Genomic DNA, 72089 nt, shown 5'->3' on the forward strand with positions numbered 1-72089 from the left:
GATATGCTACGTGCTTGTGTCCTAGACTTTGGAGGAAGTTGGGATGATCATCTGCACCTGGTAGAGTTTTCCTATAATAACAGCTACATTCAAGTATTGGGATGCCATCGTTTGAGATGCTTTACGGTAGACGATATAGAACCCCGGTATGTTGGGGAGAGATTGGTCAGAAAGAGATGGGAAGTTTAGAAGTCGTGCAAGAAACTTCTTCAAGGTTCGATCAGATCAAGGCAAGGATGAAGGCTGTTCAAGACCGTCAGAAGTCATATGCTAATAAGCGGCGACGACCAATCGAGTCTAACGTTGGTAACAATGTGATGCTCAAGGTCTTGCTTTGGAAAGGAATTATCCGTTTTAGGAAGAGAGGGAAGTTGAGTCCGAGATACATTAGACTGTTTAAGATTATGGAGTATGTGGGTGAAGTGGCTTACAAGCTAGATTTACTCAAGGAGTTAGAAGGAATTCATTCAACCTTCCATGTTTCTCATATGAGAAAATGTCTAGCAGATGACACGTCTCACATGCCATTGGTGGATATTGAGGTTGATGAACAGTTGAACTACATTGAGCAACCGATAAAGATTGTTGACCGCAAGGAAAAGCAACTTCGTAACAAGGTTATACCTTTGGTAAAGGTGATATGGAAGCACTGTAAAGGATCAGATGATACTTGGGAACTTGAACATGAGATGCGCAAGTTTTATCCAAATTTGTTTTTGTAATAGTTAGGTTTCGGGGACGAAACCTCTTTAAGGAGGGAAGACTTGTAACATCCCGTTTTCTCATTCGGTTAATAAAATGAAAATATGAGTTATTATTAGTCGGGCTAGTGTTGGGTTAAATAGATATGGGTTATAGACATGGGCATGAAGGAAAGAAGAAAAAAACCATGGGCTTAAGCCCATGATCTATAATATACAAACCTTAATTACCAAATAATCCATTCATTTTACACATATTCCATACACCACTCAAAACACACACTTAAGCTCTCTCTCTAGTTTCTCTCTTTTCTCTAGATGAACCAAGAAGGAAAACCGATCCCGATCCAAGGTAATGATAGTATGATGTTGTATGAACTCAAACCCGCTAGATCTAGTCGCGAAACGACAAGCCGACACTTTTAAACCATTAAAGTCACGAGATCCAGGTGGAATCGGGTATGAACCGAGCAAAAGATGAGCCTAGGGATCACCCTAGCTCAGATCTGGATCGAACAGGACATAAAACGGTGAAAACGGTGGTGAAATACCCGAGATCTCGTTTTTCCGGCGAGATCCCGGTTTTCCGGCAAAGGTGGCGCCGGAAAGTGGGTACGAGGTTCAGAGAATGTATTCTCTGACCTAACCCTAATTCGTTAGCGGAGAGTTAACGAACTAGCTTTAATTCGTGAGTTAATTCGTTAAAGTAAGGATGACGAACTAGCCCCAGTTCGTTAAGTCCAATTCGTATGATGACCAGTTCGTTATAAGGTCTAATTCGTTATGAGGACTGGTTCGTCATAAGGGTTAAGTTCGCTATGAAGTTCAATTCGTTAAACAAACCATACGAATGATGTCCAATTTGTTAAAAGGACCAGTTCGTCATAAGGACCAATTCGTTACAAGAACCAGTTCGTTATGATAGTCAATTCGTTAAAAACTGGGTAACGAACTAGAAGTTTAATGAAATGATAGAACAGTCCCTGTACTTAGAAAAGAATGATATAATTACATAATAGCCCTTGAACTTTGATAATTTATGAAAGATACCTTTAAAGGTTAATGAGTAGCGAGTAACTAACCGAATAACGAATCAATGAAGTAAAACCGGCTTAGACGCTTTAGATTAATGAAGTGAACAATAAGAAGAGCTAGAGCATGATTTAATATTGTGATGTTAAACAGTTAGTCGTGCACAGCTAAGGAAAGGAATAACAATTAACGGTGAACGCAACCGAGTTCAGGTGAGTTTCTAGACCCATTCCTTGTTATGTTTTCGGGGCTGTGTGCATACTCGATGTGATAGTTAATACACTTACCTTAAATGGTAAGTGTATGCCATGTATGATTTATGTGACAGATGTTATGTCATGAATGTGAATGAAGGCTTGTCGGTACGTGAACGATCTTCGGATATTGCACGTATTGACAAGGGAGGTATGTATATGAAAGATGAATGTGTATGGTAGTTATATGTACAGCATATGGGTATGTATGAATGATAAAAGAAAGTATATGTATATTACGGGTATGTAATGACAATATGTACGAAGATGAAGAAGTAAGGGATCAGACCCTAATAATATCTGAGATAGAGAGGTAAAAAGGGATCAAACCCTAATAATATCTGAGATAGACAAGAAAGGGATCAGACCCTAATATTATCTTAGATAGAGAAGTAAAAAGGGATCAGACCCTAATAACATCTGAGATAGAAAAGAAAGGGATCAGACCCTAATAATATCTGAGATAGACAAGAAAGGGATCAGACCTTAATAATATCTTAGATAGACAAAGGAAAGAGGGATCAGACCCTAAAAATATCTGAGATAACATGGATAGTAATTACATAGTATGAAAGTAATAAAGTATGAACGTATGTATGAAATCGTGTAATGAAAGTAAATTAGTAATTAATTATTATGAATCTTCGGATGCATAATTGAAGGTAAGTATACGTATTGTATGATGTATGATTAACTAGAACTCACTCAGCATAGCTGACTTTTAGTATGCACGCAGGTGAGTAGGATGAGGTGGCTGGCTTGAGCGGGACACATGGCAGAAGAATAAGAGTTTGGCATCTGAAAACTCATGATGTTTTATATTTAATGTTTTAATTTTGAAAGACAAGAATGTTTTAAGACAAGTTATGAATTATTATGTAATGTTTTATGAAAGTTTTAATATTCCGCGAAAGTTTTATTCAACTCTGATATTGAGAACTGTGTTTATGAGTAAATCCAACGCCCAATGTGAGGCACCGGTAACGGGACCTTACAAGTACACCGTCAAAAATGGAAACATACATTATCAAAATCGTGTTGTGATCTCTCGTCATTCAAAGTTTACACCGGCTCTGCTTCACGAATTTCACTCAGCTGCCACCGGGGGTCATTCAGGGTTTTACCGCACATACCGGCGTTTGGCAGCCAATTTGTGTTGGCCTGGTATGACTGCTACAGTTAAGAAGTACATCGATGAGTGTGAGATTTGCCTTTGTTGCAAGGCCAATTCAACGCTACCTGGGGGATTAATTCAACCTTTAGCAATACCCGACGCCATTTGGGAATATTTGTCTATGGATTTCATTACGGGGCTACCCATTTCTAAAGGGTATAATGTTATTTTGGTCGTTGTGGATCGATTGTCTAAGTATGCCCATTTTATACTGTTAAAACACCCTTACACGGCTCGATCTGTGGCTGATGTCTTTGTCAAGGAAATCATCCGCCTTCATGGTGTTCCCAAAACCATTATTAGTGATCGCGATCCTCTTTTTCTCAATAAATTTTGGCAGGAGATATTTCGGTCACAAGGAACTACCTTAGACATGAGTTCAGCCTATCATCAGGAGACCGATGGTCAAACCGAGGTAATTAATCGCTGTTTAGAAGCATACTTACGCTGTTTCTCGCTAGATCAACCCAAAAATTGGGCTTTTTGGCTACCTTGGGCCAAGCCACGCATCCACCAATCTCACTCCTTTCGAAGCGGTTTATGGTCGTCGTCCTCCTTCAATTTTCCATTATGCAATCGGTGAAATTCGAGTGGATTCGGTTGCTCAGGAACTTCAGGACCGAGATGAGGCACTTAAGCAACTGAAAACTCACCTTTCAAGTGCTCAAAGTGTTATGAAACTGCAGGCTGATAAGAAACGGAGAGATGTGAAATTTGTGGTAGGCGAATGGGTCTATGTTAAACTTAAACCATATCACCAAATGTCGGTTACCAGTAGGATCCATCAGAAGTTGGCTTTCAAATCAGCGACAAGATTAGGCATGTGGCCTATAAACTCCGTTTACCTGCTACTTCAAAAATCCATCCAGTATTTCATATATGTCTATTGAAAAAAGCAATCCAAGGCACTACTGAAACAGTCCTACCTCCTGAGTTAATTTTCGGTGAGCAAGATCTTCTCCAACCATTAGCCGTCTTAGCTTCTCGATTGATTCGTGATGGGTCAGCTTCTGTGGAACAATGGTTGGTTCACTGGCAGGGGCAGTCCTCAGATGAAGCCACTTGGGAAGATTTTGAATGGGTCACGGGTCAATTTCTTGGTACAAGTCTTGAGGACAAGACTATTATTGAAGGAGGGGGTAATGATACGAATGTGACACACATGGTTGCTAAAGATAAAACACCTTTACAATTTGTATATTCTAGAAGGGGGGAGTGTAAATGGTACAAGTGGCTAGAGTTTTTTATGTTTGTGTGGGGCCATTAAATAGGGGAGGGTAGTCATTTCAATGGCGTAAATTAGTTTGTTTCGTCACTTTTAGGCTCCTGCTTATGCACGGGGAGAGGGTTTTCCCTGGTTCATCTTGAGAATTGAGTCTGTACTTGTTCTTTTCCATTTTCTGATTTTAGTATTGTCAATAAAATCTTCCCTTGTTTAGATCTTTCTCGTTTAATTTAATCAGTTCATTTAAATACCTCATCAACGACAGCCAACGATGATCGAGTGGCTAACAGGAGAAGAGATGCGGGTTACATTGCGTCATCGGATGACACCATCGACAAAGACTCAGACCACCGTAGGTAATACTCATCGCTTCAGCAGACAAACACCACACAACTGCCACCTAGGGTTCCGATAGGGAACCGGGCAACAATCAGTGGAAAACTCGTTCGATTGAAGCACAAACGAACAGGATATCTGTTGAGTTACAAAGAAGAATACACAGAATCAAGAACAATTTTAGGTTCAATTGGTTGGTTTTCTAAAGAGCGGAATGTATAACATCGGTGGACAAAACATGGCTATGAAGATGAAGCCATAGATGGACAACGATGATTGGCTATATAAGCGGTCCAATAAGATTTATATGGCGTCAAACTTCTTGTTTATACTCATTAGTAATTAGTAATATGCTAGTGTGTTAAAATTGATTATAGAAATATATACATATTTTTATTATTAATAAAGCAATAAAGATTCATAATCATTTTTTAATTCACTTTTAGCATGTCACCGCGTTTTTTAATGCATATCAAAATTAATGCTTTTAGATGAGAAAAAAATATTTTCTCTTTTAAACGGATATAATATTAGTACACTTAGTACACTCTGTATGAGAATTCACACTTTTTATATGTTCGTGTGGAATTTTCTGTAAAAAACATCTTTCACTCTACATTAAATTGTGTAGTCTGTATGTTGAATTTGACTGAGAGCTCGTATGATTGTATGAAAATATAACTTTTTTACTATTGTATGAAAATTATAATCAAAAATCAAATTCCCACTTGTATACACTTATCCGCAGTTTACGCTATGACGCGATATAATATTTTGGGTATTATATGACATGATACAAGATTTCGTCAATTATTTAATTCGACACAAAATTATACCGAATGAAATATATAAAAACTGAGCGATAAGATTTTTTTCATTTTGATGAGTATTGATGAAACTCAATAGTTAACTATCAAAAATAGCGTGAGCGATGTTGATTTTTGATTATAACAGTGGCGAATTCTATAACAACGAATCAATGTTTTCAACCAATCGGTGACAAAATTCTAAGCCCTATACGATGGTATATAGTCAAAGTGGGGTTGTCACTTAAACTCGAAACCTGACCCGAGAAAACCAGAACCCGAACTAAATTACCCAACCCAAAAAACTTGAACCCGAGAAAAGGCTAAACCGAAACCGAAACCGAAACCGAACCGAAGTAATTCAGGTTAGTTCTTGAGTCTGATTTCTAGGTTTCAGGTCAACCCGAAAAACCCGAATAAACTATTATTTTTATAAATATGATATTGTTATTAGGTATGCATATCATATGCTAAACACTCTAGTACGCATTCCACTTGTTCCTATTCCACCTATTTTGGTTGATCGACTATTTATTGTTTATATATATTTTCTATTTATGACTAATAACAATCTTAATCGAAAAATATGTTGCTTTACAGGTCATGTTTATTTATTATTTGGCTATTTACGTAACAAATAAAGAGGAATATGTTGCTTTAGTTTTCACGTTATACGTTTTCTTTACTTTTTTATTTTCTTTTTTGCTTTCTTAGATACTCGAAACCCGATTAACCCAATCCGAAAAAACCCAAACCCAAATAACCTGAACCCGAAAAAACTGTGAGAGACTTGGGTTTGGGTTTAAGTCTAAAATTAAAACTTTGAAACCTGAAACCCAAAAAAACAAACTCGAAGACCCTTAGTTTAGATTCGTCTAAAGGTGACATGCATGTATGGTATATATCCATGAAATTCGCATTCAATTGTTTGCATTCTGGGTTGAATGCTACAGATAAACTACATATAGGAGGTTCTTTGGATGAGTAAGAATAAGAATTGCAATATTAAACAATATTTCATCTACTCTAGTACTTATTCCTCACGCTGAGCGAGCTTTTAAGAACAAAATCATGATCCCTGAAAGAACATACTCTATCTTCATCTATCTTTCCCATCCCAACGCTTCCGCTTCTCAGCACAGCTTTCCTGGATGCAGACACTAGTAGTTGGCGGCGGTGGTGTTGATTCAAGTACATTTTCAGTTCTGACTCCGCCATGTTAATGTTTGTGTCTCCGTTGCGTGTCCCCGCAGTGGAAATAGATCTAACAAGGGCACTTACCGGGGCTTGGTCATTATCCGACAGTATACTTGTGCTGAAACTCCTAGGTAACCTGTTACGGTTGGAGTTGACTTCAGTGACCGAGTAAGGCTTGTTGTAGGCAGTGGTGAAGTTGTTGACGCCTTTAACGTAAAGATCCAGTGCTTTCGATATAACTCTTACGGGCGTTTTAATGATCTTAAATACGGTCATTGGCTTCTTGTGACTCCTCATGATCTTAACTCCTGATTTGAGTTTTCTTTTAGGGAATTAAGCTTAAGCTATGAATGAGAAGAAATAACTTATGGGCAGTTATATATAGGGGAGTGACTGATTGGATAAAGATTTAGTCATCATCAAGATTGTACTCTAAGTTTAATAATCTTTCACATGGACATATGTGGTTGATTTATTTGACCTATCCGAATAAACAAGCACACCCAGTATGACTTTTAGTTAAATAATATTTTTAGGAACCAACTTGGTCATTCAATCTCCGACTAGAAACAAAAGTGATGTTTCAAAGAAACTTCGAATCGAATTTGTCGCTGTCTTTGAGGAAATTACTTATTATCATAATTCATTTTTAAACGTGCAAAAATACACAACCATGTATGTCATTACCTTCTATGGTTTACGGGGTTGGAGGTTTCCTTTTTAAGTTATTTTATTTTAGTATCATATTTTTGAAATAGCTTTTTAAAATAATATACACACAGACTGTTAAAATTAAATACAATCTATTATGTTTATTGTTCGTAAGATATTAAAAGTTAAAACAGTTTATTATAATAAGAATATGGTTATGGGGGTAGTGGATGAATGTCAATTGTTATCATCTACTCTAATTGACATTAAAGTTTTAGTTGCTTTTTAACTTGGATTAGAAAACTATTGACTAAGCAAAACCCTTATAGGGGCCTAATTACATGCTTCATAAGTATATTTTACTTAAACGACGGGAATGAATGATTTTTAACCTTACCCCATTCTAAAATGTTAGTGAATTTACGCTGTTATTCGAGGACAACGATATCACTATCTAATTACAAATATTTGTGATTATGAACATGTATAAATTGTGTCTATAAAGTGAGTGATTGAGTACACATTATTTATCTCGTATGAAAAAAAAAACTATTCTTTTAAATGAGAAATGGCGACAATTGACAACGTAAGTGTATATGTAAATTTCTTGACAATACACGATGTTATATGAGACGAGTGGAGGAGAACAAGATGAGAACATTCCCTTTTGTTTTAGAGTTGACTTTTACATTGAAGCTTCATACCTGACCTCGTTCTTTGTATGTTTTACTTCATTCTTCATTTAACTAACCTAATCAACCATATATTTATGACCATACATGTGGAATGTATCTTCTAAAGACGAAACGAAGATGGGTGAAAGGGGCCCGCTAGGCACCGTCTTTGGAATCAATTATATGCTTATAAAACATGTATTTAAAAAATATTGGTACAGACACACTACAAAGTAAAAAAGCTTTCATGGATGATTCATGAGTCGAGCTAAGGATAGTTTAGAATCATGAAGCTCTTCAATAAAACTTTTAATGTAAAAGTTTTGTGTCGACGAGCACCACTTATATAATACCTCAAACCTCATCTAATTAACTTCGAATTGATTTCAACTTAGTTAAATTTATATTGCTTGTTCAAATAACACACCTTATTGGTTATTGGAGAATTGGGGGAGGTAATAAACAAAATTAATATAACTAAAAACTTACCTAATCTCATTTGGACTGTTTTGATGGTTATAGTAGGAATGAACGTTTTCGGTACAGTACCAGTATTTTCTATATTTTGCATGAAATACCGGTATCTAACTAGTACCGAACTAAACATTTCGATACCGGTACCAAATATTTTTAATTTCAGAATCAGTAGCGGTATCATTAGGAGCTCATCCATAGTTATACGTTATTATGGTCTAATTTAGCAATTAATCAATTACTAATGTTTTTCATGTTTTCGATTAAAACACACCAACACACATAGACACGTGTTAATGTGTTATTGGATTAATAAGGGGTTCTAAGATTGTGCACACCACATGTTCTACGAAATGACTCAAAAGAATATATACCCTTTGCATTGGTCCACATAAGTTGTATTTGGCATTGATTATTGACTTTGCAAATAATGGGCTTTACAATAATCCAATTATTAATTGTGAAGATATAAAGGAAAAAAAAAAAAAAGATTGGGAATTGGGAATTGTCCATTAATCAATCATTTAGGGGGTGTTTGGAAATGTTTATTTTCACCAACTTAAAACTTATAAATTTTTTAAAAAGTAATAAGGTGTTTGGGATTGCTTATATTGTGAGGGGAAATGTTCCATAAGTTACACTTTGATAACTTAATGAAAAGTTATAAGGAGGTAAAATAAGGAATCCCAAACACCCCCGTAGAGATTTAGCTTAATCGAAACCGGATGGAAAATGAAGATTGGACTGAAGACGGCAAGGTAAAAGGTTTGAATCCGATTCTAACCGGGTTTACAGCAGTGGGCCTTTGGTAGGTGGATTTTCCCTAAAACAGGATATGGTCAGGGGTGGCTCGTGGGACATCGAAAACAAGCTAGGGCTTTAGGCCTACGCTTAATTAAGGCCCCCAAGTTTAAGAAAATATTATATATAGATATATTATAATGGATAAAGTAAACTCAAAGTAATGTATTGGTGTTGTGGTAAGCTTGATTGTTACTAAAGTATAAGTTATTAGTTCAAAAATTGTAATAAGCAAATTTTATTTTATTAACAGTTGTCATGAAAAGGCCTCAAAATCGTGTTTCGATTTAGGCCTCCACATTCGTTGAGTCTGCCCTGGAGATGGTGAACTTGAACTACTCAGTACTATCACTTTTTATCATTGGGTTACCCCTAGCGGCCCGGCTTATATTCGTTGTTCATTAAAAAAAAAATAAAATCAAGCAGGTCTAAAAAATATCTTTTTGTATGTGGAATATGTGAGTGGGTGTCATTGCACTCACATTAGTTTAAAATTGACAAAGAAAAAGACAAAAGGGGATGGGGATGGACCAATGGCCAGTTGGCCACCAATTTTGAACAGATCCCAAGGTTATGATATCACACAAAGTCAGTCACTTTATAAACTAAAGCATTGAGATATTATTATTGAACCATCATTCATGGGCATGCCACTACCTTTGTCTCAGCTTTCAGTTCTTACAATGAATGATGACTTTCTGTTGGTGCATGGGTTTTCTGCTTTAGCACACCTTAGTTTCTTGCTTCTTGTATTCATCACTTATCTCTGCAAAAAGGTCAGTTCCAAAGGTCCTAAACAGATGCCCAACAATGGGGTATTGTTATACAAACAGACCCTGTTATATTGTGTGGTCCTTGTGGTTCTTAACTTTGTTATGTGTTTCTTGAACCTTCTTTATTGGTATAGAAATGGTTGGGTTAAAGAAAACATTATTGGCTTTTCGGATACCGTTGTTAGAACTCTAGTTTGGTTATTCGTTTCGGTTTACTTGCACAACCATGTGTCTAAATCAACAGAATCTAAGTATCCCTTTGCATTAAGGGTTTGGTGGTTTTCTTCTTTCTTCGTCTCTTGTATTTGCCTAGTGTTAGACTGTGTTTTCCATAAACAGATTCATAGCTTAGAACCTCAATTCTTGATGTTAGATGCTTCATCGACTGTTCTCGGTTTATTCCTGTGTTATGTCGGGTTCGTGGTTAAGAATGAAGATGGTACCATTGCCCGTTCCGATTATCAACCATTGCTGGATGACAGCGATTCCAAACGTGGGGGCGAAACTATAACTCCTTCTGCAACCACTAATATATTTAGTCTTCTTACTCTCTCTTGGATTCAACCGTTGATTTCTGTAGGATATAAGAAACGGTTAGATCTAGAGGATGTTCCACAGCTTGACAGTTTAAATAGTGCTAACAGATTGTTTTCGGTTTTAAGAAGTAAACTAGAATTGGATAAGACTAAAAGCAGCCAACCGAGTACTTTTAGCCTGTTCAAGGCTGTGATGTTGACAACATGGAAAGACATAATAATTACAGGTCTTCTTTCTTTAGTGTCCTCATTAGCTTCATATGTGGGGCCGTTTCTCATAGATACACTTGTTCAGTATCTAAACGGACATCGAGACTTGAATGAAGGCTTTCTTCTAGTTTCCGCATTCAGTGTTGCTAAGATTGTAGAGTGTCTGGCGCAACGACATTGTGATTTTAAGCTGCAACAGGCTGGGATTAATGTCAGAGCTGCTCTTGTTTCTATGATCTACCACAAAGGTTTGACCCTTTCGTCTCACTCAAAGCAGGGACACTCCAATGGTGAGATCATTAATTTCATGGCTGTTGATGCTGAAAGAATCGGGGATTTCTGCAAGTTCATTCACAAACCTTGGCTGGTCATTGTGCAAGTTAGTCTGGCACTAGCAATATTATATAATATTCTCGGGATTTCTTCATTAGCTACCTTTGTTGCAACCGTTTTAGTCATGCTATCTAATCTACCATTAGGGAAGTTACAGGAAAAATTTCAAGAGAAACTGATGAAATGTAAGGATAAAAGAATGAAAACAACTTCTGAAATATTGAAGAATATGAGGATTCTCAAGCTTTATGGATGGGAGATGAAGTTCTTGTCTAGGATTAATGAAATTAGGAATAATGAAGCGCATTGGTTATATACTTATTTATTTACTATTGCTATGACCAATTGTGCATTTTGGGTTGCACCTACATTTGTGGCTATAGCCACATTTGGTACGTGTATGCTTGCTGGCATCCCACTTGACTCAGGGAAGGTATTGTCTGCAGTTGCAACATTTAAGAATCTTCAGGAATCAGTGTATAATCTTCCGGATACAATAACTATGATAGTGCAGGCTAAAGTTTCACTTGACCGTATTGCATCATTCCTTAGTTTATCCGAATTAGATTCTGGGCTGGTAGAAATAGTCCCCAGAGGTAGTTGTGACACGTCAGTTGAGATTGTTGATGGGAATTTCTCATGGGATGCGACATCTTGTAATCCGACATTGGTTGACGTAAATTTCAGAGTTTTTGATGGCATGAAGGTTGCTGTATGTGGTCCTGTTGGCTCAGGAAAGTCAAGCTTACTATCTTGTATACTAGGAGAAGTGCCTAAATTGTCAGGAAAAGTCAAAGTTGCCGGAACGAAGGCTTATGTTGGTCAATCACCATGGATACAGAGTGGGACGATAGAACAGAATATCTTGTTTGGTAAGGAGATGGACAGAGGATGTTACGAGAAGGTTCTAAAAGCATGTGATTTGAAGAAAGATCTTGAAGCTCTATCTTTTGGTGACCAAACAGTTATAGGGGAGAGGGGAATCAATTTGAGTGGTGGTCAGAAACAGAGAATACAGATAGCGCGTGCTCTGTATCAAGATGCCGATATTTATCTGTTTGATGATCCGTTTAGTGCTGTTGATGCTATTACGGGAAACCATCTTTTCAAGGTGAGTTGACCACTTTAACTCACAATATTTCATGTTTCCTCAGGTTTACTCATTTAGGTGCTTAAATTGTTATGCCAAAAACCATAGTTTGATGAAATTTAACTTGTTAAAGTAATTAATGCACAGGAATGTATGAAGGATTTCTTGGAATCAAAAACAGTGATTTATGTCACGCATCAGGTGGAGTTTTTACCTGCTGCAGATCTCATCCTGGTAAGCTTTTTGAAGTATTCTTCCTAGGGTTGTAAATGAACCTAATGAACACGGACATAGCTGTTCGTGTTCGTTCAACTTTAACCGAACGAACGGGGATTTCTTGTTCATTTGATAATAAAATTTACATGTTTGTATTCGTTAACGGTATAAACGAACGGTTCACGAAAGTAAACGAACGAACATAACTGACCATAGATGAACAAAATTTTTTGTTTATGTTCATTCATTTCTTAAATAAACGAACTTCCCGCTGAATGGTTCACTGAATGTTCGGTTCGTTTATAGGTCTTGAGGGATGGAAGAATTACACAAGCAGGAAAATATGATGATATTATGAATCTAGGAGGTGACTTTTTAGAACTTGTTGGTGCTCACAAAGAAGCTTTGTTAGAAATTGATTCTGTAGGGCATAGTTTAGAAACTTCTAAAAAGGATATCCAAGACGAGACTATAAAGGGTCAAAACAGTAATTTAGTTCAGATGGAGGGGAAGAAAAGCAGCTTGTGGAAGAAGAAGAAAGAGAAAGCGGTAAAGTGGGTGCATCAACCTATTGGAAATACCTTACAACTGCTTATAAAGGAGCACTTACTCCTTTGATAATATTAGCACAAGTCATGTTTGAATCATCTCAAATCTCAAGCAATTACTGGTTGGCTTGGGCATCGTCTACATCTGAAAGCAATGAAGCGCGTGTTGATAACTTCAAATTCATTATTGTTTATGTGGCTTTTGGTATTGCATGCTCTTTTTGTATTCTAGCCAGATCGTTTTTACTTATGAAAGCTGGATATGAAACAGCTAACCGCCTTTTTGACAAAATGCATTATTGTATTTTCCGTGCACCTATGTCTTTCTTTGATGCCAACCCATCTGGTAGAATTCTAAACCGAGTAAGTGAATACATTGTTTTCTTGCATTTTGCTTAATGATTAGGTGACTTGATTTTTAGAATCTATATTTGCAGGTATCTACAGACCTAACTGCAGTGGACTTGAATGTACCTTATCTTATTGGCCCATTTGCCTATGTGGTCATACAGCTTTTAGGCATTATTTTAGTTATGTCACTAGGTGCTTGGCCCGTGTTCCTTGTTTTCTTTCCCGTGGTTGGAATTTGCATCTGGTTACAGGTAACAATACTTGCTGTAAAAACCGTTTCTTTTGACGATATTATTGTGTTTGACATGTATTCATTGTGTTTGAAGCAATATTACTTGCCTTCAGCACGAGAACTGTCACGATTGGTTGGAGTATGTAAAGCACCAGTCATTCAGCATTTTTCTGAAACAATATCTGGATCAACAACTATTAGAAGCTTTGATCAGAAACATAGATTCCAAGACACATGCTTGAAACTGATTGACAATTATTCCAGACCAAAGTTTCATGTTGCTGGAGCATTGACTTGGCTCGGTTTACGCTTGGACATGCTGTCATCTTTTATTTTTGCTTTCCTTCTGGTGTTTCTAGTCTCTGTTCCTGAAGGAATAATTGATCCAAGTAAGTAAATTTTACAACTCAAAATCAGGATTACAGCTATAACCATAAATAAGTAATATAACTCATCCTCTTCCAACCCGTTGTAGGTACTGCGGGCTTAGCAGTAACATATGGGCTAAATTTGAGCATGTTACAAGCTTGGGCTATACAAAAGCTTTGCAGAGTGGAAATACAATTTATTTCGGTTGAAAGAATATTTCAGTACAGTCGTATCCCTAGCGAGCCTCCTCTTGTTATAAACTCAAACCGACCTGATCATCTCTGGCCTTCACAAGGAAAAATTGATATTCACCATCTGCAGGTAATACATTACTGTTTTTCTTTAAATTAAACTTTTTATTAATCTTTAAATAACGGTGAATAGGTTCGATATGCGCCACACATGCCATTTGTGTTGAGAGGTATCACTTGTACTTTCCGTGGAGGTACAAAGACTGGAATTGTAGGACGAACCGGAAGTGGTAAATCTACTCTTATTCAAACACTCTTTCGTCTCGTTGAACCGGCCAGTGGGGAAATATTGATAGATGGGGTAAACATTACATCAATTGGACTCCATGATTTACGCTCTAGATTAAGCATAATTCCCCAAGATCCCACTATGTTTAACGGAACCGTTAGAAGCAACATGGACCCACTTGAAGACTATACAGATGATCAGATTTGGGAGGTACATTAGATAGATTTAATATGCGTATGCATATGTATGGCATTAGTAACATTTAGTTTTTGATTTCAGGCTCTTGATAAATGCCAGATTGGTGATGAGGTTAGAAATAAGGAAGGCAAGCTTGATGCTGCAGGTTCTTGATTGCTCAACCATTTTAGCGTATTTTTTTTTTCATTATACTTTGCATAAAAAATAAAAATGCAAACTTTTGATAACCCATTGTTTGTAAACTGGTTATAGTTACTGAAAACGGTGAGAACTGGAGCATGGGCCAACGACAGCTGATCTGTCTTGGGCGTGTGCTACTGAAGAAAAGCAAGATTCTGGTTCTTGATGAGGCCACTGCATCAGTTGACACAGCAACCGATAACATGATTCAGAAAACACTAAGGCAGCACTTTTCAGACTCTACGGTGATAGCAGTAGCACACCGAATCACCTCTGTGGTGAAAAGTGACATGGTTTTGGTTTTAAACAATGGTTTGTGTGAGCTCGACCGGTTATTCTGTCTTAAATTGTTTGTGTCTGTTGTGCATATAAACTTGGTTTGTGATTGATGCAGGTCTTGTTGAAGACTATGATTCTCCAACAACATTGCTTGAAGATACATCATCTTCTTTTTCCCAGCTGTTTACAGAGTACAGCATGAGGTCGAATTCTAGTCATGTAACCAGCTACAGTTGACCATCGCCTAATGCCAAATTGCAATCATTGTGTTCGGGGCGTTCGTTATAGAAAAAAAAGTATAACTGTACAACAATCACACTTACCACTAATTGACTGTTTTGGATGTATTTCATTATGGCATTGTTTATAAGAATTAAACAATAAGCCGTTATATATAAGTTGATACAATTATCATTTACTGGTAATTTTATTTTGATCCCTCCATGACAATATTTTGATGAAAAATTTTGTTCTTTGTGAATTAAGGCAATAAATAGTTACTAGTTCTTCTTAGTGTCCAATTAAGCATTACATACTACACATAAACTATCTAATACGACATTAAAGAGGATTAGGCTGTTTTCTTACATTAAAACGAGTGGACCCATCGAGCTATGAGCTGACTCCAGTTGAATGCAGACTCATTTAAGATAGATTATAATAACATTACCAAAACAATCTGTTGATGACAATGCTTTTAAGAAAATTGTGGTCTTAAACCCCCCAATAAGTTTGGTCAGACAGTGTAGTTCGTATGTTGAATTTGACTGAAAACTCATATTTCTTCATACGACGATTGCATGAAAATTATTATTAATATAAAAATCCAAATTCCCACTCGCACACATTTATCCTCGGTTTACCAATGACACGATTGGGCATTATTTGACATGACAAAAGATTCTACCGAATGTAATATACAAACATGGAACAATAAGATTTTTTCATTTTCATAAGTCTCGATGAAACCCATTCGTTAACTATCAAAACAACGATGTGAGTGATATCGAAGTTTGACGGTAATGGTGACGTATGCTTTAACAACATATGTGCAATGTTTTGAAAACCGGTTGAACCGGATTTCGCATGGCGTGCAATAACTATCCTTTCATCAACAAAATAAATGGCAGGAGGGGGCTTTTGTATATCTCCTCCGGCCACCGGCTTTAAACTCTGTACTTCTTCTTCTTCTTCTTCTTCTTCTTCTTCTTCACGCCAACGGACTTCACTCTCCTTCCTTATAAATCCTAACCGCTCATCGATGGCATCCTCCTCCTCCACTCTCAAAGTTCAGGCTTCATCCTCTACCGGTACGTATTATTATTACTGGATTTATTATTGACGAAGAATTGCAAAATCTTATTTTGATTGAATTGCTGCTGTATGCTTATTTTATTTATTTACTTCTCTACTCTACTAATCGATTCTGTAATTGTTAAATTGTTACGTATATCTTTGCAATGCGATCGATTTTGAGAGTGTGAATTTTGTATCTAGAACAATTATCTAAATAATAGAATTGGATTCATCATCAGACCAGTTGTTGAATTATGGAAATGCATTGCCAATTACTCGAAAAATTCCTATTTATACCCTAGGGTTCATACCTATTACCATATTACACAATACCTATCTCGAAAGTGGAACCAGGGGCGCAAACACAATTACTCGAGAAAATTTGTTTGGGCTTGTGTATTTTTAAGTATTTTTACACTTCTATATATTGATTTCACGCTGCACAACCAAGCTCGAGCCAAGCTTAGGCTTGCTAAAGTTTTTCTCAAAATATAAAAATAATAAAAAAAATTGTATACAAATTAATATTAAACAATAAACAGGTTGGGCATGAAAAAAGTCTCACTAGCCGAGCTCAGGCTCAGCTCGGTTCGTTTCCTTTATACTCCTAAATGGAAGTCGAAGTTTCAGAATAATTAGCTTAAATTTTGAATTACAATCAAATAAAATGTAGGTTCAACAACAGTAGCTGCTATGAGATCTTCCCTTTTATATCATCATATGTACATAACATGTGCAAGCTTTTATGCTCTCAATGATTTTACTTTTCAATATTGTTTATACTCGCCCTTCATTCATGTACAAAGCTCATGATACTGAAGGTGCTGCAAGTCAAGAAGTAGACGGATCGTATTCTGCCAATGTTGGAGCAACGGATCTACTGATTGTTGGTCCAGGTGTTCTTGGTCGCCTGGTTGCAGAAAAGTGGCAGAAGGTTAGATAAAAAGAAACTGTTAACTTTGGCTATACATGCTGTTATAAATCTTAAATTAACATTTTGTTATTGGATTATAATGTTACATCTTTAGCTCATGCTGCCATTCTAATGGCAAGAACACCCAGGATCCCAAATTACCGGGGAGACAGTTACTACTGACCACCATAACGAGCTTATTAATTTGGGGATTAAGCCAACTTTGAAGGGCGTTAAACGGGACCATAAGTTCCCTTATGTCATTTACTGTGCGCCACCTTCTAGAAGCGCAGATTATGCTAGTGATGTCGGGTAATGATATATCAAACCTTTCTAGAAGGTTTATAATTGATTTAATCAAAGTATTGACTTATATAAAATTCAATTAATTTTCCTTTGTTTTAACAAACAGGGAAGCTGCATCACTGTGGAATGGTGAAGGTTCTTTTCTGTTTACATCTAGCTCAGCACCATATGACCGATATGACAATGGAGACTGTTATGAGGTGTTACATCTAAACCTAAACCATTTTGCATATATCAATTATTATTATAATAACTATATAGTTCATATAAATACAGGACAGTCCAGTGGTACCGATAGGGAAGAGTCCCGGGACTGATATTCTTCTAAAAGCAGAAAAGAAAGTTCTAGAAGCCGGTGGTTGTGTTGTTAGGTTGGCGGGACTTTACATATCCTTTTGCACCATTTGAATTTTGGTACATTTCTGTATTTTATTAAATGCATATACAGGTGTTTGTTGTTCAAATTCTTTAATTCATTTAGCACAAACTAGATAGAGGAATGCACCTCTATTACTTGAAACAAGGAACTATTGAAGCTAATCCTCATCACATTGTTAATCTCATTCATTATGAGGTGATCTTAGATTGGTTTTTAAGTGTTGTTTTAATCTTATTATAGTTTCACATTATTTGATGTGTCTGTTTGTATCCATACAGGATGCTGCCTCGCTTGCAGTTGCAATTTTGAAAAAGAAACTGCGTGGTCAGTTATTTTTAGGATGTGACAACCATCCTTTATCCAGGTGTGTTCCAATCAAAACGGGTCAAAACATTTATAAGCAAACAGGTTGAAATTGCCATTAATTTCAGAATCCGTCTTAACCAAATGAAATTGATTTCAGACAAGAAATTATGGACTTGGTTGCTAAGAGTGGGAAATTTGATAACACATTCATAGGGTTCACAGGTAAGTTGTGATAACTCGAGAATCAGTTTTGGTGATTTCTCCCTTGCATATTTCAACAAATATTTTGATCAATCGCATACCTCGGTTTCTCACAATTATTTTGTTAATTTGAATTTCAATAAAAGGAAAATGACTAATTTGTGCTGTTTTGTTGAGGTGTGAAAGCTTTAAGTTGTCAGTAACTTTATGTGTGTAGGCACGGATGGTGTTTTGGGCAAGAAGTTGAACAACTCGAAAACACGGGAGGAGATAGGATGGGAACCAAAATATAAAAGCTTTGCTCATTTTCTCGGGGTAGCTGAGTAAAGCCTCTAACGCGTGCGCACTTTTGATGTGAATGGTTGAATACTTGAATAAGATGAAAAGGGGGAATTTAACAAATGAGTTACAATTTTTCTAATGATTTGTTTGTTTGAGGGTGAAGGTTGTATAGAAGAATCATTGTGGTTACTTGTGTAACATGGTGTGTATACAATTCTTCTGTGGTACTAAAATAGTGCTAAGTCTGTTGGTATTGGTTTCTAAAATAATGAATAGAGGAAACTAAAAACGATATCAAGTATCAACATTGCACGGGTGGTGCAAAACTACTGAAATTGCAATTAACTTCAGGTCGCTATTAAAGGGCTACTGAAAATATATTAGGTCGCTGTTGGTCTGAAATCTTTCATCTCGTATTTTTTTTGTTTGTAAGCTTGGGATGGGTTCCATGCCCTTGGTTCGGGATCTGTTGGTCGAAATCTTTCATCTTCAGGCCATATAAACTCGGTTTAAGCATATCTCTCGGGGTCACAACAGGAAAGTCAAGTGGGCATAAGGAGTCTTGGTGGTGGAATGACGCAGTGCAAGACAAGATAAGGGACAAACAAGGATGTTTTAGGGAGCTAATGAGGTGCACGAATGAGGAGGAGCGAGTGGATTTGAGGGACAACTACAAAACGGCCAAGATAGAGGCAAAGAAGGCAGTGGCGGAAGCAAAGAAGGCGGCCTTTAAACGGATGTATGAAAGTCTAGAAACAAAAGAGGGGGAACATGCTATGTTTAAGATTGCCAAAGCCAGGGAGCGTAGAAGGCAAGATCTAGGACCGGTGAAGTTCATAAAGGATACAGATGGGCATGTACTGGTCAAGGAGCAGCACATCAAGCTAAGATGGCAAACCTACTTCCACAATCTTTTTAACAATGGGAGAGCTTACCAAGAAGAACATGACAACACAAACTTTCATCGACAACAATCGAATAACTGCTACTGCCGACGGATCACACGAGAAGAGGTGAAGGACGCACTTAGGAGGATGGGAAGGTCTAAGGCGGTTGGCCCAGACAACATACCCATCGAGGTGTGGAAGTGTCTGGGGGAGGAAGGAGTCATGTGGTTAACTACTCTGTTCAATAGTATTCTCAAATCAGGTAAGATGCCAGACCAGTGGAGGAGCAGTGTTGTAGTTCCTATCTATAAGAACAAAGGAGACGCCCAATGTTGTGGTAACTACCGAGGAATCAAACTACTAAGTCATACTATGAAGCTATGGGAAAGAGTGATTGAGGTTAGACTTAGACGAGAAACTCAGGTTACGGTCAACCAATTTGGCTTCATGCCGGGGCGTTCCACCACAGAGGCAATACACCTTATAAGAAGATTAATGGAAAAGTATAGGGAGAAGAAGCGTGATCTACATATGGTGTTTATTGACCTAGAAAAGGCCTACGACAGTGTGCCACGACAGGTGCTCTGGGAGTGCTTGGAGGGTAGAAGAGTGCCCAGGAAATACATAGAGATAATTATGGATATGTATACCAGGAGTGAAACAAGTGTCCGTGGGCCAGTGGGGGATACTGATTTCTTTCCTGTAGAGGTAGGTCTTCACCAGGGGTCAGCGTTGAGCCCGTTTCTTTTTGCAGTAGTCTTGGATGAGTTGTCAAAGTCGATTCAGGGGACTCTCCCGTGGTGCATGATGTTCGCAGACGATATTGTGTTACTTGCTGAGAAAAAACAAGATCTAAACATGAGGCTTGAGGAGTGGCGAACAACCTTAGAGACAAAAGGTTTAAAGATTAGCCGATCTAAGACGGAGTACCTACACTGTGATTTTGGTGAGATAAACGACAGTGAAGACGCACACATCACAATTGAAGGGCAGGTGGTCCCGCAGGTAACGAAGTTCAAGTATTTAGGATCATTTGTACAGAGCGATGGGGAATTAGACAGTGATGTGACCCACCGAGTTCAGGTAGGATGGTGTAGATGGAAAGCAGCCACAGGTATATTATGCGACAAGAGTTTCCCGACTAATCTGAAGGGAAAATTCTATAGGGTGGCAGTTAGACCTGCAATGCTATATGGAACAGATTGTTGGGCCATCAAGAAGGCACAAGTGCGGAAGATGGAGGTAGCAGAAATGAGAATGCTTCGTTGGATGTGTGGGCACACAAGGCTAGACAGAATAAGAAACGTTGTGCTTCGCGAGAGATTAGGGGTGGCGAACATAGCAGACAAGATAAGAGAGTGGAGATTGAGATGGTTTGGACATGTAAAGAGAAGACAGACGACGAATCCTGTTAGATCCGTAGAAAACATTACTTTAGAGGGGAGGAGGGGTAGAGGACGACCGAAATTGACTTGGGATGAGAGGATTAGGCATGATTTGATAGACCTAAACCTCTCCGAGGACATGGTTGAGGATAGGAATTCGTGGAGAAGTAGAATTAAAGTTAAGGATTTTTAGAGAGAATTGAATACCTTAGGGCTTAGACTTAACTTATTTAGGTCACATACCATAATGGTATTTCCCTTAAATATTTTATTATTATTATTATTAGCTTTTATATTGCGGTTAAACTGTGACCTTTTTATTAATATTATTATAATTAGTAGTAGTTTTTTATATAACTGTTAAACTTTGATTTCCTTTTTTGCTTCATACACATGTTCTTAGAGCCGAGGGTCTCTCTGGAAGCCACCTCTTTATTCCTTTGGATAGAGGTACGGTGTGCCTACATCCCACCATCCCCAGACCCTACCTATAGCTCTGCTGTCGGTGGGATTTTACTGGGTATGATTGATTGATTGATTGATTGATTTAGTGAAGTATCCTTTTTGGTTCGAGATTGATGAAATTCCATGTCCATCTCGTGGACATGTTCCGTGTTGAGGTGCACAAAATCGGTTATTCTTGAAACCAGGAACCGGTTCGTAACCGGTTTTTTTCATACCGGGTACAAAATGGGACCGGTTCCAGTTAGGAACCGGGTCGGTTCCGTACCCGACCCGATGGACCAAATTGAGAACTTAGTGGAACCGGTAGGAACCGGGACCGGGACCGGGTTTTACTTAAAAACCGGCTCCACCGGTTTTTTTTTGAATTTTAAACCAACTAGCCGTTAGAAACCGGTTCCAACGGCTATATAGCCGTTTTTGACCGATGGAACCGGTTATTTTACTATAAATAGGTTATTTACATCCTATAAATAGCAAGGTATTGTGTGTACTTGTTAAACACTTCAAAAACTATAAAACACACTCTAAATCACAATTAAGCTTAAACCGACAACAAATGGCAACTAACGACGACGTTGTTATGGTGATCGAAACAACACTATGCCCCGATGTTTGGTTTCATTACGATTTGTGTGTCATGACCGACTCACAAGAGATGGCCCGGTGCAAGTACTGTTCCAAGTTTCTGAAAGCGGGGTCGAACTCGACCTTACGCAAGCATACCAATAAGTATTGTCGTGAGAAAAACGATTGGATGCCAACAAGAAAGCGGAAGCCGGAGAGTCGTCCGGCACTACAACTCAAGCACCTACCGCTTAATCGTTGTATAACGCCGGATTAAAACGAAGGACGTTGTTTTTTAATTTAAGTTTTTTTTTAGTTTAAGTTGTTTTTTAGTTTAAGTATTGTAATGTTTAATTAATGTTTGTAATATTTTGTTGTTTATATAATAAAATGTTCGTCGTTATTATAATAAGAAATAAAACTTTACTAGTAATAAACAAAACAATAGTAGTTAATAAACAAAACAAAACTAAATATTACTTGAAAATTGGTCGTGTTACAAATGATTTTACTAAAACAAATACAAATTATAAGTTTTTTTAGTCTTCATCCTCTTCTTCTTCACCACCCGAATTCCCGGAAGAAAGCCCTTCCTCCACCTCCTCTTCATGAATAGGTCGCTCTATCGGTATTTCGTCTTCAAAGTTTTCCTTGTGTTGAACACGATCCACCGCATCCAAATGATCTTTTAGGCAAATGCAAACCTGTAAAGACTCGGGAGTTAGTTTTGTTCTTCGCATTGAGAGTACCCTCCCACTAAGTGAAAAAACCGATTCGGAAGCAACCGTTGAGGCTTGTATGCTAAGCAAGTCACGAGCCATGGCGGATAAAATAGGAAATTCGTTTTGTTTTCCTTTCCACCAAGCCAACAAATCAATATTGCGAATTTCGTCGACCGTTGCGCCCTCAACATAGTTTGCTCCACTATATCGACCAAGTTCGCTAGTTGGTGTGTTTCCTCTTTGCCTCTTAGCTGTCAATTCACGAACCGCATTCATCAAGTTTATAAGTTTGTCCTTGCACGGCTTACTAGTCGTTGCTTGCCTCACAAGAGACGACCTCGCGCTTGGACCATAAATTTTAAAATAATGGTCATAAAGGTCTTGAAGGTGTTTGTTAAACTTTTCCTTCGCTTCCATCGAAAAATTCGGGTCGGTCTCGTGCATACCCATGTTGTGGCATATTTCTGCACCCAAATACCGACATACCTTGATAATCGTGCCACCACCCGACGACGTTCAAAAGGAAAAGGGGTTATAATCCCGACGTCCTGATAATCAACTTGAAGTGTATGACGTGAAGAATGGTGTCTCGATAAGCGTGCCAAGAAAAAGTGTTGATCAAGGAAGTAAAGAAGACAAAGCGGCAACGAAGTGCTGCTCAAGTGTATAGGGTTTATTAAGCCAAGAAAAGGTAGGCATAATGCCCAAATAAAAAAAACAATAAAATATTATAAGGCTTAAAACCTAAGTTTGAGTAAATACTCGATACCTCGATAAATAAAAGAATAAATAACAAAGAAAAGAAAAGAAAGAAATATAAATGTATATTCAAATATATGTATGGATATATATATATAAATCTTTGTTATAAATATTATTTAAGTATAATGAGTATTCTTAAATAATAAAGAAGATATATGTTTCTTAAAGAAGAAGAAACATAGGGTTTTATGAATAAGATATCTATAGGTTATCTTATAAAGAAGGATATTTTAAACTAAGGGTTTAAAAAGAAAAGAAAAGAGATTACTTTATAAACTAAAAGTTTTAAAGTAAATGGAGGTGGCGATTATAAAACTAAGACTAAAGGTCTTAAGTCGGACTGTATATCCGACTAATAAAAAGTTATACTAGTACTATAAGTGCGAGATAGCAAGGGAAAGACCCACAGACGGTGTTGGAAGCTGATCCCAATCAAAAGGTGAATACGCCCCAACTTTTACAAACTTGTTTTCAAACGAGTCAACTTGTTATATGAAAAACTTTACATGAGACTAAGTGTCTCTAAAAACATTATGAATAAGAGTAAAAGCCTAGCCCTCAGACTGTAGTATACGTTTGTCTGGATCCTTACATATGTGGTAAAATACGGTGGGCACATCGCACCACGCTTGGTCACGACCTCCAGCCACGATGGGCTGGACCTAAGTGTAACACCCCGACCAAAGGCGGATTATACATCGGGGCGCCACATATTGTTTCATTACTCGTGACACTATTGGGTGTCAATGTTTAATAAATATTCATTCGCGCACGCGCAACGTAAACACAAGATAACATAAATCAACATAACTCAATATATTATAAGACAAAATATTCGAACAATAATAACTTGTCTTGATACATTTTAATCTAGGTCCAAAAGTAAAAACGTCCTACGTGTCCACAAGCTCCAAATGTAGCTACAGCAAACCTGAACATGTGTTAAAATAAAACGTCAAACACTTGCGTGTTGGTGAGAAATCAAGTTTAGTAGATAATAGATAACAATAATCACTGCGCGCAACACGTGTATGTCTGGTGTTTAACAAGGGTGTAATCAGATTGTGATCAAGCCTAAATAGATCATAGTTCATAGTTCAATCCGTGCTCCCAAATGAGCACAAAAACAAGAAAACATCTGCAAGTGTAAACAAAGAAAACCGTAAACGATAGGTCTCCCGTGTTCATCTAATGGATCCATGAAAACTTCGGAATAGGCCGAACAAAGCGGTTAATGATACACACATACAAATAAACAGCCAAGTAAACGTCCTCAACACATGGGATACTGCGCGACTAAAGTTCATAAACAAGTTTAAGACTCGAGTTTGTACGAACACATGAACATCCCAAAACATTAAAAATAAAAAGGGATTAGATACGAGATTACTCACTTGATAAAGATGCGTTGAAAGATAATGCAAGAACCAACTTTAAACAAGCACAAGTTAACCTATAAATAAGATTATTGTTTTAATGATTTGTTTTAATGTCTTGAATATATGATAGCATAGAACAAATTATTATATTATATATTACCGGGAATCAGGGCAGAACAGGAGAGAGAACGAAGGCAGAGAGAGGAGACGGCAGAGGACAAGGAAGATAATAAGTGTTTGTGTGTGTAGTGATAAACTATTAAGAAAACAATACTATTTATAGAGAAACCCTAGAAAACATAATCCCATAAAAAGGGGAAAAGATCTCCAAAAAGCAAAAGATTCCAAAAGCAAAAGATATCAAAAGATATGGCAGCTGCAGGGGACAAGGAAAAGCTGACAGGAACAGTAAAAGCATGGGCGAGTCAGATAAAGGTACTGGTCAAGCATGGAAAAGCATATCTCAAAAGATAATGTCAGTCACTTTTTCTGCCAACAAATGGGGTTGGTGCGCATGCTGCGCCGAAAGTAACTTTTCAGACATAAGATAGGTCAGGTCAACAGCACAGAAGATAAGACATCACAAAAGTAAACGGCTAGATTAAACAGAAGACTCAAAGGGTTTAGCGCGAGAAGGCATCGAGCGCGTGAGCGCGAAGGCAGACAGAACAAACCTTAGCGCACTGCGGGAAGAACTACAATTCTAAGCGCGTCGCGGGAAGAACTATAATCCTTAGCGCGTTGCGGGGACAGTTCGCCTCGCGTATCGCAGCAACAGATGGTCTTCACGCAGGCTTCCTTGTAAGGAGTCTGGCGCGTGGAGCTGCGCAGACAACCTTAGGCGGGAAGAAACAAAGGACAAACAAAGAGAAGGGGGGGGGTTCAAGGCTTAAGGGCGGAACGACGACAAGAGAGAGAAAGAGGCGGGACGGCAACAAGAGGGAAAAGGAGGCGGAGAGAAGAAGAGGGACGGGACGGCGGAAAGGAAAATATTATTAGTAATATATATATTTTAAATGTCAAGTTTTTAAAAGAAAATAATTAAATTTTAAATTATAAAAAGAATCGGATCAGAAAACGGGTACCTGGGTCGGGTCGGATTCGGGCAGATGTCACAGTCTCCCCTACTTTAAGAAATTTCGTCCCGAAATTTATCTCGAAGTAGGTTGCGCAGAGAACAGGTGCGGGTACTTGATCTTCATTTGATCTTCCCTTTCCCATGTAAACTCGGCTCCGCGCTTGGACTCCCAGCGGACTTTAACAATAGGGATACGACTGCGCTTGGTTTGCTTAACCTCGCGATCCAAAATCTCAACAGGCTTCTCAACGAAATGCATGGATTCATCAACTTGAACTTCATCAAGTGGAATGTGAAGGTTCTCGTCGGCTAAACACTTCTTGAGATTGGATACATGGAACGTTGGATGCACATTGCTGAGCGCGGGCGGCAGGTCAAGTCTGTAGGCAACTTTTCCCACACGCGCGAGAATCTTGAATGGACCAACATAACGAGGAGCAAGCTTACCTTTCTTCCCAAAGCGGACAACACCTTTCCAGGGCGACACTTTGAGGAGAACAAGATCACCAACTTGAAATTCGAGAGGCTTTCGCCTGCGATCTGCGTAACTCTTCTGTCGGCTTCTGGCAGTCAGCAGATGATCACGGATCTTGGCGATTTTATCGGTTGTCTCTTGAACAAGTTCGGGTCCTGTGATTTGAGCTTCACCCACTTCGCTCCAACAAATCGGGGAGCGGCACTTACGACCGTAAATTGCTTCAAAAGGGGCCATACCGATACTGGAATGATAGCTGTTATTATAAGAGAACTCGACCAGAGGTAGGTGTGAATCCCAATTACCTCCAAAATCAAGAACACAAGATCGAAGCATATCCTCAAGGGTTTGGATAGTTCGCTCAGACTGTCCGTCAGTCTGAGGATGATATGCAGTACTCATGTCCAAACGAGTTCCTAACGCAGTTTGGAGAGATTTCCAAAAGCGAGATATAAAACGGCCATCGCGATCGGATATGATGCTCAAAGGAGTACCATGGCGGCAGACAATTTCTTTGACATAAAGCTGCGCGAGTTGCTCAACACGGTAGTTTTCACGAATGGGCAGAAAGTGGGCAGACTTGGTCAAACGATCCACTATTACCCAAATGCTATCATGTTTGCTTGCTGTCAAAGGTAACTTGGTAATAAAGTCCATCGCTATACATTCCCATTTCCACGCAGGAATTTCTGGTTGTTCGAGCAAACCAGATGGGCGTTGATGTTCAGCTTTTACCTTAGAACAAGTCAGGCATTTAGCTACGAACACAGCAATATCCTTTTTCATACCAGGCCACCAATAAGTAATGCGCAAATCCTTGCACATTTTATCAGCGCCGGGATGAATAGAATACCGAGATTTATGCGCTTCACTCAGGATATCAGCGCGAAGATTCTCATCAAAGGGAATCCAGATGCGATTGAGATAGCAGAGAATTCCACTCAGATTAGGGACAAAATGAGCTTCCGCGCCACACGCTAACTCGGCGCGAAGGTTACCATTACTGATGGATGCGCGCTGCGCGACACGAATGCGTGATTCAAGGTTGCTTTGAATCGGCGCGAAGTGAAGCTGGGTGCGCGGCAAGATACAGTTAAGCTGGCAGGGTTTTCGGCTGAGCGCATCGGCTACCACATTAGCCTTACCAGGATGATACCGGATCTCACAATCGTAATCGCTGATGAGTTCGTTCCATCGGCGTTGCCTCATGTTGAGTTCCTTTTGATCAAAGATATGCTGAAGGCTTTTATGGTCAGTGTAGAGGATACACTTAGTACCATAAAGGTAGTGTCTCCAGATCTTCAAGGCAAATACAACTGCGCCTAGTTCGAGGTCGTGAGTTGTATAATTCTTTTCATGAACCTTGAGTTGCCTTGATGCGTAAGCGATAACCTTGCCTCGTTGCATAAGAACACAACCGAGTCCTTGGTTGGATGCATCGCAATACACGACAAAATCTTCATTACCCTTAGGTAGCGCAAGGACAGGAGCTTCACACAACAAACGCTTGAGCGTTAGAAAGGCTTCTTCTTGCTTCGAGCCCCAAATATACGGTTTACCTTTGTGCGTTAGAGCTGTTAAAGGCAATGCGATCTTTGAGAAGTTCGAAATAAATCGCCGGTAGTAACCAGCTAAGCCCAAGAAGGAACGGATTTCGGTAGGAGTGGATGGCGTAATCCAGTTCTTGATTGCTTCAATCTTGGATGGGTCGACATGAATACCCATCTTGTTTACAACATGACCAAGAAACTGTACTTCATCAGACCAGAATTCACACTTGGAGAGCTTGGCAAAGAGCTGCTCGGCTCTAAGCTTTTGCAACACCAACCGAAGATGTCGCTCATGCTCGGCCTTGGTCTTAGAATAAATCAGAACGTCATCGATAAACACAATCACGAATTTATCCAAGAAAGGCCTACACACCCGATTCATTAGATCCATGAAAACGGCGGGTGCGTTGGTTAAACCGAAGGACATGACCAAGAATTCAAAGTGGCCATAGCGAGTTCGAAAAGCAGTCTTGGGAATATCTTCATCGCGGATGCGCAACTGGTGATAGCCAGAGCGGAGATCGATCTTGGAGAAACAAGAGGCACCTTGGAGTTGATCAAAGAGGTCGTCAATACGCGGTAAGGGATACCGGTTCTTAATGGTGAGTTTGTTCAACTCGCGGTAATCGATACACATGCGAAACGTACCATCTTTCTTTTTAACGAACAACACCGGAGCACCCCAGGGCGAAGAGCTAGGGCGAATGAATCCTTTAGCGGTCAACTCTTGAAGTTGACTTGCCAATTCTTGCATTTCAGCGGGTGCAAGACGATAAGGAGATTTGGCTACGGGGGAAGCACCAGGGACAAGATCAACACGAAACTCGACTTCACGAGCGGGAGGGATACCAGGAAGATCATCGGGAAAAACTTCAGGGAAGTCACGCACAATAGGGATTTCGCGAAGTTTCTTTCCTTCATCGGGTTTAACCACATGGGCTAAAAATGCAATACACTTCTTCCGCATGAGTCTTTGAGCTTCGGCGCAAGACATAAGCTTAAGACCACTGGAGGGTTTCTCGCCGTAGATGTGAAGATCACCGTTTTCTCGAGGAATGCGAATCAACTTCTTGGCGCAAATAACTTCGGCGCGATTATTCGAGAGCCAGTCCATACCAATGATAACATCGAAACTTCCAAGAGGCATGGGGATGAGGTCGATTAGAAAATCGTTTTCGTTAAGGTTAAGCGTGCAATCCTTAATCACGGAGTTAATTAAAACAGTTTCACCATTAGCCAATTCAACTGAAAAATTTTCTTTTAAGTTATCGCGCGGTCGCGCAAGCTTCTGCTCAAACGTGCGGGAAATAAAACTTCTATCGGCGCCAGTATCAAAAAGTACGGAAGCATAATGTCCGTTAAGCAAAAATGTACCATTAACTACGTCATTATTCGCTTGCGCTTGGTGCGCGGTTATATTAAAAGCTCGTCCGCGCGTCACTTGGTTCGAGATTTGGTTCACCGGATTCGCTTGTGTGATTTGCACTTGTAGTCTCGGGCACGCGTTCCGGAAATGACTGGGATCACCGCAGTTAAAGCACGACCTGGGTCGTGGATTAAGGTAAGTTGGTTGAGGGTTTTGCGGGTAGGTTGGTGGTGTTTGCGCGATTGGGTTGGCGGGAGGGACTCTACAGAACTCGGCAGAGTGACCAACGCGGCCACATCGGTTACATTGTCGACACGGGGTTTGGGTTGGGTGGTGAAGTTTACAGGTTGGGCAAAAGGGTTGGGTTCCTGTGTAAGGTTTCTTAGTTGGCGGCGCAGGGAGTGCTGGATTGGTTAAGGCATAGTTGTGGACTATAGGGGGAGTTGGGTAGGCTGACAGTGGGGTAGGGGCGTATACTGGAGGTAGGTAGGGTTGCTGGATAATGGGTGGGCTGGTAAGCGCGTAAACTTGTCTGCGCCTACGCTTCGGGTTGTTATGGTTTGAGGGTTCTGGTTTGGTTTCTGTTGGTTCAGGGGCAGTCTTGGTGGGTTTGGTCTTCTCAGCTCCCCGCAGGAACAAGGTTCCTGCTCTGACATGGTTGTCGCTGAGCACAGCGGCCAACTCGATGGCGTCAGAGAGGGTTGCTGGGTTTCTGGCCCAAACAGAATCTTGAATTTCCATGGGGAGACCCCCAAGGAACTTCTCGATGGCTCGGCGGGAAGGGGTAACAAGGTGAGGGACAAGCAGGCTTAGTTCATGGAAGCGCGTCGCGTACTCGCGCGCTTCGCCACTGTACTGTTTCAGGTTCCAAAACTCTTCCTCCAGGCGCTTTACTTCGTTGGGAGGGCAGAATTCTCGCGTCAAGAGATCCTTAAATTCCTCCCAGAGCATGCTGGAAGCAGCCTCTGCGCCACGCGCATGAGCTACTCCATTCCACCATGTAAGCGCTCTAGATTCCAGGACACTGGAAGCATATAGGGTTCGTCTGTCAGGAGGGCATTGGGTATGGAGGAAACTGTTTTCAATCTTCTCGAGCCATTGGAGCATCACGGTGGCTCCTTCAAGCCCTGTGAATTTCGGAGGGTTACCCGCATTAAAGGACTTAATGTTATAACCGGAGGGGTTGGTATTGTTTTGGCTCAAAGCTTGGGCTATTGCGGCGGCCATTTCCTGGGAACGTTGCAGCGAACGTCTGCGCGAGGCTTCTCTCCTCTGATGACGGCGAGACAGCGGAGGCATTCTATAAAAGTTTTAATTTTGTTAATATCTTAGCGCAAAGTATAATCTTATAAAGCTTGGTTTCGCGGGGTTAGATACCATCAACAGTTAAAGTAAAACATGAATTTGGATGCAAACTTAATACAGATAACAAATTCGAATCGAGAATCGACAATTCGTGTATCACCATGACCTTCCGAATTCTCAATTTAAAATGACTAGTAAACGAGCATTGGAGATTGACGATTCATGTATCACCATGACTTTTCAATCCTCAATATAAAATATACAAGAAAATGAGTATTGTAGGTTGACAATTCATGTATCACCTTGACTTTTCAAGTCTCCAACCTCAGAACATAATCGTAAATGGAATTTGAAAATCAACTATTCATGTATCACCATGACTTTTCGGATTTTCAATCCCAACAAACGAATATGTAAGTAAAATCAATAAAAATCGAAATCCAGCAAAAATCGAAATATCGCGAAATAAAACATAAAACCATGCGCTGCGTCTACGCAAGCATATTTATAAATAACGAGTAATTAACAATAAGCGCGCAAACATGAGATTTCTCTCATGCGCGAGAAGGGACTCTTAGGTATTCTAGGCCGTTACGTCTAACCACCTATCCTAAAGTCAACGAGCTCTGATACCAATCTGTAACACCCCGACCAAAGGCGGATTATACATCGGGGCGCCACATATTGTTTCATTACTCGTGACACTATTGGGTGTCAATTTTTAATAAATATTCATTCGCGCACGCGCAACGTAAACACAAGATAACATAAATCAACATAACTCAATATATTATAAGACAAAATATTCGAACAATAATAACTTGTCTTGATACATTTTAATCTAGGTCCAAAAGTAAAAACGTCCTACGTGTCCACAAGCTCCAAATGTAGCTACAGCAAACCTGAACATGTGTTAAAATAAAACGTCAAACACTTGCGTGTTGGTGAGAAATCAAGTTTAGTAGATAATAGATAACAATAATCACTGCGCGCAACACGTGTATGTCTGGTGTTTAACAAGGGTGTAATCAGATTGTGATCAAGCCTAAATAGATCATAGTTCATAGTTCAATCCGTGCTCCCAAATGAGCACAAAAACAAGAAAACATCTGCAAGTGTAAACAAAGAAAACCGTAAACGATAGGTCTCCCGTGTTCATCTAATGGATCCATGAAAACTTCGGAATAGGCCGAACGAAGCGGTTAATGATACACACATACAAATAAACAGCCAAGTAAACGTCCTCAACACATGGGATACTGCGCGACTAAAGTTCATAAACAAGTTTAAGACTCGAGTTTGTACGAACACATGAACATCCCAAAACATTAAAAATAAAAAGGGATTAGATACGAGATTACTCACTTGATAAAGATGCGTTGAAAGATAATGCAAGAACCAACTTTAAACAAGCACAAGTTAACCTATAAATAAGATTATTGTTTTAATGATTTGTTTTAATGTCTTGAATATATGATAGCATAGAACAAATTATTATATTATATATTACCGGGAATCAGGGCAGAACAGGAGAGAGAACGAAGGCAGAGAGAGGAGACGGCAGAGGACAAGGAAGATAATAAGTGTTTGTGTGTGTAGTGATAAACTATTAAGAAAACAATACTATTTATAGGGAAACCCTAGAAAACATAATCCCATAAAAAGGGGAAAAGATCTCCAAAAAACAAAAGATTCCAAAAGCAAAAGATATCAAAAGATATGGCAGCTGCAGGGGACAAGGAAAAGCTGACAGGAACAGTAAAAGCATGGGCGAGTCAGATAAAGGTACTGGTCAAGCATGGAAAAGCAGATCTCAAAAGATAATGTCAGTCACTTTTTCTGCCAACAAATGGGGTTGGTGCGCATGCTGCGCCGAAAGTAACTTTTCAGACATAAGATAGGTCAGGTCAACAGCACAGAAGATAAGACATCACAAAAGTAAACGGCTAGATTAAACAGAAGACTCAAAGGGTTTAGCGCGAGAAGGCATCGAGCGCGTGAGCGCGAAGGCAGACAGAACAAACCTTAGCGCACTGCGGGAAGAACTACAATTCTAAGCGCGTCGCGGGAAGAACTATAATCCTTAGCGCGTTGCGGGGACAGTTCGCCTCGCGTATCGCAGCAACAGATGGTCTTCACGCAGGCTTCCTTGTAAGGAGTCTGGCGCGTGGAGCTGCGCAGACAACCTTAGGCGGGAAGAAACAAAGGACAAACAAAGAGAAGGGGGGGGTTCAAGGCTTAAGGGCGGAACGACGACAAGAGAGAGAAAGAGGCGGGACGGCAACAAGAGGGAAAAGGAGGCGGAGAGAAGAAGAGGGACGGGACGGCGGAAAGGAAAATATTATTAGTAATATATATATTTTAAATGTCAAGTTTTTAAAAGAAAATAATTAAATTTTAAAATATAAAAAGAATCGGATCAGAAAACGGGTACCTGGGTCGGGTCGGATTCGGGCAGATGTCACACTAAGTACGTTCGAGTGAGACTGACCATGTGTATATTTATGGTACCTAAGTATGTCGAAACGCTGCGGTGTTTTGCTGGGGTGACCTAGTGTAGAGACTCAAGTTTATAATGATGTTGTTTTAGCTTAATTATTCCTAAGACACAATGGGCCGGACCTAAGTTATGTCTCGAGGGGTAATCAAGTAAAAGAAAATATTTTTAACGTTAGCATATTCACCAGCATTCATTGCTGACGTAATTTCTAACATTTTGCAGGTAATCAAGAATATGGCTTGAAGAACGAAGTGCACATGATTCCTATGGCTCGAATATTTTGTTAAACTTAATTATAACTAATGGTGGTTTTGTAAAGTATAAACAAGTAACCTTAAATGAGACTTTTGTCTCATCTTTTGTATTGTAAATATTTATAACTTTAAATCCACATGTTTTATAAAGTCTTCCGCATTAACGCGTAACTCTGATTTATTTACAAATGTGGTACCAACCGATGGTCATACTCCTAGGCCTTAGATGGGGGTGTGACAGGTTGGTATCAGAGCCATCGATCTTAGCGAATTGGGTATTAAAAAGATAATACCCAAGCTTCGATCCAAGCATAGGAAAATATTTTACTTGTTTATTTGAATAGGGATAAGATTGGCTGGTAACCCTTTCTTTCCCTCTCCTCAATATAAACCACCTAATTTAGATGTCCTTCGAGAAATTAATAGAGTATTATGATCATGAAGCAAAAAGAGCATGAGAATACTACAAATTCCCAAAAGACGTCATGAGTGAAGATTATTATGAGGCTTTCTTCAACCGAGACCAATACATTGAGCCACCCAAGCCAATATACTTCCCTGGAACCGTACATTGTCCAATTAACTTACCTAATAATCCACCCATACAAAGAAGAGATCCCCCGAGACACTCAAGCTACCACCCATCAACAATACCGATGTATTATCCTTCTGAAGTTCCCACCTATCAACCAACCAAAGTCCCGCCATATTACCCTTCTAGAGGTTCGACGTACCTACCACAGAATCCTCACCCTTCATACGCCTTCCTCTCCAACCGAACAATCATAGAGGAACCAAGATCTCCTTCATCCGACTGGATGCAATGCCACTCCGACCAGCGAAGGTGGCATACCGGAACTTCTGCCATGGATGTTGTCGATTCCCACCTTAACAAGGAAGGACCCTCTCACAAGCCCAAAATGAGGGTGATAATGCGATACGAGAATTTTCGCATACCCGCAATGTCAAAGGAGACTATTCAAATGGAAGAAGAGGACCCCGAGGAAGAGTACCCGGAAGAAGAGGAAACGGGAGAGGATCCAGAGGAGGAATACCCTGACAATCCGAAAGAGGTCACAACGCCGGTGGAAGAGCCATTCTCTCACCCAAGCTATGGTTCAGTTGATCCCTACATGCAATTTCTCCAAGAACTTAAAATCAAAGCATCATCAAGCTTCCCACCGTACCAAGGAGAAATACCATCAATTGAAGACCAAGCGAATGAGATTCGGGAGCAGAACGAGGCTGCCGAGGCTTTCTTTAACTACCTATCCGATGTGACTGCAACACCATACCTGGATCCGAAGAACCATTTCGATGTTGTTATGATGGGGTACCGTGATCCACCACCCCGCTATGGTTAACCTAATGACATTCCTCAGTCACAGGAGGAGCATCTCGATCGAGCCCTACATGAGACAGATGACCTTCGAAAGAAGATAGCCATTGATGGGAAGAAAAAGAAGAAGATAGGAGAGACGCTTCTTCGCAAGTGCAACAAGTTAACGAAGATTGTGAAGAAATTTATGAGGATTGAAGTAATGATTGTGATGATGGTGTGTTTTCAAGAAATGAAGTTTATGTGTTAAAATAGTTTGTATGTTATGTAAGAAAATTAGGATAGGTAAATATATATATCGAATGAACGATATATATAAGTATGTTGTAAAAAATTATATATATATATATATATATATATATATATATATATATATCGTTTTATGATATATGTATATGTATAATAAATAGAAATGTGTATTTAAGGAATGAAATTTGTTAAATTTCAGATTTAAAAAGAAAAATTGATAAAGATAAAGATAAAATGTCTCGACAAAGTGATAACCGTGAGGCTTCTCGAAAGGAAAAAAGATGAATCAATTCCCGAAAAATATATGAGTCAAATCCAAAGAATGATAAAAGATACGGTTAGAGAAGAATCTATGGCTAGATCTCAATTGAAACATTCCAAACATTCTCAATCTGTTAATCTTTCCCGAAAGTCCGTAAAGTCCCGACCAAAACCATCCCATGTCGAGGAAAGTGTTCATGAGTCGAATGACTCCTCATGATCTTAACTCCTGATTTGAGTTTTCTTTTAGGGAATTAAGCTTAAGCTATGAATGAGAAGAAATAACTTATGGGTAGTTATATATAGGGGAGTGACTGATTGGATAAAGATTTAGTCATCATCAAGATTGGAGGCTTACTTTTAGGTACTCTAAGTTTAATAATCTTTCACATGGACATATGTGGTTGATTTATTTGACCTATCCGAATAAACAAGCACACCCAGTATGACTTTTAGTTAAATAATATTTTTAGGAACCAACTTGGTCATTCAATCTCCGACTAGAAACAAAAGTGATGTTTCAAAGAAACTTCGAATCGAATTTGTCGCTGTCTTTGAGGAAATTACTTATTATCAGAATTCATTTTTAAACGTGCAAAAATACACAAACATGTATGTCGTTACCTTCTATGGTTTACGGGGTTGGAGGTTTCCTTTTTAAGTTATTTTATTTTAGTATCATATTTTTGAAATAGCTTTATAAAATAATATACACACAGACTGTTAAAATTAAATACAATCTATTATGTTTATTGTTCGTAAGATATTAAAAGTTAAAACAGTTTATTATAATAAGAATATGGTTATGGGGGTAGTGGATGAATGTCAATTGTTATCATCTACTCTAATTGACATTAAAGTTTTAGTTGCTTTTTAACTTGGATTAGAAAACTATTGACTAAGCAAAACCCTTATAGGGGCCTAATTACATGCTTCATAAATATATTTTACTTAAACGACGGGAATGAATGATTTTTAACCTTACCCCATTCTAAAATGTTAGTGAATTTACGCTGTTATTCGAGGACAACGATATCACTATCTAATTACAAATATTTGTGATTATGAACATGTATAAATTGTGTCTATAAAGTGAGTGATTGAGTACACATTATTTATCTCGTATGAAAAAAAAAACTATTCTTTTAAATGAGAAATGGCGACAATTGACAACGTAAGTGTATATGTAAATTTCTTGACAATACACGATGTTATATGAGACGAGTGGAGGAGAACAAGATGAGAACATTCCCTTTTGTTTTAGAGTTGACTTTTACATTGAAGCTTCATACCTGACCTCGTTCTTTGTATGTTTTACTTCATTCTTCATTTAACTAACCTAATCAACCATATATTTATGACCATACATGTGGAATGTATCTTCTAAAGACGAAACGAAGATGGGTGAAAGGGGCCCGCTAGGCACCGTCTTTGGAATCAATTATATGCTTATAAAACATGTATTTAAAAAATATTGGTACAGACACACTACAAAGTAAAAAAGCTTTCATGGATGATTCATGAGTCGAGCTAAGGATAGTTTAGAATCATGAAGCTCTTCAATAAAACTTTTAATGTAAAAGTTTTGTGTCGACGAGCACCACTTATATAATACCTCAAACCTCATCTAATTAACTTCGAATTGATTTCAACTTAGTTAAATTTATATTGCTTGTTCAAATAACACACCTTATTGGTTATTGGAGAATTGGGGGAGGTAATAAACAAAATTAATATAACTAAAAACTTACCTAATCTCATTTGGACTGTTTTGATGGTTATAGTAGGAATGAACGTTTTCGGTACGGTACGGTACAGTACCAGTATTTTCTATATTTTGCATGAAATACCGGTATCTAACTAGTACCGAACTAAACATTTCGATACCGATACCAAATATTTTTAATTTCAGAATCAGTAGCGGTATCATTAGGAGCTCATCCATAGTTATACGTTATTATGGTCTAATTTAGCAATTAATCAATTACTAATGTTTTTCATGTTTTCGATTAAAACACACCAACACACATAGACACGTGTTAATGTGTTATTGGATTAATAAGGGTTCTTTATTAAATTATCAAAAGTAACCATAGTTATGTATACCCTCGTACACTGATACAAACAAGTAACTGCCTCTGTTTCTAAGATTGTGAACACCACATGTACTACGAAATGACTCAAAAGAATATATACCCTTTGCATTGGTCCACATAAGTTGTATTTGGCATTGATTATTGACTTTGCAAATAATGGGCTTTACAATAATCCAATTATTAATTGTGAAGATATAAAGGAAAAGTAAAAAAAAAAAAAGATTGGAAATTGGGAATTGTCCATTAATCAATCATTTAGGGGGTGTTTGGAAATGTTTATTTTCACCAACTTAAAACTTATAAATTTTTTAAAAAATAATAAGGTGTTTGGGATTGCTTATATTGTGAGGGGAAAAGTTCCATAAGTTACACTTTGATAACTTAATGAAAAGTTATCAGGAGGTAAAATAAGGAATCCCAAACACCCCCGTAGAGATTTAGCTTAATCGAAACCGGATGGAAAATGAAGATTGGACTGAAGACGGCAAGGTAAAAGGTTTGAATCCGATTCTAACCGGGTTTACCGCAGTGGGCCTTTGGTAGGTGGATTTTCCCTAAAACAGGATATGGTCAGGGGTGGCTCGTGGGACAGCGAAAACAAGCTAGGGCTTTAGGCCTACGCTTAATTAAGGCCCCCAAGTTTAAGAAAATATTATATATAGATATATTATAATGGATAAAGTAAACTCAAAGTAATGTATTGGTGTTGTGGTAAGCTTGGTTGTTACTAAAGTATAAGTTATTAGTTCAAAAATTGTAATAAGCAAATTTTATTTTATTAACAGTTGTCATGAAAAGGCCTCAAAATCGTGTTTCGATTTAGGCCTCCACATTCGTTGAGTCTGTCCTGGAGATGGTGAACTTGAACTACTCAGTACTATCACTTTTTATCATTGGGTTACCCCTAGCGGCCCGGCTTATATTCGTTGTTCATTCAAAAAAAAATAAAATCAAGCAGGTCTAAAAAATATCTTTTTGTATGTGGAATATGTGAGTGGGTGTCATTGCACTCACATTAGTTTAAAATTGACAAAGAAAAAGACAAAAGGGGATGGGGATGGACCAATGGCCAGTTGGCCACCAATTTTGAACAGATCCCAAGGTTATGATATCACACAAAGTCAGTCACTTTATAAACTAAAGCATTGAGATATTATTATTGAACCATCATTCATGGGCATGCCACTACCTTTGTCTCAGCTTTCAGTTCTTACAATGAATGATGACTTTCTGTTGGTGCATGGGTTTTCTGCTTTAGCACACCTTAGTTTCTTGCTTCTTGTATTCATCACTTATCTCTGCAAAAAGGTCAGTTCCAAAGGTCCTAAACAGATGCCCAACAATGGGGTATTGTTATACAAACAGACCCTGTTATATTGTGTGGTCCTTGTGGTTCTTAACTTTGTTATGTGTTTCTTGAACCTTCTTTATTGGTATAGAAATGGTTGGGTTAAAGAAAACATTATTGGCTTTTCGGATACCGTTGTTAGAACTCTAGTTTGGTTATTCGTTTCGGTTTACTTGCACAACCATGTGTCTAAATCAACAGAATCTAAGTATCCCTTTGCATTAAGGGTTTGGTGGTTTTCTTCTTTCTTCGTCTCTTGTATTTGCCTAGTGTTAGACTGTGTTTTCCATAAACAGATTCATAGCTTAGAACCTCAATTCTTGATGTTAGATGCTTCATCGACTGTTCTCGGTTTATTCCTGTGTTATGTCGGGTTCGTGGTTAAGAATGAAGATGGTACCATTGCCCGTTCCGATTATCAACCATTGCTGGATGACAGCGATTCCAAACGTGGGGGCGAAACTATAACTCCTTCTGCAACCACTAATATATTTAGTCTTCTTACTCTCTCTTGGATTCAACCGTTGATTTCTGTAGGATATAAGAAACGGTTAGATCTAGAGGATGTTCCACAGCTTGACAGTTTAAATAGTGCTAACAGATTGTTTTCGGTTTTAAGAAGTAAACTAGAATTGGATAAGACTAAAAGCAGCCAACCGAGTACTTTTAGCCTGTTCAAGGCTGTGATGTTGACAACATGGAAAGACATAATAATTACAGGTCTTCTTTCTTTAGTGTCCTCATTAGCTTCATATGTGGGGCCGTTTCTCATAGATACACTTGTTCAGTATCTAAACGGACATCGAGACTTGAATGAAGGCTTTCTTCTAGTTTCCGCATTCAGTGTTGCTAAGATTGTAGAGTGTCTGGCGCAACGACATTGTGATTTTAAGCTGCAACAGGCTGGGATTAATGTCAGAGCTGCTCTTGTTTCTATGATCTACCACAAAGGTTTGACCCTTTCGTCTCACTCAAAGCAGGGACACTCCAATGGTGAGATCATTAATTTCATGGCTGTTGATGCTGAAAGAATCGGGGATTTCTGCAAGTTCATTCACAAACCTTGGCTGGTCATTGTGCAAGTTAGTCTGGCACTAGCAATATTATATAATATTCTCGGGATTTCTTCATTAGCTACCTTTGTTGCAACCGTTTTAGTCATGCTATCTAATCTACCATTAGGGAAGTTACAGGAAAAATTTCAAGAGAAACTGATGAAATGTAAGGATAAAAGAATGAAAACAACTTCTGAAATATTGAAGAATATGAGGATTCTCAAGCTTTATGGATGGGAGATGAAGTTCTTGTCTAGGATTAATGAAATTAGGAATAATGAAGCGCATTGGTTATATACTTATTTATTTACTATTGCTATGACCAATTGTGCATTTTGGGTTGCACCTACATTTGTGGCTATAGCCACATTTGGTACGTGTATGCTTGCTGGCATCCCACTTGACTCAGGGAAGGTATTGTCTGCAGTTGCAACATTTAAGAATCTTCAGGAATCAGTGTATAATCTTCCGGATACAATAACTATGATAGTGCAGGCTAAAGTTTCACTTGACCGTATTGCATCATTCCTTAGTTTATCCGAATTAGATTCTGGGCTGGTAGAAATAGTCCCCAGAGGTAGTTGTGACACGTCAGTTGAGATTGTTGATGGGAATTTCTCATGGGATGCGACATCTTGTAATCCGACATTGGTTGACGTAAATTTCAGAGTTTTTGATGGCATGAAGGTTGCTGTATGTGGTCCTGTTGGCTCAGGAAAGTCAAGCTTACTATCTTGTATACTAGGAGAAGTGCCTAAATTGTCAGGAAAAGTCAAAGTTGCCGGAACGAAGGCTTATGTTGGTCAATCACCATGGATACAGAGTGGGACGATAGAACAGAATATCTTGTTTGGTAAGGAGATGGACAGAGGATGTTACGAGAAGGTTCTAAAAGCATGTGATTTGAAGAAAGATCTTGAAGCTCTATCTTTTGGTGACCAAACAGTTATAGGGGAGAGGGGAATCAATTTGAGTGGTGGTCAGAAACAGAGAATACAGATAGCGCGTGCTCTGTATCAAGATGCCGATATTTATCTGTTTGATGATCCGTTTAGTGCTGTTGATGCTATTACGGGAAACCATCTTTTCAAGGTGAGTTGACCACTTTAACTCACAATATTTCATGTTTCCTCAGGTTTACTCATTTAGGTGCTTAAATTGTTATGCCAAAAACCATAGTTTGATGAAATTTAACTTGTTAAAGTAATTAATGCACAGGAATGTATGAAGGATTTCTTGGAATCAAAAACAGTGATTTATGTCACGCATCAGGTGGAGTTTTTACCTGCTGCAGATCTCATCCTGGTAAGCTTTTTGAAGTATTCTTCCTAGGGTTGTAAATGAACCTAATGAACACGGACATAGCTGTTCGTGTTCGTTCAACTTTAACCGAACGAACGGGGATTTCTTGTTCATTTGATAATAAAATTTACATGTTTGTATTCGTTAACGGTATAAACGAACGGTTCACGAAAGTAAACGAACGAACATAACTGACCATAGATGAACAAAATTTTTTGTTTATGTTCATTCATTTCTTAAATAAACGAACTTCCCGCTGAATGGTTCACTGAATGTTCGGTTCGTTTATAGGTCTTGAGGGATGGAAGAATTACACAAGCAGGAAAATATGATGATATTATGAATCTAGGAGGTGACTTTTTAGAACTTGTTGGTGCTCACAAAGAAGCTTTGTTAGAAATTGATTCTGTAGGGCATAGTTTAGAAACTTCTAAAAAGGATATCCAAGACGAGACTATAAAGGGTCAAAACAGTAATTTAGTTCAGATGGAGGGGAAGAAAAGGCAGCTTGTGGAAGAAGAAGAAAGAGAAAGCGGTAAAGTGGGTGCATCAACCTATTGGAAATACCTTACAACTGCTTATAAAGGAGCACTTACTCCTTTGATAATATTAGCACAAGTCATGTTTGAATCATCTCAAATCTCAAGCAATTACTGGTTGGCTTGGGCATCGTCTACATCTGAAAGCAATGAAGCGCGTGTTGATAACTTCAAATTCATTATTGTTTATGTGGCTTTTGGTATTGCATGCTCTTTTTGTATTCTAGCCAGATCGTTTTTACTTATGAAAGCTGGATATGAAACAGCTAACCGCCTTTTTGACAAAATGCATTATTGTATTTTCCGTGCACCTATGTCTTTCTTTGATGCCAACCCATCTGGTAGAATTCTAAACCGAGTAAGTGAATACATTGTTTTCTTGCATTTTGCTTAATGATTAGGTGACTTGATTTTTAGAATCTATATTTGCAGGTATCTACAGACCTAACTGCAGTGGACTTGAATGTACCTTATCTTATTGGCCCATTTGCCTATGTGGTCATACAGCTTTTAGGCATTATTTTAGTTATGTCACTAGGTGCTTGGCCCGTGTTCCTTGTTTTCTTTCCCGTGGTTGGAATTTGCATCTGGTTACAGGTAACAATACTTGCTGTAAAAACCGTTTCTTTTGACGATATTATTGTGTTTGACATGTATTCATTGTGTTTGAAGCAATATTACTTGCCTTCAGCACGAGAACTGTCACGATTGGTTGGAGTATGTAAAGCACCAGTCATTCAGCATTTTTCTGAAACAATATCTGGATCAACAACTATTAGAAGCTTTGATCAGAAACATAGATTCCAAGACACATGCTTGAAACTGATTGACAATTATTCCAGACCAAAGTTTCATGTTGCTGGAGCATTGACTTGGCTCGGTTTACGCTTGGACATGCTGTCATCTTTTATTTTTGCTTTCCTTCTGGTGTTTCTAGTCTCTGTTCCTGAAGGAATAATTGATCCAAGTAAGTAAATTTTACAACTCAAAATCAGGATTACAGCTATAACCATAAATAAGTAATATAACTCATCCTCTTCCAACCCGTTGTAGGTACTGCGGGCTTAGCAGTAACATATGGGCTAAATTTGAGCATGTTACAAGCTTGGGCTATACAAAAGCTTTGCAGAGTGGAAATACAATTTATTTCGGTTGAAAGAATATTTCAGTACAGTCGTATCCCTAGCGAGCCTCCTCTTGTTATAAACTCAAACCGACCTGATCATCTCTGGCCTTCACAAGGAAAAATTGATATTCACCATCTGCAGGTAATACATTACTGTTTTTCTTTAAATTAAACTTTTTATTAATCTTTAAATAACGGTGAATAGGTTCGATATGCGCCACACATGCCATTTGTGTTGAGAGGTATCACTTGTACTTTCCGTGGAGGTACAAAGACTGGAATTGTAGGACGAACCGGAAGTGGTAAATCTACTCTTATTCAAACACTCTTTCGTCTCGTTGAACCGGCCAGTGGGGAAATATTGATAGATGGGGTAAACATTACATCAATTGGACTCCATGATTTACGCTCTAGATTAAGCATAATTCCCCAAGATCCCACTATGTTTAACGGAACCGTTAGAAGCAACATGGACCCACTTGAAGACTATACAGATGATCAGATTTGGGAGGTACATTAGATAGATTTAATATGCGTATGCATATGTATGGCATTAGTAACATTTAGTTTTTGATTTCAGGCTCTTGATAAATGCCAGATTGGTGATGAGGTTAGAAATAAGGAAGGCAAGCTTGATGCTGCAGGTTCTTGATTGCTCAACCATTTTAGCGTTTTTTTTTTTTCATTATACTTTGCATAAAAAATAAAAATGCAAACTTTTGATAACCCATTGTTTGTAAACTGGTTATAGTTACTGAAAACGGTGAGAACTGGAGCATGGGCCAACGACAGCTGATCTGTCTTGGGCGTGTGCTACTGAAGAAAAGCAAGATTCTGGTTCTTGATGAGGCCACTGCATCAGTTGACACAGCAACCGATAACATGATTCAGAAAACACTAAGGCAGCACTTTTCAGACTCTACGGTGATAGCAGTAGCACACCGAATCACCTCTGTGGTGAAAAGTGACATGGTTTTGGTTTTAAACAATGGTTTGTGTGAGCTCGACCGGTTATTCTGTCTTAAATTGTTTGTGTCTGTTGTGCATATAAACTTGGTTTGTGATTGATGCAGGTCTTGTTGAAGACTATGATTCTCCAACAACATTGCTTGAAGATACATCATCTTCTTTTTCCCAGCTGTTTACAGAGTACAGCATGAGGTCGAATTCTAGTCATGTAACCAGCTACAGTTGACCATCGCCTAATGCCAAATTGCAATCATTGTGTTCGGGGCGTTCGTTATAGAAAAAAAAGTATAACTGTACAACAATCACACTTACCACTAATTGACTGTTTTGGATGTATTTCATTATGGCATTGTTTATAAGAATTAAACAATAAGCCGTTATATATAAGTTGATACAATTATCATTTACTGGTAATTTTATTTTGATCCCTCCATGACAATATTTTGATGAAAAATTTTGTTCTTTGTGAATTAAGGCAATAAATAGTTACTAGTTCTTCTTAGTGTCCAATTAAGCATTACATACTACACATAAACTATCTAATACGACATTAAAGAGGATTAGGCTGTTTTCTTACATTAAAACGAGTGGACCCATCGAGCTATGAGCTGACTCCAGTTGAATGCAGACTCATTTAAGATAGATTATAATAACATTACCAAAACAATCTGTTGATGACAATGCTTTTAAGAAAATTGTGGTCTTAAACCCCCCAATAAGTTTGGTCAGACAGTGTAGTTCGTATGTTGAATTTGACTGAAAACTCATATTTCTTCATACGACGATTGCATGAAAATTATTATTAATATAAAAATCCAAATTCCCACTCGCACACATTTATCCTCGGTTTACCAATGACACGATTGGGCATTATTTGACATGACAAAAGATTCTACCGAATGTAATATACAAATATGGAACAATAAGATTTTTTCATTTTCATAAGTCTCGATGAAACCCATTCGTTAACTATCAAAACAACGATGTGAGTGATATCGAAGTTTGACGGTAATGGTGACGTATGCTTTAACAACATATGTGCAATGTTTTGAAAACCGGTTGAACCGGATTTCGCATGGCGTGCAATAACTATCCTTTCATCAACAAAATAAATGGCAGGAGGGGGCTTTTGTATATCTCCTCCGGCCACCGGCTTTAAACTCTGTACTTATTCTTCTTCTTCTTCTTCTTCTTCTTCACGCCAACGGACTTCACTCTCCTTCCTTATAAATCCTAACCGCTCATCGATGGCATCCTCCTCCTCCACTCTCAAAGTTCAGGCTTCATCCTCTACCGGTACGTATTATTATTACTGGATTTATTATTGACGAAGAATTGCAAAATCTTATTTTGATTGAATTGCTGCTGTATGCTTATTTTATTTATTTACTTCTCTACTCTACTAATCGATTCTGTAATTGTTAAATTGTTACGTATATCTTTGCAATGCGATCGATTTTGAGAGTGTGAATTTTGTATCTAGAACAATTATCTAAATAATAGAATTGGATTCATCATCAGACCAGTTGTTGAATTATGGAAATGCATTGCCAATTACTCGAAAAATTCCTATTTATACCCTAGGGTTCATACCTATTACCATATTACACAATACCTATCTCGAAAGTGGAACCAGGGGCGCAAACACAATTACTCGAGAAAATTTGTTTGGGCTTGTGTATTTTTAAGTATTTTTACACTTCTATATATTGATTTCACGCTGCACAACCAAGCTCGAGCCAAGCTTAGGCTTGCTAAAGTTTTTCTCAAAATATAAAAATAATAAAAAAAATTGTATACAAATTAATATTAAACAATAAACAGGTTGGGCATGAAAAAAGTCTCACTAGCCGAGCTCAGGCTCAGCTCGGTTCGTTTCCTTTATACTCCTAAATGGAAGTCGAAGTTTCAGAATAATTAGCTTAAATTTTGAATTACAATCAAATAAAATGTAGGTTCAACAACAGTAGCTGCTATGAGATCTTCCCTTTTATATCATCATATGTACATAACATGTGCAAGCTTTTATGCTCTCAATGATTTTACTTTTCAATATTGTTTATACTCGCCCTTCATTCATGTACAAAGCTCATGATACTGAAGGTGCTGCAAGTCAAGAAGTAGACGGATCGTATTCTGCCAATGTTGGAGCAACGGATCTACTGATTGTTGGTCCAGGTGTTCTTGGTCGCCTGGTTGCAGAAAAGTGGCAGCAGGTTAGATAAAAAGAAACTGTTAACTTTGGCTATACATGCTGTTATAAATCTTAAATTAACATTTTGTTATTGGATTATAATGTTACATCTTTAGCTCATGCTGCCATTCTAATGGCAAGAACACCCAGGATCCCAAATTACCGGGGAGACAGTTACTACTGACCACCATAACGAGCTTATTAATTTGGGGATTAAGCCAACTTTGAAGGGCGTTAAACGGGACCATAAGTTCCCTTATGTCATTTACTGTGCGCCACCTTCTAGAAGCGCAGATTATGCTAGTGATGTCGGGTAATGATATATCAAACCTTTCTAGAAGGTTTATAATTGATTTAATCAAAGTATTGACTTATATAAAATTCAATTAATTTTCCTTTGTTTTAACAAACAGGGAAGCTGCATCACTGTGGAATGGTGAAGGTTCTTTTCTGTTTACATCTAGCTCAGCACCATATGACCGATATGACAATGGAGACTGTTATGAGGTGTTACATCTAAACCTAAACCATTTTGCATATATCAATTATTATTATAATAACTATATAGTTCATATAAATACAGGACAGTCCAGTGGTACCGATAGGGAAGAGTCCCGGGACTGATATTCTTCTAAAAGCAGAAAAGAAAGTTCTAGAAGCCGGTGGTTGTGTTGTTAGGTTGGCGGGACTTTACATATCCTTTTGCACCATTTGAATTTTGGTACATTTCTGTATTTTATTAAATGCATATACAGGTGTTTGTTGTTCAAATTCTTTAATTCATTTAGCACAAACTAGATAGAGGAATGCACCTCTATTACTTGAAACAAGGAACTATTGAAGCTAATCCTCATCACATTGTTAATCTCATTCATTATGAGGTGATCTTAGATTGGTTTTTAAGTGTTGTTTTAATCTTATTATAGTTTCACATTATTTGATGTGTCTGTTTGTATCCATACAGGATGCTGCCTCGCTTGCAGTTGCAATTTTGAAAAAGAAACTGCGTGGTCAGTTATTTTTAGGATGTGACAACCATCCTTTATCCAGGTGTGTTCCAATCAAAACGGGTCAAAACATTTATAAGCAAACAGGTTGAAATTGCCATTAATTTCAGAATCCGTCTTAACCAAATGAAATTGATTTCAGACAAGAAATTATGGACTTGGTTGCTAAGAGTGGGAAATTTGATAACACATTCATAGGGTTCACAGGTAAGTTGTGATAACTCGAGAATCAGTTTTGGTGATTTCTCCCTTGCATATTTCAACAAATATTTTGATCAATCGCATACCTCGGTTTCTCACAATTATTTTGTTAATTTGAATTTCAATAAAAGGAAAATGACTAATTTGTGCTGTTTTGTTGAGGTGTGAAAGCTTTAAGTTGTCAGTAACTTTATGTGTGTAGGCACGGATGGTGTTTTGGGCAAGAAGTTGAACAACTCGAAAACACGGGAGGAGATAGGATGGGAACCAAAATATAAAAGCTTTGCTCATTTTCTCGGGGTAGCTGAGTAAAGCCTCTAACGCGTGCGCACTTTTGATGTGAATGGTTGAATACTTGAATAAGATGAAAAGGGGGAATTTAACAAATGAGTTACAATTTTTCTAATGATTTGTTTGTTTGAGGGTGAAGGTTGTATAGAAGAATCATTGTGGTTACTTGTGTAACATGGTGTGTATACAATTCTTCTGTGGTACTAAAATTGTGCTAAGTCTGTTGGTATTGGTTTCTAAAATAATGAATAGAGGAAACTAAAAACGATATCAAGTATCAACATTGCACGGGTGGTGCAAAACTACTGAAATTGCAATTAACTTCAGGTCGCTATTAAAGGGCTACTGAAAATATATTAGGTCGCTGTTGGTCTGAAATCTTTCATCTCGTATTTTTTTTGTTTGTAAGCTTGGGATGGGTTCCATGCCCTTGGTTCGGGATCTGTTGGTCGAAATCTTTCATCTTCAGGCCATATAAACTCGGTTTAAGCATATCTCTCGGGGTCACAACAGGAAAGTCAAGTGGGCATAAGGAGTCTTGGTGGTGGAATGACGCAGTGCAAGACAAGATAAGGGACAAACAAGGATGTTTTAGGGAGCTAATGAGGTGCACGAATGAGGAGGAGCGAGTGGATTTGAGGGACAACTACAAAACGGCCAAGATAGAGGCAAAGAAGGCAGTGGCGGAAGCAAAGAAGGCGGCCTTTAAACGGATGTATGAAAGTCTAGAAACAAAAGAGGGGGAACATGCTATGTTTAAGATTGCCAAAGCCAGGGAGCGTAGAAGGCAAGATCTAGGACCGGTGAAGTTCATAAAGGATACAGATGGGCATGTACTGGTCAAGGAGCAGGACATCAAGCTAAGATGGAAAACCTACTTCCACAATCTTTTTAACAATGGGAGAGCTTACCAAGAAGAACATGACAACACAAACTTTCATCGACAACAATCGAATAACTGCTACTGCCGACGGATCACACGAGAAGAGGTGAAGGACGCACTTAGGAGGATGGGAAGGTCTAAGGCGGTTGGCCCAGACAACATACCCATCGAGGTGTGGAAGTGTCTGGGGGAGGAAGGAGTCATGTGGTTAACTACTCTGTTCAATAGTATTCTCAAATCAGGTAAGATGCCAGACCAGTGGAGGAGCAGTGTTGTAGTTCCTATCTATAAGAACAAAGGAGACGCCCAATGTTGTGGTAACTACCGAGGAATCAAACTACTAAGTCATACTATGAAGCTATGGGAAAGAGTGATTGAGGTTAGACTTAGACGAGAAACTCAGGTTACGGTCAACCAATTTGGCTTCATGCCGGGGCGTTCCACCACAGAGGCAATACACCTTATAAGAAGATTAATGGAAAAGTATAGGGAGAAGAAGCGTGATCTACATATGGTGTTTATTGACCTAGAAAAGGCCTACGACAGTGTGCCACGACAGGTGCTCTGGGAGTGCTTGGAGGGTAGAAGAGTGCCCAGGAAATACATAGAGATAATTATGGATATGTATACCAGGAGTGAAACAAGTGTCCGTGGGCCAGTGGGGGATACTGATTTCTTTCCTGTAGAGGTAGGTCTTCACCAGGGGTCAGCGTTGAGCCCGTTTCTTTTTGCAGTAGTCTTGGATGAGTTGTCAAAGTCGATTCAGGGGACTCTCCCGTGGTGCATGATGTTCGCAGACGATATTGTGTTACTTGCTGAGAAAAAACAAGATCTAAACATGAGGCTTGAGGAGTGGCGAACAACCTTAGAGACAAAAGGTTTAAAGATTAGCCGATCTAAGACGGAGTACCTACACTGTGATTTTGGTGAGATAAACGACAGTGAAGACGCACACATCACAATTGAAGGGCAGGTGGTCCCGCAGGTAACGAAGTTCAAGTATTTGGGATCATTTGTACAGAGCGATGGGGAATTAGACAGTGATGTGACCCACCGAGTTCAGGTAGGATGGTGTAGATGGAAAGCAGCCACAGGTATATTATGCGACAAGAGTTTCCCGACTAATCTGAAGGGAAAATTCTATAGGGTGGCAGTTAGACCTGCAATGCTATATGGAACAGATTGTTGGGCCATCAAGAAGACACAAGTGCGGAAGATGGAGGTAGCAGAAATGAGAATGCTTCGTTGGATGTGTGGGCACACAAGGCTAGACAGAATAAGAAACGTTGTGCTTCGCGAGAGATTAGGGGTGGCGAACATAGCAGACAAGATAAGAGAGTGGAGATTGAGATGGTTTGGACATGTAAAGAGAAGACAGACGACGAATCCTGTTAGATCCGTAGAAAACATTACTTTAGAGGGGAGGAGGGGTAGAGGACGACCGAAATTGACTTGGGATGAGAGGATTAGGCATGATTTGATAGACCTAAACCTCTCCGAGGACATGGTTGAGGATAGGAATTCGTGGAGAAGTAGAATTAAAGTTAAGGATTTTTAGAGAGAATTGAATACCTTAGGGCTTAGACTTAACTTATTTAGGTCACATACCATAATGGTATTTCCCTTAAATATTTTATTATTATTATTATTAGCTTTTATATTGCGGTTAAACTGTGACCTTTTTATTAATATTATTATAATTAGTAGTAGTTTTTTATATAACTGTTAAACTTTGATTTCCTTTTTTGCTTCATACACATGTTCTTAGAGCCGAGGGTCTCTCTGGAAGCCACCTCTTTATTCCTTTGGATAGAGGTACGGTGTGCCTACATCCCACCATCCCCAGACCCTACCTATAGCTCTGCTGTCGGTGGGATTTTACTGGGTATGATTGATTGATTGATTGATTGATTTAGTGAAGTATCCTTTTTGGTTCGAGATTGATGAAATTCCATGTCCATCTCGTGGACATGTTCCGTGTTGAGGTGCACAAAATCGGTTATTCTTGAAACCAGGAACCGGTTCGTAACCGGTTTTTTTCATACCGGGTACAAAATGGGACCGGTTCCAGTTAGGAACCGGGTCGGTTCCGTACCCGACCCGATGGACCAAATTGAGAACTTAGTGGAACCGGTAGGAACCGGGACCGGGACCGGGTTTTACTTAAAAACCGGCTCCACCGGTTTTTTTTTTGAATTTTAAACCAACTAGCCGTTAGAAACCGGTTCCAACGGCTATATAGCCGTTTTTGACCGATGGAACCGGTTATTTTACTATAAATAGGTTATTTACATCCTATAAATAGCAAGGTATTGTGTGTACTTGTTAAACACTTCAAAAACTATAAAACACACTCTAAATCACAATTAAGCTTAAACCGACAACAAATGGCAACTAACGACGACGTTGTTATGGTGATCGAAACAACACTATGCCCCGATGTTTGGTTTCATTACGATTTGTGTGTCATGACCGACTCACAAGAGATGGCCCGGTGCAAGTACTGTTCCAAGTTTCTGAAAGCGGGGTCGAACTCGACCTTACGCAAGCATACCAATAAGTATTGTCGTGAGAAAAACGATTGGATGCCAACAAGAAAGCGGAAGCCGGAGAGTCGTCCGGCACTACAACTCAAGCACCTACCGCTTAATCGTTGTATAACGCCGGATTAAAACGAAGGACGTTGTTTTTTAATTTAAGTTTTTTTTTTAGTTTAAGTTGTTTTTTAGTTTAAGTATTGTAATGTTTAATTAATGTTTGTAATATTTTGTTGTTTATATAATAAAATGTTCGTCGTTATTATAATAAGAAATAAAACTTTACTAGTAATAAACAAAACAATAGTAGTTAATAAACAAAACAAAACTAAATATTACTTGAAAATTGGTCGTGTTACAAATGATTTTACTAAAACAAATACAAATTATAAGTTTTTTTAGTCTTCATCCTCTTCTTCTTCACCACCCGAATTCCCGGAAGAAAGCCCTTCCTCCACCTCCTCTTCATGAATAGGTCGCTCTATCGGTATTTCGTCTTCAAAGTTTTCCTTGTGTTGAACACGATCCACCGCATCCAAATGATCTTTTAGGCAAATGCAAACCTGTAAAGACTCGGGAGTTAGTTTTGTTCTTCGCATTGAGAGTACCCTCCCACTAAGTGAAAAAACCGATTCGGAAGCAACCGTTGAGGCTTGTATGCTAAGCAAGTCACGAGCCATGGCGGATAAAATAGGAAATTCGTTTTGTTTTCCTTTCCACCAAGCCAACAAATCAATATTGCGAATTTCGTCGACCGTTGCGCCCTCAACATAGTTTGCTCCACTATATCGACCAAGTTCGCTAGTTGGTGTGTTTCCTCTTTGCCTCTTAGCTGTCAATTCACGAACCGCATTCATCAAGTTTATAAGTTTGTCCTTGCACGGCTTACTAGTCGTTGCTTGCCTCACAAGAGACGACCTCGCGCTTGGACCATAAATTTTAAAATAATGGTCATAAAGGTCTTGAAGGTGTTTGTTAAACTTTTCCTTTGCTTCCATCGAAAAATTCGGGTCGGTCTCGTGCATACCCATGTTGTGGCATATTTCTGTACCCAAATACCGACATACCTTGATAATCGTGCCACCACCCGACGACGTTCAAAAGGAAAAGGGGTTATAATCCCGACGTCCTGATAATCAACTTGAAGTGTATGACGTGAAGAATGGTGTCTCGATAAGCGTGCCAAGAAAAAGTGTTGATCAAGGAAGTAAAGAAGACAAAGCGGCAACGAAGTGCTGCTCAAGTGTATAGGGTTTATTAAGCCAAGAAAAGGTAGGCATAATGCCCAAATAAAAAAACAATAAAATATTATAAGGCTTAAAACCTAAGTTTGAGTAAATACTCGATGCCTCGATAAATAAAAGAATAAATAACAAAGAAAAGAAAAGAAAGAAATATAAATGTATATTCAAATATATGTATGGATATATATATATATAAATCTTTGTTATAAATATTATTTAAGTATAATGAGTATTCTTAAATAATAAAGAAGATATACGTTTCTTAAAGAAGAAGAAACATAGGGTTTTATGAATAAGATATCTATAGGTTATCTTATAAAGAAGGATATTTTAAACTAAGGGTTTAAAAAGAAAAGAAAAGAGATTACTTTATAAACTAAAAGTTTTAAAGTAAATGGAGGTGGCGATTATAAAACTAAGACTAAAGGTCTTAAGTCGGACTGTATATCCGACTAATAAAAAGTTATACTAGTACTATAAGTGCGAGATAGCAAGGGAAAGACCCACAGACGGTGTTGGAAGCCGATCCCAATCAAAAGGTGAATACGCCCCAACTTTTACAAACTTGTTTTCAAACGAGTCAACTTGTTATATGAAAAACTTTACATGAGACTAAGTGTCTCTAAAAACATTATGAATAAGAGTAAAAGCCTAGCCCTCAGACTGTAGTATACGTTTGTCTGGATCCTTACATATGTGGTAAAATACGGTGGGCACATCGCACCACGCTTGGTCACGACCTCCAGCCACGATGGGCTGGACCTAAGTGTAACACCCCGACCAAAGGCGGATTATACATCGGGGCGCCACATATTGTTTCATTACTCGTGACACTATTGGGTGTCAATGTTTAATAAATATTCATTCGCGCACGCGCAACGTAAACACAAGATAACATAAATCAACATAACTCAATATATTATAAGACAAAATATTCGAACAATAATAACTTGTCTTGATACATTTTAATCTAGGTCCAAAAGTAAAAACGTCCTACGTGTCCACAAGCTCCAAATGTAGCTACAGCAAACCTGAACATGTGTTAAAATAAAACGTCAAACACTTGCGTGTTGGTGAGAAATCAAGTTTAGTAGATAATAGATAACAATAATCACTGCGCGCAACACGTGTATGTCTGGTGTTTAACAAGGGTGTAATCAGATTGTGATCAAGCCTAAATAGATCATAGTTCATAGTTCAATCCGTGCTCCCAAATGAGCACAAAAACAAGAAAACATCTGCAAGTGTAAACAAAGAAAACCGTAAACGATAGGTCTCCCGTGTTCATCTAATGGATCCATGAAAACTTCGGAATAGGCCGAACAAAGCGGTTAATGATACACACATACAAATAAACAGCCAAGTAAACGTCCTCAACACATGGGATACTGCGCGACTAAAGTTCATAAACAAGTTTAAGACTCGAGTTTGTACGAACACATGAACATCCCAAAACATTAAAAATAAAAAGGGATTAGATACGAGATTACTCACTTGATAAAGATGCGTTGAAAGATAATGCAAGAACCAACTTTAAACAAGCACAAGTTAACCTATAAATAAGATTATTGTTTTAATGATTTGTTTTAATGTCTTGAATATATGATAGCATAGAACAAATTATTATATTATATATTACCGGGAATCAGGGCAGAACAGGAGAGAGAACGAAGGCAGAGAGAGGAGACGGCAGAGGACAAGGAAGATAATAAGTGTTTGTGTGTGTAGTGATAAACTATTAAGAAAACAATACTATTTATAGAGAAACCCTAGAAAACATAATCCCATAAAAAGGGGAAAAGATCTCCAAAAAGCAAAAGATTCCAAAAGCAAAAGATATCAAAAGATATGGCAGCTGCAGGGGACAAGGAAAAGCTGACAGGAACAGTAAAAGCATGGGCGAGTCAGATAAAGGTACTGGTCAAGCATGGAAAAGCATATCTCAAAAGATAATGTCAGTCACTTTTTCTGCCAACAAATGGGGTTGGTGCGCATGCTGCGCCGAAAGTAACTTTTCAGACATAAGATAGGTCAGGTCAACAGCACAGAAGATAAGACATCACAAAAGTAAACGGCTAGATTAAACAGAAGACTCAAAGGGTTTAGCGCGAGAAGGCATCGAGCGCGTGAGCGCGAAGGCAGACAGAACAAACCTTAGCGCACTGCGGGAAGAACTACAATTCTAAGCGCGTCGCGGGAAGAACTATAATCCTTAGCGCGTTGCGGGGACAGTTCGCCTCGCGTATCGCAGCAACAGATGGTCTTCACGCAGGCTTCCTTGTAAGGAGTCTGGCGCGTGGAGCTGCGCAGACAACCTTAGGCGGGAAGAAACAAAGGACAAACAAAGAGAAGGGGGGGGGTTCAAGGCTTAAGGGCGGAACGACGACAAGAGAGAGAAAGAGGCGGGACGGCAACAAGAGGGAAAAGGAGGCGGAGAGAAGAAGAGGGACGGGACGGCGGAAAGGAAAATATTATTAGTAATATATATATTTTAAATGTCAAGTTTTTAAAAGAAAATAATTAAATTTTAAATTATAAAAAGAATCGGATCAGAAAACGGGTACCTGGGTCGGGTCGGATTCGGGCAGATGTCACAGTCTCCCCTACTTTAAGAAATTTCGTCCCGAAATTTATCTCGAAGTAGGTTGCGCAGAGAACAGGTGCGGGTACTTGATCTTCATTTGATCTTCCCTTTCCCATGTAAACTCGGCTCCGCGCTTGGACTCCCAGCGGACTTTAACAATAGGGATACGACTGCGCTTGGTTTGCTTAACCTCGCGATCCAAAATCTCAACAGGCTTCTCAACGAAATGCATGGATTCATCAACTTGAACTTCATCAAGTGGAATGTGAAGGTTCTCGTCGGCTAAACACTTCTTGAGATTGGATACATGGAACGTTGGATGCACATTGCTGAGCGCGGGCGGCAGGTCAAGTCTGTAGGCAACTTTTCCCACACGCGCGAGAATCTTGAATGGACCAACATAACGAGGAGCAAGCTTACCTTTCTTCCCAAAGCGGACAACACCTTTCCAGGGCGACACTTTGAGGAGAACAAGATCACCAACTTGAAATTCGAGAGGCTTTCGCCTGCGATCTGCGTAACTCTTCTGTCGGCTTCTGGCAGTCAGCAGATGATCACGGATCTTGGCGATTTTATCGGTTGTCTCTTGAACAAGTTCGGGTCCTGTGATTTGAGCTTCACCCACTTCGCTCCAACAAATCGGGGAGCGGCACTTACGACCGTAAATTGCTTCAAAAGGGGCCATACCGATACTGGAATGATAGCTGTTATTATAAGAGAACTCGACCAGAGGTAGGTGTGAATCCCAATTACCTCCAAAATCAAGAACACAAGATCGAAGCATATCCTCAAGGGTTTGGATAGTTCGCTCAGACTGTCCGTCAGTCTGAGGATGATATGCAGTACTCATGTCCAAACGAGTTCCTAACGCAGTTTGGAGAGATTTCCAAAAGCGAGATATAAAACGGCCATCGCGATCGGATATGATGCTCAAAGGAGTACCATGACGGCAGACAATTTCTTTGACATAAAGCTGCGCGAGTTGCTCAACACGGTAGTTTTCACGAATGGGCAGAAAGTGGGCAGACTTGGTCAAACGATCCACTATTACCCAAATGCTATCATGTTTGCTTGCTGTCAAAGGTAACTTGGTAATAAAGTCCATCGCTATACATTCCCATTTCCACGCAGGAATTTCTGGTTGTTCGAGCAAACCAGATGGGCGTTGATGTTCAGCTTTTACCTTAGAACAAGTCAGGCATTTAGCTACGAACACAGCAATATCCTTTTTCATACCAGGCCACCAATAAGTAATGCGCAAATCCTTGCACATTTTATCAGCGCCGGGATGAATAGAATACCGAGATTTATGCGCTTCACTCAGGATATCAGCGCGAAGATTCTCATCAAAGGGAATCCAGATGCGATTGAGATAGCAGAGAATTCCACTCAGATTAGGGACAAAATGAGCTTCCGCGCCACACGCTAACTCGGCGCGAAGGTTACCATTACTGATGGATGCGCGCTGCGCGACACGAATGCGTGATTCAAGGTTGCTTTGAATCGGCGCGAAGTGAAGCTGGGTGCGCGGCAAGATACAGTTAAGCTGGCAGGGTTTTCGGCTGAGCGCATCGGCTACCACATTAGCCTTACCAGGATGATACCGGATCTCACAATCGTAATCGCTGATGAGTTCGTTCCATCGGCGTTGCCTCATGTTGAGTTCCTTTTGATCAAAGATATGCTGAAGGCTTTTATGGTCAGTGTAGAGGATACACTTAGTACCATAAAGGTAGTGTCTCCAGATCTTCAAGGCAAATACAACTGCGCCTAGTTCGAGGTCGTGAGTTGTATAATTCTTTTCATGAACCTTGAGTTGCCTTGATGCGTAAGCGATAACCTTGCCTCGTTGCATAAGAACACAACCGAGTCCTTGGTTGGATGCATCGCAATACACGACAAAATCTTTATTACCCTTAGGTAGCGCAAGGACAGGAGCTTCACACAACAAACGCTTGAGCGTTAGAAAGGCTTCTTCTTGCTTCGAGCCCCAAATATACGGTTTACCTTTGTGCGTTAGAGCTGTTAAAGGCAATGCGATCTTTGAGAAGTTCGAAATAAATCGCCGGTAGTAACCAGCTAAGCCCAAGAAGGAACGGATTTCGGTAGGAGTGGATGGCGTAATCCAGTTCTTGATTGCTTCAATCTTGGATGGGTCGACATGAATACCCATCTTGTTTACAACATGACCAAGAAACTGTACTTCATCAGACCAGAATTCACACTTGGAGAGCTTGGCAAAGAGCTGCTCGGCTCTAAGCTTTTGCAACACCAACCGAAGATGTCGCTCATGCTCGGCCTTGGTCTTAGAATAAATCAGAACGTCATCGATAAACACAATCACGAATTTATCCAAGAAAGGCCTACACACCCGATTCATTAGATCCATGAAAACGGCGGGTGCGTTGGTTAAACCGAAGGACATGACCAAGAATTCAAAGTGGCCATAGCGAGTTCGAAAAGCAGTCTTGGGAATATCTTCATCGCGGATGCGCAACTGGTGATAGCCAGAGCGGAGATCGATCTTGGAGAAACAAGAGGCACCTTGGAGTTGATCAAAGAGGTCGTCAATACGCGGTAAGGGATACCGGTTCTTAATGGTGAGTTTGTTCAACTCGCGGTAATCGATACACATGCGAAACGTACCATCTTTCTTTTTAACGAACAACACCGGAGCACCCCAGGGCGAAGAGCTAGGGCGAATGAATCCTTTAGCGGTCAACTCTTGAAGTTGACTTGCCAATTCTTGCATTTCAGCGGGTGCAAGACGATAAGGAGATTTGGCTACGGGGGAAGCACCAGGGACAAGATCAACACGAAACTCGACTTCACGAGCGGGAGGGATACCAGGAAGATCATCGGGAAAAACTTCAGGGAAGTCACGCACAATAGGGATTTCGCGAAGTTTCTTTCCTTCATCGGGTTTAACCACATGGGCTAAAAATGCAATACACTTCTTCCGCATGAGTCTTTGAGCTTCGGCGCAAGACATAAGCTTAAGACCACTGGAGGGTTTCTCGCCGTAGATGTGAAGATCACCGTTTTCTCGAGGAATGCGAATCAACTTCTTGGCGCAAATAACTTCGGCGCGATTATTCGAGAGCCAGTCCATACCAATGATAACATCGAAACTTCCAAGAGGCATGGGGATGAGGTCGATTAGAAAATCGTTTTCGTTAAGGTTAAGCGTGCAATCCTTAATCACGGAGTTAATTAAAACAGTTTCACCATTAGCCAATTCAACTGAAAAATTTTCTTTTAAGTTATCGCGCGGTCGCGCAAGCTTCTGCTCAAACGTGCGGGAAATAAAACTTCTATCGGCGCCAGTATCAAAAAGTACGGAAGCATAATGTCCGTTAAGCAAAAATGTACCATTAACTACGTCATTATTCGCTTGCGCTTGGTGCGCGGTTATATTAAAAGCTCGTCCGCGCGTCACTTGGTTCGAGATTTGGTTCACCGGATTCGCTTGTGTGATTTGCACTTGTAGTCTCGGGCACGCGTTCCGGAAATGACTGGGATCACCGCAGTTAAAGCACGACCTGGGTCGTGGATTAAGGTAAGTTGGTTGAGGGTTTTGCGGGTAGGTTGGTGGTGTTTGCGCGATTGGGTTGGCGGGAGGGACTCTACAGAACTCGGCAGAGTGACCAACGCGGCCACATCGGTTACATTGTCGACACGGGGTTTGGGTTGGGTGGTGAAGTTTACAGGTTGGGCAAAAGGGTTGGGTTCCTGTGTAAGGTTTCTTAGTTGGCGGCGCAGGGAGTGCTGGATTGGTTAAGGCATAGTTGTGGACTATAGGGGGAGTTGGGTAGGCTGACAGTGGGGTAGGGGCGTATACTGGAGGTAGGTAGGGTTGCTGGATAATGGGTGGGCTGGTAAGCGCGTAAACTTGTCTGCGCCTACGCTTCGGGTTGTTATGGTTTGAGGGTTCTGGTTTGGTTTCTGTTGGTTCAGGGGCAGTCTTGGTGGGTTTGGTCTTCTCAGCTCCCCGCAGGAACAAGGTTCCTGCTCTGACATGGTTGTCGCTGAGCACAGCGGCCAACTCGATGGCGTCAGAGAGGGTTGCTGGGTTTCTGGCCCAAACAGAATCTTGAATTTCCATGGGGAGACCCCCAAGGAACTTCTCGATGGCTCGGCGGGAAGGGGTAACAAGGTGAGGGACAAGCAGGCTTAGTTCATGGAAGCGCGTCGCGTACTCGCGCGCTTCGCCACTGTACTGTTTCAGGTTCCAAAACTCTTCCTCCAGGCGCTTTACTTCGTTGGGAGGGCAGAATTCTCGCGTCAAGAGATCCTTAAATTCCTCCCAGAGCATGCTGGAAGCAGCCTCTGCGCCACGCGCATGAGCTACTCCATTCCACCATGTAAGCGCTCTAGATTCCAGGACACTGGAAGCATATAGGGTTCGTCTGTCAGGAGGGCATTGGGTATGGAGGAAACTGTTTTCAATCTTCTCGAGCCATTGGAGCATCACGGTGGCTCCTTCAAGCCCTGTGAATTTCGGAGGGTTACCCGCATTAAAGGACTTAATGTTATAACCGGAGGGGTTGGTATTGTTTTGGCTCAAAGCTTGGGCTATTGCGGCGGCCATTTCCTGGGAACGTTGCAGCGAACGTCTGCGCGAGGCTTCTCTCCTCTGATGACGGCGAGACAGCGGAGGCATTCTATAAAAGTTTTAATTTTGTTAATATCTTAGCGCAAAGTATAATCTTATAAAGCTTGGTTTCGCGGGGTTAGATACCATCAACAGTTAAAGTAAAACATGAATTTGGATGCAAACTTAATACAGATAACAAATTCGAATCGAGAATCGACAATTCGTGTATCACCATGACCTTCCGAATTCTCAATTTAAAATGACTAGTAAACGAGCATTGGAGATTGACGATTCATGTATCACCATGACTTTTCAATCCTCAATATAAAATATACAAGAAAATGAGTATTGTAGGTTGACAATTCATGTATCACCTTGACTTTTCAAGTCTCCAACCTCATAACATAATCGTAAATGGAATTTGAAAATCAACTATTCATGTATCACCATGACTTTTCGGATTTTCAATCCCAACAAACGAATATGTAAGTAAAATCAATAAAAATCGAAATCCAGCAAAAATCGAAATATCGCGAAATAAAACATAAAACCATGCGCTGCGTCTACGCAAGCATATTTATAAATAACGAGTAATTAACAATAAGCGCGCAAACATGAGATTTCTCTCATGCGCGAGAAGGGACTCTTAGGTATTCTAGGCCGTTACGTCTAACCACCTATCCTAAAGTCAACGAGCTCTGATACCAATCTGTAACACCCCGACCAAAGGCGGATTATACATCGGGGCGCCACATATTGTTTCATTACTCGTGACACTATTGGGTGTCAATGTTTAATAAATATTCATTCGCGCACGCGCAACGTAAACACAAGATAACATAAATCAACATAACTCAATATATTATAAGACAAAATATTCGAACAATAATAACTTGTCTTGATACATTATAATCTAGGTCCAAAAGTAAAAACGTCCTACGTGTCCACAAGCTCCAAATGTAGCTACAGCAAACCTGAACATGTGTTAAAATAAAACGTCAAACACTTGCGTGTTGGTGAGAAATCAAGTTTAGTAGATAATAGATAACAATAATCACTGCGCGCAACACGTGTATGTCTGGTGTTTAACAAGGGTGTAATCAGATTGTGATCAAGCCTAAATAGATCATAGTTCATAGTTCAATCCGTGCTCCCAAATGAGCACAAAAACAAGAAAACATCTGCAAGTGTAAACAAAGAAAACCGTAAACGATAGGTCTCCCGTGTTCATCTAATGGATCCATGAAAACTTCGGAATAGGCCGAACAAAGCGGTTAATGATACACACATACAAATAAACAGCCAAGTAAACGTCCTCAACACATGGGATACTGCGCGACTAAAGTTCATAAACAAGTTTAAGACTCGAGTTTGTACGAACACATGAACATCCCAAAACATTAAAAATAAAAAGGGATTAGATACGAGATTACTCACTTGATAAAGATGCGTTGAAAGATAATGCAAGAACCAACTTTAAACAAGCACAAGTTAACCTATAAATAAGATTATTGTTTTAATGATTTGTTTTAATGTCTTGAATATATGATAGCATAGAACAAATTATTATATTATATATTACCGGGAATCAGGGCAGAACAGGAGAGAGAACGAAGGCAGAGAGAGGAGACGGCAGAGGACAAGGAAGATAATAAGTGTTTGTGTGTGTAGTGATAAACTATTAAGAAAACAATACTATTTATAGGGAAACCCTAGAAAACATAATCCCATAAAAAGGGGAAAAGATCTCCAAAACACAAAAGATTCCAAAAGCAAAAGATATCAAAAGATATGGCAGCTGCAGGGGACAAGGAAAAGCTGACAGGAACAGTAAAAGCATGGGCGAGTCAGATAAAGGTACTGGTCAAGCATGGAAAAGCAGATCTCAAAAGATAATGTCAGTCACTTTTTCTGCCAACAAATGGGGTTGGTGCGCATGCTGCGCCGAAAGTAACTTTTCAGACATAAGATAGGTCAGGTCAACAGCACAGAAGATAAGACATCACAAAAGTAAACGGCTAGATTAAACAGAAGACTCAAAGGGTTTAGCGCGAGAAGGCATCGAGCGCGTGAGTGCGAAGGCAGACAGAACAAACCTTAGCGCACTGCGGGAAGAACTACAATTCTAAGCGCGTCGCGGGAAGAACTATATTCCTTAGCGCGTTGCGGGGACAGTTCGCCTCGCGTATCGCAGCAACAGATGGTCTTCACGCAGGCTTCCTTGTAAGGAGTCTGGCGCGTGGAGCTGCGCAGACAACCTTAGGCGGGAAGAAACAAAGGACAAACAAAGAGAAGGGGGGGGGGGGTTCAAGGCTTAAGGGCGGAACGACGACAAGAGAGAGAAAGAGGCGGGACGGCAACAAGAGGGAAAAGGAGGCGGAGAGAAGAAGAGGGACGGGACGGCGGAAAGGAAAATATTATTAGTAATATATATATTTTAAATGTCAAGTTTTTAAAAGAAAATAATTAAATTTTAAATTATAAAAAGAATCGGATCAGAAAACGGGTACCTGGGTCGGGTCGGATTCGGGCAGATGTCACACTAAGTACGTTCGAGTGAGACTGACCATGTGTATATTTATGGTACCTAAGTATGTCGAAACGCTGCGGTGTTTTGCTGGGGTGACCTAGTGTAGAGACTCAAGTTTATAATGATGTTGTTTTAGCTTAATTATTCCTAAGACACAATGGGCCGGACCTAAGTTATGTCTCGAGGGGTAATCAAGTAAAAGAAAATATTTTTAACGTTAGCATATTCACCAGCATTCATTGCTGACGTAATTTCTAACATTTTGCAGGTAATCAAGAATATGGCTTGAAGAACGAAGTGCACATGATTCCTATGGCTCGAATATTTTGTTAAACTTAATTATAACTAATGGTGGTTTTGTAAAGTATAAACAAGTAACCTTAAATGAGACTTTTGTCTCATCTTTTGTATTGTAAATATTTATAACTTTAAATCCACATGTTTTATAAAGTCTTCCGCATTAACGCGTAACTCTGATTTATTTACAAATGTGGTACCAACCGATGGTCATACTCCTAGGCCTTAGATGGGGGTGTGACAGGTTGGTATCAGAGCCATCGATCTTAGCGAATTGGGTATTAAAAAGATAATACCCAAGCTTCGATCCAAGCATAGGAAAATATTTTACTTGTTTATTTGAATAGGGATAAGATTGGCTGGTAACCCTTTCTTTCCCTCTCCTCAATATAAACCACCTAATTTAGATGTCCTTCGAGAAATTAATAGAGTATTATGATCATGAAGCAAAAAGAGCATGAGAATACTACAAATTCCCAAAAGACGTCATGAGTGAAGATTATTATGAGGCTTTCTTCAACCGAGACCAATACATTGAGCCACCCAAGCCAATATACTTCCCTGGAACCGTACATTGTCCAATTAACTTACCTAATAATCCACCCATACAAAGAAGAGATCCCCCGAGACACTCAAGCTACCACCCATCAACAATACCGATGTATTATCCTTCTGAAGTTCCCACCTATCAACCAACCAAAGTCCCGCCATATTACCCTTCTAGAGGTTCGACGTACCTACCACAGAATCCTCACCCTTCATACGCCTTCCTCTCCAACCGAACAATCATAGAGGAACCAAGATCTCCTTCATCCGACTGGATGCAATGCCACTCCGACCAGCGAAGGTGGCATACCGGAACTTCTGCCATGGATGTTGTCGATTCCCACCTTAACAAGGAAGGACCCTCTCACAAGCCCAAAATGAGGGTGATAATGCGATACGAGAATTTTCGCATACCCGCAATGTCAAAGGAGACTATTCAAATGGAAGAAGAGGACCCCGAGGAAGAGTACCCGGAAGAAGAGGAAACGGGAGAGGATCCAGAGGAGGAATACCCTGACAATCCGAAAGAGGTCACAACGCCGGTGGAAGAGCCATTCTCTCACCCAAGCTATGGTTCAGTTGATCCCTACATGCAATTTCTCCAAGAACTTAAAATCAAAGCATCATCAAGCTTCCCACCGTACCAAGGAGAAATACCATCAATTGAAGACCAAGCGAATGAGATTCGGGAGCAGAACGAGGCTGCCGAGGCTTTCTTTAACTACCTATCCGATGTGACTGCAACACCATACCTGGATCCGAAGAACCATTTCGATGTTGTTATGATGGGGTACCGTGATCCACCACCCCGCTATGGTTAACCTAATGACATTCCTCAGTCACAGGAGGAGCATCTCGATCGAGCCCTACATGAGACAGATGACCTTCGAAAGAAGATAGCCATTGATGGGAAGAAAAAGAAGAAGATAGGAGAGACGCTTCTTCGCAAGTGCAACAAGTTAACGAAGATTGTGAAGAAATTTATGAGGATTGAAGTAATGATTGTGATGATGGTGTGTTTTCAAGAAATGAAGTTTATGTGTTAAAATAGTTTGTATGTTATGTAAGAAAATTAGGATAGGTAAATATATATATCGAATGAACGATATATATAAGTATGTTGTAAAAAATTATATATATATATATATATATATCGTTTTATGATATATGTATATGTATAATAAATAGAAATGTGTATTTAAGGAATGAAATTTGTTAAATTTCAGATTTAAAAAGAAAAATTGATAAAGATAAAGATAAAATGTCTCGACAAAGTGATAACCGTGAGGCTTCTCGAAAGGAAAAAAGATGAATCAATTCCCGAAAAATATATGAGTCAAATCCAAAGAATGATAAAAGATGCGGTTAGAGAAGAATCTATGGCTAGATCTCAATTGAAACATTCCAAACATTCTCAATCTGTTAATCTTTCCCGAAAGTCCGTAAAGTCCCGACCAAAACCATCCCATGTCGAGGAAAGTGTTCATGAGTCGAATGACTCCTCATGATCTTAACTCCTGATTTGAGTTTTCTTTTAGGGAATTAAGCTTAAGCTATGAATGAGAAGAAATAACTTATGGGTAGTTATATATAGGGGAGTGACTGATTGGATAAAGATTTAGTCATCATCAAGATTGGAGGCTTACTTTTAGGTACTCTAAGTTTAATAATCTTTCACATGGACATATGTGGTTGATTTATTTGACCTATCCGAATAAACAAGCACACCCAGTATGACTTTTAGTTAAATAATATTTTTAGGAACCAACTTGGTCATTCAATCTCCGACTAGAAACAAAAGTGATGTTTCAAAGAAACTTCGAATCGAATTTGTCGCTGTCTTTGAGGAAATTACTTATTATCAGAATTCATTTTTAAACGTGCAAAAATACACAAACATGTATGTCGTTACCTTCTATGGTTTACGGGGTTGGAGGTTTCCTTTTTAAGTTATTTTATTTTAGTATCATATTTTTGAAATAGCTTTATAAAATAATATACACACAGACTGTTAAAATTAAATACAATCTATTATGTTTATTGTTCGTAAGATATTAAAAGTTAAAACAGTTTATTATAATAAGAATATGGTTATGGGGGTAGTGGATGAATGTCAATTGTTATCATCTACTCTAATTGACATTAAAGTTTTAGTTGCTTTTTAACTTGGATTAGAAAACTATTGACTAAGCAAAACCCTTATAGGGGCCTAATTACATGCTTCATAAATATATTTTACTTAAACGACGGGAATGAATGATTTTTAACCTTACCCCATTCTAAAATGTTAGTGAATTTACGCTGTTATTCGAGGACAACGATATCACTATCTAATTACAAATATTTGTGATTATGAACATGTATAAATTGTGTCTATAAAGTGAGTGATTGAGTACACATTATTTATCTCGTATGAAAAAAAAAACTATTCTTTTAAATGAGAAATGGCGACAATTGACAACGTAAGTGTATATGTAAATTTCTTGACAATACACGATGTTATATGAGACGAGTGGAGGAGAACAAGATGAGAACATTCCCTTTTGTTTTAGAGTTGACTTTTACATTGAAGCTTCATACCTGACCTCGTTCTTTGTATGTTTTACTTCATTCTTCATTTAACTAACCTAATCAACCATATATTTATGACCATACATGTGGAATGTATCTTCTAAAGACGAAACGAAGATGGGTGAAAGGGGCCCGCTAGGCACCGTCTTTGGAATCAATTATATGCTTATAAAACATGTATTTAAAAAATATTGGTACAGACACACTACAAAGTAAAAAAGCTTTCATGGATGATTCATGAGTCGAGCTAAGGATAGTTTAGAATCATGAAGCTCTTCAATAAAACTTTTAATGTAAAAGTTTTGTGTCGACGAGCACCACTTATATAATACCTCAAACCTCATCTAATTAACTTCGAATTGATTTCAACTTAGTTAAATTTATATTGCTTGTTCAAATAACACACCTTATTGGTTATTGGAGAATTGGGGGAGGTAATAAACAAAATTAATATAACTAAAAACTTACCTAATCTCATTTGGACTGTTTTGATGGTTATAGTAGGAATGAACGTTTTCGGTACGGTACGGTACAGTACCAGTATTTTCTATATTTTGCATGAAATACCGGTATCTAACTAGTACCGAACTAAACATTTCGATACCGGTACCAAATATTTTTAATTTCAGAATCAGTAGCGGTATCATTAGGAGCTCATCCATAGTTATACGTTATTATGGTCTAATTTAGCAATTAATCAATTACTAATGTTTTTCATGTTTTCGATTAAAACACACCAACACACATAGACACGTGTTAATGTGTTATTGGATTAATAAGGGGTTCTAAGATTGTGCACACCACATGTTCTACGAAATGACTCAAAAGAATATATACCCTTTGCATTGGTCCACATAAGTTGTATTTGGCATTGATTATTGACTTTGCAAATAATGGGCTTTACAATAATCCAATTATTAATTGTGAAGATATAAAGGAAAAAAAAAAAAAAAGATTGGGAATTGGGAATTGTCCATTAATCAATCATTTAGGGGGTGTTTGGAAATGTTTATTTTCACCAACTTAAAACTTATAAATTTTTTAAAAAGTAATAAGGTGTTTGGGATTGCTTATATTGTGAGGGGAAATGTTCCATAAGTTACACTTTGATAACTTAATGAAAAGTTATAAGGAGGTAAAATAAGGAATCCCAAACACCCCCGTAGAGATTTAGCTTAATCGAAACCGGATGGAAAATGAAGATTGGACTGAAGACGGCAAGGTAAAAGGTTTGAATCCGATTCTAACCGGGTTTACCGCAGTGGGCCTTTGGTAGGTGGATTTTCCCTAAAACAGGATATGGTCAGGGGTGGCTCGTGGGACAGCGAAAACAAGCTAGGGCTTTAGGCCTACGCTTAATTAAGGCCCCCAAGTTTAAGAAAATATTATATATAGATATATTATAATGGATAAAGTAAACTCAAAGTAATGTATTGGTGTTGTGGTAAGCTTGGTTGTTACTAAAGTATAAGTTATTAGTTCAAAAATTGTAATAAGCAAATTTTATTTTATTAACAGTTGTCATGAAAAGGCCTCAAAATCGTGTTTCGATTTAGGCCTCCACATTCGTTGAGTCTGTCCTGGAGATGGTGAACTTGAACTACTCAGTACTATCACTTTTTATCATTGGGTTACCCCTAGCGGCCCGGCTTATATTCGTTGTTCATTCAAAAAAAAATAAAATCAAGCAGGTCTAAAAAATATCTTTTTGTATGTGGAATATGTGAGTGGGTGTCATTGCACTCACATTAGTTTAAAATTGACAAAGAAAAAGACAAAAGGGGATGGGGATGGACCAATGGCCAGTTGGCCACCAATTTTGAACAGATCCCAAGGTTATGATATCACACAAAGTCAGTCACTTTATAAACTAAAGCATTGAGATATTATTATTGAACCATCATTCATGGGCATGCCACTACCTTTGTCTCAGCTTTCAGTTCTTACAATGAATGATGACTTTCTGTTGGTGCATGGGTTTTCTGCTTTAGCACACCTTAGTTTCTTGCTTCTTGTATTCATCACTTATCTCTGCAAAAAGGTCAGTTCCAAAGGTCCTAAACAGATGCCCAACAATGGGGTATTGTTATACAAACAGACCCTGTTATATTGTGTGGTCCTTGTGGTTCTTAACTTTGTTATGTGTTTCTTGAACCTTCTTTATTGGTATAGAAATGGTTGGGTTAAAGAAAACATTATTGGCTTTTCGGATACCGTTGTTAGAACTCTAGTTTGGTTATTCGTTTCGGTTTACTTGCACAACCATGTGTCTAAATCAACAGAATCTAAGTATCCCTTTGCATTAAGGGTTTGGTGGTTTTCTTCTTTCTTCGTCTCTTGTATTTGCCTAGTGTTAGACTGTGTTTTCCATAAACAGATTCATAGCTTAGAACCTCAATTCTTGATGTTAGATGCTTCATCGACTGTTCTCGGTTTATTCCTGTGTTATGTCGGGTTCGTGGTTAAGAATGAAGATGGTACCATTGCCCGTTCCGATTATCAACCATTGCTGGATGACAGCGATTCCAAACGTGGGGGCGAAACTATAACTCCTTCTGCAACCACTAATATATTTAGTCTTCTTACTCTCTCTTGGATTCAACCGTTGATTTCTGTAGGATATAAGAAACGGTTAGATCTAGAGGATGTTCCACAGCTTGACAGTTTAAATAGTGCTAACAGATTGTTTTCGGTTTTAAGAAGTAAACTAGAATTGGATAAGACTAAAAGCAGCCAACCGAGTACTTTTAGCCTGTTCAAGGCTGTGATGTTGACAACATGGAAAGACATAATAATTACAGGTCTTCTTTCTTTAGTGTCCTCATTAGCTTCATATGTGGGGCCGTTTCTCATAGATACACTTGTTCAGTATCTAAACGGACATCGAGACTTGAATGAAGGCTTTCTTCTAGTTTCCGCATTCAGTGTTGCTAAGATTGTAGAGTGTCTGGCGCAACGACATTGTGATTTTAAGCTGCAACAGGCTGGGATTAATGTCAGAGCTGCTCTTGTTTCTATGATCTACCACAAAGGTTTGACCCTTTCGTCTCACTCAAAGCAGGGACACTCCAATGGTGAGATCATTAATTTCATGGCTGTTGATGCTGAAAGAATCGGGGATTTCTGCAAGTTCATTCACAAACCTTGGCTGGTCATTGTGCAAGTTAGTCTGGCACTAGCAATATTATATAATATTCTCGGGATTTCTTCATTAGCTACCTTTGTTGCAACCGTTTTAGTCATGCTATCTAATCTACCATTAGGGAAGTTACAGGAAAAATTTCAAGAGAAACTGATGAAATGTAAGGATAAAAGAATGAAAACAACTTCTGAAATATTGAAGAATATGAGGATTCTCAAGCTTTATGGATGGGAGATGAAGTTCTTGTCTAGGATTAATGAAATTAGGAATAATGAAGCGCATTGGTTATATACTTATTTATTTACTATTGCTATGACCAATTGTGCATTTTGGGTTGCACCTACATTTGTGGCTATAGCCACATTTGGTACGTGTATGCTTGCTGGCATCCCACTTGACTCAGGGAAGGTATTGTCTGCAGTTGCAACATTTAAGAATCTTCAGGAATCAGTGTATAATCTTCCGGATACAATAACTATGATAGTGCAGGCTAAAGTTTCACTTGACCGTATTGCATCATTCCTTAGTTTATCCGAATTAGATTCTGGGCTGGTAGAAATAGTCCCCAGAGGTAGTTGTGACACGTCAGTTGAGATTGTTGATGGGAATTTCTCATGGGATGCGACATCTTGTAATCCGACATTGGTTGACGTAAATTTCAGAGTTTTTGATGGCATGAAGGTTGCTGTATGTGGTCCTGTTGGCTCAGGAAAGTCAAGCTTACTATCTTGTATACTAGGAGAAGTGCCTAAATTGTCAGGAAAAGTCAAAGTTGCCGGAACGAAGGCTTATGTTGGTCAATCACCATGGATACAGAGTGGGACGATAGAACAGAATATCTTGTTTGGTAAGGAGATGGACAGAGGATGTTACGAGAAGGTTCTAAAAGCATGTGATTTGAAGAAAGATCTTGAAGCTCTATCTTTTGGTGACCAAACAGTTATAGGGGAGAGGGGAATCAATTTGAGTGGTGGTCAGAAACAGAGAATACAGATAGCGCGTGCTCTGTATCAAGATGCCGATATTTATCTGTTTGATGATCCGTTTAGTGCTGTTGATGCTATTACGGGAAACCATCTTTTCAAGGTGAGTTGACCACTTTAACTCACAATATTTCATGTTTCCTCAGGTTTACTCATTTAGGTGCTTAAATTGTTATGCCAAAAACCATAGTTTGATGAAATTTAACTTGTTAAAGTAATTAATGCACAGGAATGTATGAAGGATTTCTTGGAATCAAAAACAGTGATTTATGTCACGCATCAGGTGGAGTTTTTACCTGCTGCAGATCTCATCCTGGTAAGCTTTTTGAAGTATTCTTCCTAGGGTTGTAAATGAACCTAATGAACACGGACATAGCTGTTCGTGTTCGTTCAACTTTAACCGAACGAACGGGGATTTCTTGTTCATTTGATAATAAAATTTACATGTTTGTATTCGTTAACGGTATAAACGAACGGTTCACGAAAGTAAACGAACGAACATAACTGACCATAGATGAACAAAATTTTTTGTTTATGTTCATTCATTTCTTAAATAAACGAACTTCCCGCTGAATGGTTCACTGAATGTTCGGTTCGTTTATAGGTCTTGAGGGATGGAAGAATTACACAAGCAGGAAAATATGATGATATTATGAATCTAGGAGGTGACTTTTTAGAACTTGTTGGTGCTCACAAAGAAGCTTTGTTAGAAATTGATTCTGTAGGGCATAGTTTAGAAACTTCTAAAAAGGATATCCAAGACGAGACTATAAAGGGTCAAAACAGTAATTTAGTTCAGATGGAGGGGAAGAAAAGGCAGCTTGTGGAAGAAGAAGAAAGAGAAAGCGGTAAAGTGGGTGCATCAACCTATTGGAAATACCTTACAACTGCTTATAAAGGAGCACTTACTCCTTTGATAATATTAGCACAAGTCATGTTTGAATCATCTCAAATCTCAAGCAATTACTGGTTGGCTTGGGCATCGTCTACATCTGAAAGCAATGAAGCGCGTGTTGATAACTTCAAATTCATTATTGTTTATGTGGCTTTTGGTATTGCATGCTCTTTTTGTATTCTAGCCAGATCGTTTTTACTTATGAAAGCTGGATATGAAACAGCTAACCGCCTTTTTGACAAAATGCATTATTGTATTTTCCGTGCACCTATGTCTTTCTTTGATGCCAACCCATCTGGTAGAATTCTAAACCGAGTAAGTGAATACATTGTTTTCTTGCATTTTGCTTAATGATTAGGTGACTTGATTTTTAGAATCTATATTTGCAGGTATCTACAGACCTAACTGCAGTGGACTTGAATGTACCTTATCTTATTGGCCCATTTGCCTATGTGGTCATACAGCTTTTAGGCATTATTTTAGTTATGTCACTAGGTGCTTGGCCCGTGTTCCTTGTTTTCTTTCCCGTGGTTGGAATTTGCATCTGGTTACAGGTAACAATACTTGCTGTAAAAACCGTTTCTTTTGACGATATTATTGTGTTTGACATGTATTCATTGTGTTTGAAGCAATATTACTTGCCTTCAGCACGAGAACTGTCACGATTGGTTGGAGTATGTAAAGCACCAGTCATTCAGCATTTTTCTGAAACAATATCTGGATCAACAACTATTAGAAGCTTTGATCAGAAACATAGATTCCAAGACACATGCTTGAAACTGATTGACAATTATTCCAGACCAAAGTTTCATGTTGCTGGAGCATTGACTTGGCTCGGTTTACGCTTGGACATGCTGTCATCTTTTATTTTTGCTTTCCTTCTGGTGTTTCTAGTCTCTGTTCCTGAAGGAATAATTGATCCAAGTAAGTAAATTTTACAACTCAAAATCAGGATTACAGCTATAACCATAAATAAGTAATATAACTCATCCTCTTCCAACCCGTTGTAGGTACTGCGGGCTTAGCAGTAACATATGGGCTAAATTTGAGCATGTTACAAGCTTGGGCTATACAAAAGCTTTGCAGAGTGGAAATACAATTTATTTCGGTTGAAAGAATATTTCAGTACAGTCGTATCCCTAGCGAGCCTCCTCTTGTTATAAACTCAAACCGACCTGATCATCTCTGGCCTTCACAAGGAAAAATTGATATTCACCATCTGCAGGTAATACATTACTGTTTTTCTTTAAATTAAACTTTTTATTAATCTTTAAATAACGGTGAATAGGTTCGATATGCGCCACACATGCCATTTGTGTTGAGAGGTATCACTTGTACTTTCCGTGGAGGTACAAAGACTGGAATTGTAGGACGAACCGGAAGTGGTAAATCTACTCTTATTCAAACACTCTTTCGTCTCGTTGAACCGGCCAGTGGGGAAATATTGATAGATGGGGTAAACATTACATCAATTGGACTCCATGATTTACGCTCTAGATTAAGCATAATTCCCCAAGATCCCACTATGTTTAACGGAACCGTTAGAAGCAACATGGACCCACTTGAAGACTATACAGATGATCAGATTTGGGAGGTACATTAGATAGATTTAATATGCGTATGCATATGTATGGCATTAGTAACATTTAGTTTTTGATTTCAGGCTCTTGATAAATGCCAGATTGGTGATGAGGTTAGAAATAAGGAAGGCAAGCTTGATGCTGCAGGTTCTTGATTGCTCAACCATTTTAGCGTATTTTTTTTTTCATTATACTTTGCATAAAAAATAAAAATGCAAACTTTTGATA

General features: G+C 38.9%; 4 protein-coding genes and 1 pseudogene across 4 annotated transcripts in view; all 5 read left to right on the forward strand.

Moving 5' to 3' along the window:
• Window positions 1-9996: 9996 nt before the first annotated feature.
• On the forward strand, window positions 9997-15538 carry LOC143614485 (ABC transporter C family member 3-like; annotated as a pseudogene).
• Window positions 15539-16377: 839 nt separating this feature from the next.
• LOC143611770 (uncharacterized) lies at window positions 16378-19028 on the forward strand (the record flags this gene model as incomplete). The annotated part of the gene is made up of 9 exons (XM_077085940.1): window positions 16378-16430; window positions 17238-17350; window positions 17479-17641; window positions 17742-17835; window positions 17912-18020; window positions 18118-18209; window positions 18293-18378; window positions 18478-18542; window positions 18739-19028. Coding segments are annotated over 9 exons (885 nt in total), but the record flags the coding sequence as incomplete, so codon positions are not given.
• A 19573-nt stretch (window positions 19029-38601) lies between these two features.
• LOC143614577 (ABC transporter C family member 3-like) lies at window positions 38602-44186 on the forward strand. Its single transcript, XM_077088000.1, has 10 exons — window positions 38602-40935; window positions 41062-41148; window positions 41437-42042; window positions 42117-42281; window positions 42357-42651; window positions 42738-42952; window positions 43016-43321; window positions 43391-43454; window positions 43562-43801; window positions 43884-44186. Exons 1-10 carry the CDS (start codon window positions 38614-38616, stop codon window positions 44003-44005), a joined length of 4422 nt encoding a protein of 1473 aa, XP_076944115.1. The 5' UTR covers window positions 38602-38613; the 3' UTR covers window positions 44006-44186.
• An 836-nt stretch (window positions 44187-45022) lies between these two features.
• On the forward strand, window positions 45023-47740 carry LOC143611868 (uncharacterized; the record flags this gene model as incomplete). Its single annotated transcript, XM_077086006.1, has 9 exons — window positions 45023-45075; window positions 45883-45995; window positions 46124-46286; window positions 46387-46480; window positions 46557-46665; window positions 46763-46854; window positions 46938-47023; window positions 47123-47187; window positions 47384-47740. Coding segments are annotated over 9 exons (885 nt in total), but the record flags the coding sequence as incomplete, so codon positions are not given.
• Window positions 47741-67155: 19415 nt separating this feature from the next.
• LOC143614676 (ABC transporter C family member 3-like) overlaps window positions 67156-72089 on the forward strand; it is a 5585-nt gene continuing 651 nt past the window's right edge. The window contains exons 1-8 of the mRNA XM_077088067.1: window positions 67156-69489; window positions 69616-69702; window positions 69991-70596; window positions 70671-70835; window positions 70911-71205; window positions 71292-71506; window positions 71570-71875; window positions 71945-72008. Of these exons, the coding sequence (XP_076944182.1) occupies window positions 67168-69489; window positions 69616-69702; window positions 69991-70596; window positions 70671-70835; window positions 70911-71205; window positions 71292-71506; window positions 71570-71875; window positions 71945-72008 (4060 nt within the window). The 5' untranslated portion in view covers window positions 67156-67167. The remainder of the gene's footprint in view (window positions 69490-69615; window positions 69703-69990; window positions 70597-70670; window positions 70836-70910; window positions 71206-71291; window positions 71507-71569; window positions 71876-71944; window positions 72009-72089) is intronic.

The sequence above is a fragment of the Bidens hawaiensis genome, unplaced genomic scaffold (assembly GCF_021521415.1).
Source record: "Bidens hawaiensis isolate Kalapana, Puna unplaced genomic scaffold, B.hawaiensis_p1.1 tig00000237_1, whole genome shotgun sequence".
Lineage (NCBI taxonomy): Eukaryota > Viridiplantae > Streptophyta > Magnoliopsida > Asterales > Asteraceae > Bidens > Bidens hawaiensis.

Coding starts and splice junctions, on each gene's coding strand:
- LOC143614577 (XM_077088000.1), top strand. CDS start 38,614: ATGGGCATGCCACTACCTTTGTCTCAGCTTTCAGTTCTTACAATGAAT. Junction 40,936..41,061: donor CGGGAAACCATCTTTTCAAG/GTGAGTTGACCA, acceptor ATTAATGCACAG/GAATGTATGAAGGATTTCTT. Junction 43,455..43,561: donor AGGCAAGCTTGATGCTGCAG/GTTCTTGATTGC, acceptor AACTGGTTATAG/TTACTGAAAACGGTGAGAAC.